At 35.4% G+C, this 62494-nt stretch overlaps 1 protein-coding gene across 1 annotated transcript; it reads left to right on the forward strand.

The window, feature by feature from the left end:
- Positions 1–7771: 7771 nt before the first annotated feature.
- LOC149771150 (transient receptor potential cation channel subfamily M member-like 2) lies at positions 7772–50174 on the forward strand. Its single transcript, XM_089948824.1, has 10 exons — positions 7772–7805; positions 14774–14886; positions 16743–16843; positions 17702–17927; positions 25879–25986; positions 27464–27495; positions 33472–33670; positions 37876–38004; positions 40666–40923; positions 50007–50174. Exons 1-10 carry the CDS (start codon positions 7772–7774, stop codon positions 50172–50174), a joined length of 1368 nt encoding a protein of 455 aa, XP_089804950.1.
- The last annotated feature ends 12320 nt before the right edge of the window (positions 50175–62494 follow it).

Raw genomic sequence — 62494 nt, forward strand, 5'->3', positions numbered from 1 at the left:
ATGGTAATACTGACGTTAGAGAGGTACAAATGATACTTGACCTGATAACTATACAATTGATGATGATGAGGTGAAAAACATGGTGGTGGTGAAGGATAAAAAAGGACAGTGAATGAATATTGTCCCTACAGAGCAAACTCACCTTTTTACATGGAAGTCCCTATTTCGTCCCCTTCAGTACTCACCTTAACCTTTATAGTAAAATCCAGCCTTTGCCAAGGAATTCTGTGTGTGTGTGTGTGTGTGTGTGTGTGTGTGTGTGTGTGCGTGTGTGTATTTTCTTGAACAATAATGCAGTTGATTTATGATTTACGATCCATTTATAAAATTATGTACATTTATTACCTATTTGTTAATTGTCCCTTAGTGGTAAATTCGCATTACTTCATTTACAACATGCATATTTTTTGCTTTAATAGAAGTATATGAACTGACGATAAATATGTCATATATTTGGAAAGCTTAGTATATGATGCATTACCGTTATATTTTGTATGTCCATTAATATATTTCTTTCTTCACCAGGCCCCTTCAAAAAGTATTTTCAAGGATTTGTGGTCGAAGGAAAAAGAAGAGGTATGTTATTTGACCATAAAACAAATTTTAATTTTAGAATATTTCTCAAATTTTCGATTTAAAGTTGCAGCTGTGGAGACAGAATTATCACTACACAACCAATTGATGCATACTATGAGTTATCCTTTGCACTGTTTGATCCCCAAAATAAATAACAAAGACCTATAAATGTGAGAATGTTTACATTGAATGTCAAGGTTGTGGTAGCAAATCAAGTTTAGCCTTCGCACGAAATTTCGAATCAGCATGTATGTTCTCCTAACCAGTTTGAACAGAGATCAGGTGATATTTGACATTTATGGGGCCATATTTTGCATGGGATAAATTACAGACTCGTTCAATATCAATATTTTAGACTAAAACATCCAGCGGAGGATGATAACTCTTAACATGTAAAGGAAAATAAATTTCAATTCGACGTCATTAAATCATCTTGTCTCGCGTACGCGTTAACGCTAATTTCGCTAAAAGTTAATATCATTTAACCTGTTAAGAAAGGACATAATGCCCATACAACTGAGAACCAGACTGAGTGTTTCCATGATGTAATGTGACATTAAATTGTGGGTTTTTAGAATTTTGAAGTTAAGACGTTGTTCTAATCATCCTATGGCATACATTTAGGGACGATACTTTGTAGAAAACAACACAATTATCTCTGGAAATGTAAGTTATAAAGATCATTTGTATATAATAACATATATTCGGCAGCAATATTAATATTGCCCCAATTCATTACTCCGGAAAATGCATTACCTCACCACATTGTATTCGGTTAACTTTCCTTTATACTTCCAAAAGCAGCCTTTCTGGAAAGACTAAAATAATATCTTTCGGTCTTTATATTATATTGAAAAATGGAAACAACTCTCAAATATTACCTCCCTTTACAACTTTTTGGTGGCTTCCATTTGAAAGGATATCTTGCAGACGATTCTATAAAAATATATTGCTTATATTTAATTCATTAAATTTCATTTTCATTGGTACAGTGACAGAAAAAGAACTGTTTTATATGGTTCATAAAACAGGTAATACAATCAGGTCAATTTCGTCTTTGCCACATTTGATCTCAAATAGCAACACACATTTTTCCCGGTGGATCTGTATCTTAAGCATATTCTCTCATTGTAACTCGTTATTCAATATAAATAATAGTATCATACTGCCACAAGTCCATATTCCATCAAGATTTAGCACACACAACCAGAAAACAATGCCACTGAGTTTTCGGTATGTGAACTCGTGCGTAGCGGTCACAGTCGCATGGCAACCAAGTAATTAATTCTCATATATCTACACATTCTGAATCCCTGTTAAAGAAATGAAGGTATATAGGATTAATTATAGAAGATTACAAATATATACCAAATAGAATGGAGAGTACCAATCTCTGGATTCTACGGGAGAATGCCTAAAAACGCTAGGCAGAATTACTATTTAATACAAATAATAATAACATATAGGTTAGAGAATGTTAATGCGTACCATGCAGAGATTCGAACCCAGATCCGCGGGTAAACGACATCCATCATCTTTCCTGCACACATCAGTCCATGTTCCATCACGACTCATCACACATCACCAAAACAATGATGCTACTGAGTCTGTGTAATACACATTTGTTTGTTGCAGACACACTCAAATGGCGACCTAGACGGATGGGTAACCCGACCATCATTGCATTTATTGCTATTGCGAGTGTTTACTAACTGGTCCGGTCGACAACGAATGGGCGATATACGACTGCAGTTGTCACGATTCACTTTTCGCTGACTGTCGAGATGTCCATCCACGTGTTCATACATCTATGGTAGTCTATACCAAATGCTCTGCACTAGGATATTTCTCATCCGGACCAAACATTGATCTCTCAGCTTATGGTGGACAAATTTTACTCATAAAGGCGTCCTCCAGAGTCTAACTACCCTCTCCGAACCGATATTGTAGTATACCACCACTTTTAATGGCAAGTACTAAGGACAAAATGATGCATCTAGACGATAAGGTGTCATCATTGCAACACAGAATGGTCTGTCCATGGACCCAATTTGTACAAATGGACAATCGACAGCTAGACGAAGTGGATAAGTTGGAAATGCTTCATTCATCTGATCGTACAATGGAACGGACAGAATTCAGCTCTAATGCAGCTCCAACATAATGGACGAAACGATATTATACAAGACAAAGATCTTTCCGATTTGAATTTCGATTTTAATCTAACCAGACCAGGCTCAATTTCCAAAAATGAAATCTCCATTGGTTCTTAACGTGGCCAACTCATGCATGTTAGAGATCCTGTTATCCACATCACTCAGCTATCGTATAACCTACTTTCCGATAGCACTTGCCACATCATGCAGAGTCAGTGAGCTAAATGCCCTCTTGGTGGATGCAACCTTCATGCAGTTACGCTTGTCCTAATGATACAACCAAGTTACTTTTCCAAAAACAGGTTGCAATCACTGGGTAATCACCAACACATTTTTCGCTTCCTCTCATCGATCAATACGTTGATAAAGGCGAGACCCCAAAATCCCGTGCTCTCTCTCAAGTATTATCTGATTTGCTTGGAAGATATCCATATACGTCTGCCTCTCAAGTTTTGAAGCAAGACATATCACATCAACCTTTCGGCGCTTGGTTAAAGGGAGAATATAACTGACCTCTCTTGGGAGCAGGTGTACACTGACCTCTCTCAGGAACAGGTACGCCCCATGAAAATCTAGGCTTACGAAATACGCGCAATTTCCATAAGCCTGGCAATCGAACGTTACGTCTCCTGTCGAGACGCCGTAGTCAGCTGGATGACATGCTGAGATCACTTTCTCAGCTTTTTGTGTCAAAGAGAACTGAGCAGTTGTAGCTGAAACGACATTGCAATTCTGTAACTTGGCGGTATTGGCCACATTCATTTGATTTTCCTGGAAACACTTTAAAGGTTAGACCAAATAGATACAAAATCTCATAGCGTTATACCCGTATGCATAAAACTAAGGTATCCCGTTGTGAAAAATAACATTAGGAGAATTTAATCAATTGGTAATAAAAGAATGATTGCCAATGGTGACTCAGGTAGATGTGGGATACTTAGGATTTCCTCCACCACTTGCATATTATTCTAATGTAATGTGGTCGGGTAGTCTATCTACCGAAGAAAGCAAATATTGTTTGGTAAATAAAGTCTCTCCTATATTACTTACCTCATCATATTAAAAGCATCCCTTCTACACTTCCCCTGCGAATATCCTTCAAGGTGTCGATCAAGTAAATATCGTCTTTCAACCGCATATAAATCTAGCTGTATAGCTCTTTGAAGGGGTACATAACCTATAAGCTTTGCTTTCGTTTTAAAACCTTACCGACATAGTTACGTTTTTCCGTCTTTGCGTGTTCGGAGTGGCTGTATTCAGAGGCAGCAAAGACAATTATTCTAATGTAATGTGATCTGGTAAGTACTATAAGAGAAAGAAATATATTTCTAAAACAAAACCTTTTTATCATTATGTAATATCCTTGGCCCATTGTCTGTTTGATCTAAATTCTCGTCACTTCACTTGATTTCCAGCATGCATAATTCGTGCCCGAAGTAGGTTATATGGCACTGTGGATGAAGCATACCAAAGTAAATATCATTGTTATTGTAGTTGTAATTACCGTTTACTTATGCATATTGTCACAAACTCAAAATGCTCAGTGAAAATGTGCCACCTAATAGATCTTTCATCCTTACGACAACATTTAGAATACATCGAAGCTTATCAAATGCTTCAAGTATTGCATCATGTTTTTGCTTTGTGTTTAAAATCACAACTGTATTTGATAAACATAATAAACATGGTTCATATGGTAAGACACAGTAAGTATAGTATGAGAATTATATGGTAAACAATCTCCATTTATTTATATAATTTACCTCAATTAAATATTTTTTGTCAACTTAAATTAATGAACATAGTTTAATATAGCCCTTCAACAATACAGAGCGATACGTTTTGTTTAAAGAAAAATCTCAGCCATATCGACCCTGTTTTGCCCGATAATCGTTCTACTCCCCGACTCCAAACTTGAAATAATTGATCCCAAATATATGTATCATTATTCATTGATGAAAACGTGGAAAATGTTTAGAGTGAAGTCTTTACAAATACGTGGTACCAACCAACCATGTACACAGGTTCCATTTTCTAAAATACGTTTCCGATGTTCGGATTTATAAGAAGTAAACTGTTTTCGAAACTTTTCCAAAGAAAATCTAAATATGAAAATGTCCTTTATTATAAGAAATGAGTTCGCGTCGACACTGATATGAATTATAACATGACTCATACTATAAGAACATATGTTGTTCCCATGCATTTGTCGTCTAGACCTCTTACACATTTCTATAACTTGATTCATATATAAATTGACTTCTGGTACATTTAACTATTCTTTTATTTACTAGGTCTCTTTAAAACGTATGTGCAGTATAAAGGAAAAGGAGGAGGTATGATATTGGACAGAAAAAATATATTTTATTGTTGAAGATTAATGTACCCCCATTAGACTAAAAGTTGCATGGTACTATGTTGCAGCATTTTTTAATCTAGACAGACCTGGGACTGGCAGATAGCGTCAGCAATACAGAAACAGTTTATGCAAAACTTTGCACATTTGTTATCTTTCGCAGGAAAAGGAAAATTAACACTTATTGATATTAGAATGTTTATATTTAAAGTCAAGGTGATTATTGTTAATGGATATTAGCTTTATCATGACATTTCGAGTCAGGGCTTAGATTTCCTTTACCAATTTCAAAGAATTTTGATAACATATGTTACACTCATTTTGTCAATGGATGAGCCAGGCTAATTAAGTAGTCGGCAATTTGGAATTCATGGTGAGTGCTCTTCCTATCATTTCCGAACAATCAATTGACATCATTCTGACAAAATCCATGGAGACATGGTACTTATGTTTCCATTTTCCTAAAACGATCCATATGGATTGCAGAGTTGGTAGCCCGAATGCCACTTTGACTGAATTTAATTTGTTTGCATTGTATATAATATCTGGATAAGAACTGTGTTCAATTACATTACAGTGATTACTACGGAAGGCATAATTGTATTTCTTGATAGATCTGTATTGTTTGTTTTGTGTATGCATTAACCTACCCAGATAAAATTATGCGAAACTTACTATCAAGTAATATATTTATTGAGTGCAGATGCACAAACAGTTATGACTAACATCATGAGTCTTGAACAATTTAAGTGCTGTGTTTTAATTGGCATATTTTTCTGATGCATCATTCCCATATCATTATCATCGGTATAAAACAATATCACGTCAATACTACTTTCTCTCGCCTAGTCAAAGGTCTTTTTAGCGTAATATGGTATGATATGGCCCTACCAGGTCTGATTAAAGTTTGTATTTGATTTGCTATCCTCATTATGGTGTCCATAGCAAATACATTGTTCAAACATTCTTGTCATCACCTTATACAGTTATGATGAATCTTGAAAATATTAATGTTCAATAGGTTAGTGTTAAAGCACCATGATCTCCGAGTAAATATTGGCAAATGTCCTCCTGCGGGTCCCGGGTTGTAGAATTGGCCAGACGTGCCTCACTTCGTGTCGCAAGAGGTGACTAAGTAGAGTCAACCTGTTTGCCGTGGGTTGCGTCGCGTGTTGGGGGAGGAAAGGATCCTGGTAGTTGATCAGAGGCTTTCCGATGCAGTACACTACTTTGGCCTCTAATTCCTCTAGACAGGTGGTCGGGATGGGCCGGATCTCGACAAATCGGCTGGTTACGTCGAGACCTAGGAAGTCTTTATTTACTCGCTCGCCTACTTTATATTTCTCTTTGTATCTGTCTTGATACCACCGTTGTCCCTATAGTATATTCCTTTAGCTTTCTCTTTCCCATGTCCTGGAAGACTTCCTAGAAGGCGGTTTCTTTACGGATAAATCAGGAGGTAATTTTAACGAACCAGGAATGTGGTGGCTTCACGGGCTAATCATAGGTAATTATATCGATTGAGTATAGAATCTGTGTATCCCTGGCGCTTGAAAAGTGTTCCCTTGTTTGTCACCATGGTGGGCGGAAAGCAGGATGCTGAATTTTAAACAATCCTAAATGGAAAATCAAAAATCAGAACAAACGTACAAAACCTGTATCAGACACAGATGACGAAAATTGTAGTGCGGAGTCATTTTGAGGCTTCATGGTTATACAGCCTAAAGATGCCTCAAAACCGCCTGCCGCACTATCTCCGTTTGTGATCGAAAGAAAATCACAGGATGATTGGCACTGCAAAACGTATCAAAAAGTTGAAATCGGGTTGCCTTCTTGTTGAGCGAAATCGACGAGGTAAAACAGAAAATAACAAGAAAATAAAAATTTTCTTCGATATCCCAGTAACTTCATTCGCTCACACAACAGTCAATATGTCCATAGGCTTGATTCCCTGTCGTGACTTGCCTGGAGTCAGCGATACAAATTTAATTGAAGGGATAAAAAACGAAAGTGTCACTGCAGTCCGTAAAATACGCATTAAACGTAATAACAATCTGCAGGACACCAACATCATAGTACTCACCTTCAAACATCTAACAGTACCCAGAGTGGTCAAAGTTGGCTTCTTGCAAGTGAAAGGCGACATATACATTCCGAACCCCCTTCCATGCAATAAATGTCAGAAATATGAACATCACGAAAACCGCTGTTCAAAAAACAAAATATGTGGCCGACGCTGAGACCATACTCATCAGGAATCTGATTGTAGAGCAACTCGACATTGTGTCAACTGTGGAAAGAAGCCCACGCCAATTCCATGGATAGTGATACTTGGAAACAGGAGAAGGAATAGAGAGGGTAAAGAACACATCTAACATTCCCTATCCAAAAGCCAACAAACTTTTACAGGCAACAATAGTCAACCTGGTCATTCCTTCTCCGCTGTAGTGAAGAACAATTCCAAAAAAGCGAAGGATACTCAAACACAGATTTACCCGATTCAGCACCAAGCTCTCACACCCATTATCATGCACAAAACAACTCGGCATCTACGCAAAGAACCTTCAATAATATCCCATCACCGAAATTACCAAATAATAAAAACAAATCTCAAGGAAATAAGCAGCAAAATGGGTCAGATGACCCTATCAAACTCTATAATAGGTTTGGAGACATTGAGAGCATGGATGCAGAAGAGACTGCTCCATGCGTTGAATGTAGGTTTAGACCTACCACCAAAATATCCCCCCACTTCCTTCAGAGAAATAAACACACACATTGCCTTCGCGAAAAGTCTTACCTAGCTCCACAATCTTCACTTTAAGTTTAAAATGAAGGACACCATCATACAATGGAACTGTGGAGGACTTAAAGCCAACTAAAACTGCTTTTAAACGAACATGATCCTGCAGTACTATGCCTTCAGGAAACATTCTTGAAAAATAAGGACAACATCACACTTAACAACTACTCCCTGTTTAACACCTACTTTCAAAATGTTGCCAGCTCCTTGGGAGGAGATTCTGTTGTTTTGAAATATAGAGCCCCTCATATCGTCGTCCTTTAAAACAAACACTTGCAAGCTATTGCTGTAAGCGTTACTCTATATCGAGCAATTACCGTTTGTGCTATTTACATATCACCACACACCAACAAAGTACCAAATAAATTAGGGGGGCACTGAGTGTCCGAGTTTTCTTAAGCCCTCTTTGTACGGATCACTGCCATCTCACATCTGTCCGCGTCGTTAGAGCCTCCGATTCGGCAAATATGGGTATGTGAAAAAAGCTTGCCATCAGCTTCTCGTGGGTTGGTGGTGCTTTCCAGGTTTATCCAGGGTTCTTCCTCCACCATTAATACTATAGCCTATCGTGTGCTGAAAAATGGTGTTAAACCCCACAACAACAACAACCAAATGAATTATGCAATCGTGTTCAACAACTTTCAGCGACCTTTGTTTCGCTCGGAGATTTTAATGCCCATAACCTCTTATGGGGATCAAATTACATAAGTGACATAGGCCACAAAGTAGAATACTTTCATCCCTAGACAGAATTTGTGTCTATATATCACCAAATCAACAACACATCTACACCAGGAACGAGTACAAACACGTGTATCGATTTGACAATTTCTTCTTCTTCGTTGATATTGGATTATGTATGGAAGATCGCTGATGACCTTCATATCAGTGATTACTTTCTAATCTACCTTGAAAATATCAACTCTACTACTGATGACGCAATTTCACAATGGAATATAAAGAAGGCTGAATGGGCTAAGTTTGAAACATTCTGGAAAACTAGGCTGAATAAGGATACAGTCTTCAAAGTTAATAACCCTATTCAGCATTTTACATCTATTGTAATAGAGACTGCAGAATAATCCATTCCCAAGTTCTCACCGAACTGTAAAAGAACCCCCAAAACCTTGGGTTGCTAAGGAATTACGGAAGCTATCAGACAATGCCGAGAAACATTGACAAAATTTAACAATCATCCGACACCGGCAAATTTAAGTAAATACCGTACTCTTCGGGCCAAAGTTCGCCGTACAATCAGAAAAGGAAAAGATAATCATGGAAGAAATATGCTTCTTCTTTGAACTTTCGTTCCTCTATTAAGAAAGTTTGGGACATTATCCGCAAATAAACGGAAAGAGAAAACACAATTCTCTCCGACATCTGAAGCTAAATAATAACAATTTTAGTTCAAAACTTGACATAGCAAATTTTCATGCTGACAGTTTCTCTAAAAATTCCTCATCATCTAATTATTCCGAAGCCTTCCAAAGAGTATAAAATCAAAATGGTCACGTTTAAAATTCACATCCAACAACTCGGAAAGTTATAACCAAGTGTTCTCACTATTGGAGCTAATGGACGCTTTAGACAAGGGTCATGATACATATGCTGGGTCTGACGAAAAACATTACCAATATTTGAAACACCTTCCAGAATCATCATTAACATCTCGTTTGAAAATCTTCAATGATTTATGGATTACTGGTAATGAACATAAGATTTGGACAGAAGCAACAGTAAGACCAGTTCCCAAATTAGGTAAGAATAGAGCAGATCCTACCAACTATCTACCCATTGCACTGACAAGCTGTGTCTGCAAAATAATGGAACAAATGATCAATTCTCGAATTGTATGGTACATCGAAACTAACATTCCAATATCTCCTTTCCAACGTAGCTTTTTTTGTATGGCCGTAGCTCCAGTGACCATTTTGTTGGACAGGAAAAACATATTCATGACGCATTTATCAATAAGGAACATTTAGTAGCGGTTTTCTTTGATTTAGTACAGGCCTATGACAAGACATGGAAGTACTGGGTACTAAATTACCTGCACTATCTGGGTGTCAAAGGCTGTCTGCCCTCTTTGATATCAAACGTTCTCTCAGACAGACAAATTCAAGGTACGAATGGACTCTGCCATCACTGATTTGCACGAGTAAGAGACGGGTGTGCCTCGGGCAGTACTATATCTGTGACGCTTTCCAACATCAAAATCAATAGCATCACCAAATGTTCGTCTTCTGTTGTGGACTGCCCGTTATACGTTGATGATTTTCTAAAGTGTTATCGATCAAAGCACATGCATACAATTGTAAGACAACTACACAAAATATCAACAAGATTCAAAATTAAGACACTACTAACGGTTTCTAATTCTCGAAGTCAAAACCGATATTCATGCATTTCTGTCAGTTACGAAGACATCATGATGAACCTAAACTCAACCTGGAGAGAACGCCTATTCCAGTTGTTGAGGAACAAAATAAGCTTTTAGATATTTTCTAAGAAAACTGACGTTTATTCCACACCTAAAGAACTTGAAAGCTAAATGCTTGAAATCTCTAGATCTACTCAAAGTAGTAGCGCACACTGACTGTGGTGCTGATAGAAAGGTCATCCTTAATTTATATAGAACGTCTATTCGCTCCAAACTGGACTATGGTTGCGTTGTTTATGGTTCAGCTAGGTAGTCATATTTAAAGATGCTTGAGCCAATTCGTCATCAAGGACTAAGACTCGCTCTGGAAGTGATTAAGACATCATCCTGTGAAAGTCTCCTTGCTGAAGGAAACGAACCACTTTTATCACATCGTGGAGAAATGCTTTCCGCACCTTAAACTCTCAAATTAAGATCAAACCCTCTCTGAACTCTGTCTTTTCTGCTGTTTTGCAACTCGAATACTAAAACTTGTACGAAAAAAAGCCAGACGCGATACCTTCCTTTGGCATTAGAATATCATCCAGCCATGACAGTACAAAATTAATTTTTCCAAAATTCAGCAACGGTCCATCTCCGAAACATCTCCCTGGCTACTTAAACAACCAAAAGTAATTTTTACGATTAAACGATGGAACAAGATCTCAGACAAACTCTTTTGTCTTCCACAATTCTTATCATCAACTCCTCACCGAGCTGACAAACTACAGAAGAATTTATACCAAGGGATCAAAGGATGAGGAAAAGTCTGCTGCAACTTTTATTAGTGGAAAACACACAATACAAGTTCGCTTACCAAATGGCATATCAATGTTTTTTCTGCCGAAATCAGAGCAATAGATCTTGCTCTGCAAGATATTGAAAACAAACGTATTTTAAACATCATCATCTTCTACGATTCCCTATCAGTACTTCAGTCACTACACAATAGAGAACTTGAGCATCCATTGTTGACCAATGTCTTCGTCAAAAAATACTAAGCTGAGTACCTCCCACATTTTTGTGTAATGTTGTTTACCTAGCCATGATGGTATTAAAGGTAATGAGAAAGCAGATCGGGCTGCTAAAACGGCCCTAACTCAAGAACCATCTCATTTTAAAATACCGTATACTGATTTAAAACTTAGTATCAAAGGGACTTTACGTCAGAAGTGGCACACATCATGGAATGATGCAGTGACTAATAAACTTCACGCCATCAAGCCAACCCTAAGAAAATGGACTCCTTCCTACAAACCATCCGTAGGGAGGTGGTAGTCATTGCAAAAATTCGAGTTGGTCATACGCATATGACCCACTCACAAATACTTAAAGGCGAAGACCCATCAGAGTGTGTTTCTTGCAATGGACCATTCACTGTTAAGTACTTTATGATGGAGTGTTTCTACCTGCAACCTACACGTGATCAGTATGACAATATTCATAACATGAAGGAGCTTTTTGATACAATAAACTTCACTTTTATTGTGAAATCCTGGAAAGAAGTTAACATTTAGTCTCAGCTATAAATTTTACGTCATCACCTTGTGCAGTTTTATGTAATGTATATACCGTCCCATTTTCAATACCGTTTCATTTGTCTTCATTAACATACAACATTTACACACCCCTTGATCGGGAAGCTTTATTTTTTACCGTTACTATCTTATCGTTTTAATTTCAACTATTTGGTTTTGATATCGCTCTTCGATATGAAACCTTTTATAATATTTAAACGATCGTACATATAACTTTTTGTACGGCGCTAAACAGCCTAACAGTGCTGGTGCATCGTTAGAATAGAATCAATCAATCAATCTATTTTGCAAATGGGCCAACATGTAGTTTTAACATTTGTTGACACATCAACGGAGTTGACTTTCATTAAGCTTTACAGGAACCATTCAAATTCTGTGTTTTACTGCATTTGTGTTTTTTTGGTGTCTTCTCTGCCGAATATACTTCCATCTAAAGTATTGTGTACACTTTTTTAAGAACCACACATTAGTATTGTAATATTGATTTACATAAACCAGATTGTGATCATTAGGACATGTTCTTTGTCTTGTTGTGGCTTCCCCGGCAATCATGTGACTCCCATAGTTGACTGATTACGAACGTATTAGTGACCACTCCTTATTAACCATTGGGGCACTTTCTATAAAATGTCTTTTCTCTGTTCTATGACATTTTCTGCCATGCCTAATTATTTATGGATTCCACATATCTGGCTTCTATTGCAAAAAAAAGAAAATGATTACTGACATCTAACAAATAATATTTGATTAACATTTGCTTAGGAAACTTTCGTATGTTATGGAATGCTAACACTGCATTTTCGGTTATCACACTATTAAACTTCATATTTTTGTATGTTTCCGCTACATATTGACATTTGAATTTAACTTTGTAACAGCATTCTCTTTGACATTCTAACAATGTCCTAACAAGATTTATCTCTTAGGGCGGTCTGCAATCATTTGGGTTTATAACAGCCTGGTTAGAAGTGCATTTGAATCATAAATACCAGATCAGTGTGTTCAATGTTAATGGTGTAGAGGAATGTGAGTAGGATTGGAGATGTAGTGCATATTCTGGTCTCTTGACTGACAAGCGTGTTTTGTGGCTAGACCTTACTGTATTATTTAATGCATACACTACATGTCAATGCTAGCTGATTTTGTGTAGCTAATGCTGTTTCTTAATATTCTTTGTATGGTGGAGTTAGAACTTGGTTAACTTGATAGGCTATCATTATTAACTTCATTACACTCTAAGCCTGAAATAAATTTATATGATCCAGGAATATTCGAAAGTATAGTTTATATGGCACTGATATTAGGTGGACATAAAATAATGTTATATGTGAAACAACTTTTGATTTAACAAAATATTAATGACAATGACATTGTATTGGTGTGATTCTAATAGTATTCATTGTACTGTTATACTGTATGGATGAATGTATGGTTGCTGGGAACAGATAATTATGGACCAAATAAACGATAAACTTCTGTGGAAACATTGATTTATATTACTCTATAATATAAATGAATCGACATCATTTATGACCTGAATTAATTAGGTGTTTCTTTATATTTCCACACTGTAAAATCAACACTATAAGACAATTACACTGAAGGATGTGATGCACTTGGTACAATATTTAGTTGGTGACAACTATCTCCAACATTACACACAAGATCGATATAAGGATAGTGATGATGCGAACGAAGATTCACAGAAAGAGTCAGATGCAAATGAAGTCCAAAAGAAAGACCACGCTGTCAGTGGAGTCCAAATAGATGTGAATAAACTCGAAACGAAACAACAGAATGTGAATGAGATCCAAACAAAAGATCTGACTGCAAATGAAGTCCAAGCGAACAATCCAGGGTCGAATGAACTCCAAAAAAATGAGCAGGATGTGAATGAAAAAAAAACGAAAGGTTGTGAGTGCTTTCTTCTCTATTACACGTTTTCATGCAGCAATATATAACTAATTATCTTGACCTTTCAAGAACTATTTATTCTTTAAGTTTGATAAGCACAATTTATCAAAGAACCTGTCTGTGACTAGTGTTTTGTTTTTCTCCTATTTTAATAAATCCAGGCTTTAGCTACTTGTACCGAATGCTTGATTCTACCCATCAAAGTGGGGTTATTTTGTGATTCCTGTGCCACACCTACGACTTACGACGCACGTGCACACATTTAAGTACTACCTCACAACATAATCGACTCAACGACCGAATTATCGACCAGTCAAAACAGATCAAAGTGAAGCTGGCACACATTCATTTGAATCATGTTAGTCAATGTAATTAAATCTAGACAATTCTCATACATTGGTGCGAGTCTCCTTTATAAACGAATGAGACAATTATGCCAATAAAGGAGCTTTCTATGTTCATATTTAAACAACATAATGTATATTATGGTCACTTTAAATGTATTAAGTGATATTTACTTTGTGGATACAATGATTTTCCTAAATTATGTTGCATTAAAGATGTTAGTTTGGGGAAATCACATTTCATAATTAGATGTTTAACTAAAGGTGACCACCTCATATTATTTAGCCTTTGATATTTGTATATGACAAAATCAATTATAAAACAGGTCTGAAAAATATGATACTTCTGAACCTGAGTTTGTGTTTGAGTTTGATAATTTGATTTTGAGTTTGAAAATTTGGGTTTGAGTTTGAAAATTTGTTTCAAAATCACAAACGATTTTACTTTTCAAAGTTCGTTCCTGGTAAGATCAAAGTGTTTCTGACTCATTGTTATGATCTATGTAAGGCAGTGTGATGAGACATGTATATCGAGTATAGTTTTGATTATGCTTGCTTTACTGTTACCTTCTGGACATTGTGACGGTCAATTTGATAATTTTGTTTAATAATGGTATTTAAATTCTAACCTGTTCATAAAAGTTAATATGAACTTTTCTCTCAAAAGGTGAAGAGTTTCCGAAGAAACCCGACTTTGAGAATCCCTGTCATGATCTCTTTATTTGGTCAGTTCTAAACAACCAACAGGATAAAGCCAAGTTGTTCTGGGATAATGGAAAGGTAATCATTTTATATGAATAGGCTGTCGATTTGTGGACATCAGTAACGAGATAACGATATAAAAAAGTTTTGTCAAAGTGCTTCAGCCTGTGGATATGTCTCTCCGTCAATTCCTGACAAAGCTTGATGTACCATCTTCTCCCACAAAGCTTGGAAGATCGTAAGAACATACTGCTTTCTCGTTTACATTTTTGAGGGATATTTCGTTACCGTTTAACACATTAGGGTTACATTGTATTTTTAGAGTTGAGACTGACATCGCTTTCCCTTCCCCACGATTTGTAGGATTTCAACTAAACTTTGTTTAGTATCCAGTTTCACATGTTGATCATTGTTGACTAGTATTGTGGATCAAAGTGGAGGCGTAATATTAAATTACTATATTACTATTGACCCTTAAAGACAAAACCTACAGGCCTGATACATTAAATTCTCCTAGACCCCATATTGGCCTACTTAGCATAATGTTAAATTTTCATATACCTAGAATGGGTCATAATGTTAAACTTTCTTAGCATTACATTTCCAAAAGCGCTATAAGTACAAAACAGTTGTAAAGATAAATTTATATTGAGACTATAACGGGCCATCATTAATGTCACTTTCAAATAAATCTCACACTGGCCAGCATGGCCTATTTCTAATTTATGATGTACTCCATATTGCCCCACTATACAATTCTTATACAGATTTATGCTTTTCCAGCTTCAATCGTTCATTGTTGCTAATGTTCATAGGGCATGCATGTGTCAAGTTAATATAGTAGTGAAAACTCCAGATATTTTATTGCAAGCTCATATTGGATAGAGTTATTTTTATTACATATGTATATAAGATTAAGTGTGCTTATTCACATTCTGTGTTTCATGAATTTTCAACAACTGTTATTTTCAACCTCTTAAAAGCCGCTTGACCAGGTTAACACAAAATAGAAAATGGCACTTTGGCATGAAGATCATTCAAGTGTAGACATCAAAATCATATATAATATAACTTAAATAACATTATGTCCACAGCTGATGAACATAATTTGGCCAAATAAATGTAAATAATACCAATATGATATAATCTGCATTGCCAAAATTATACAGCCTCAAAAGGCTTCTTTACAAAATAACTATGACTGAATTATGAATACATCTGCAAACATTATCAAATCATGAAGGCCTTTACATTTTATAGATAGGAGTATGATCATCGACACGGCATGTGTGCTATTACTAAAAGAGAATAAGAAATAAAACACGACTGTAATTACTTTCAAACACGCTACAACAATTCAAAAATCCGAAGCAAAGAAAGTTTGATTACGAACAAAACTCTATCACCCTAAAGTAAAATAAGTAAACTTGACCCACTATGAAGTTTGGGCTTGTTGTTGAGTTTAATTATAGTGGCGTGCGCACAATTGCCACTTGAAGTTTGGGGGACACTATACAAACTTTTGTGTTCTTACAGGTGAAATGGGCAAATGATACTTCATCCAAATGAGCGATATCATAGGAGACTTAGGCGTTTCTTTTATTTGGAATCGTTTTGACATAATCTACGATGTAGCTTTCAGGCGATGGAAAGATAACATTAAATTACTCGAGAAAGGTCATTAATACAATTTTTAATAATGCAAAAGTAATTGTTTTAGGAGTTTAGGAGGGTATGCTATATTTTCAGCCTCGGCAAATGTGAGCCACCACTGAGATAGATCATCAAAAATAAGTCCTGAATGATATTTTGAAAAACATTCTTGATACATGTAAAAGTAGAATATATCTCAAGTTAATTTGTTTCAAGTATGAAAGGTTGTAGTATAAAGAAAGTCATCTGGACTATTTATAATATCAGTATGCATTTTACAGGATAAAATCGCTGCTGCCCTAGCTGCACATGCTTTATTTTCTGCCATGGAAAGTCAAATTGATGATCGAGAATTACTAGAAGGAATTGATGACAATAGCACGTAAGATTCATTGCAACCTTTTACATCACATGGAAAACAGTTAGTTAATTATAAACAACATGTTAGCTAATATTTCCATGATAGTTAATTGTAAACAACATGTTTACGTGGCAGGAGTTCAAGGTTTATCATGTCTACAGTTAACTTGCTTTTGAAAATTTTCTCATTCTATTACGCCATAGGTCAAGTGAAAGTATTCATTAATACGGATTTGATAAACACAAAAAAATCATCATTCTTGTTTTGGATTCTTATGTGAGATATAATTTGAGAAAAATTATTTATTTAGAACATTAATTGATAGTAATAAAGTCTTAATTAACTTTCACGCCTACTTTGGGATTAGTGTGATCTCATTCAAGGACATACTGGAATACAGCATTGTGTTATATCGGAACATTCAGTTTTATTGGAATTCTTTCGAAACATTCTATATTTGTCTATACTTTTTGGACGTGTGATACGGCATTAAAAATAATTTAGACCTTAATTCACTATAATGTATGTGTCGTTTGAATACTCACTTTGCATTGTACTGTAGGCAAATAAATTCCTTGTTGATTGTATGTACATCTGTTTATTTCACTTATTACTGTTGCATAATGTAAGACCTAAAGTCGAACACAGTGTTCGTTTTTTTAAAGTATGAAGAAGTTTTCCCTATTGTCTTTTCTGATCTTTGATTCTATTATCCTTTGCCACAAGGTCAAGAAGCATGGTAACGTTTCCTCAACTCTACAGCTCTATCCTAATGGGCACATTCAGATTTCATCACGTTATGCGTTCGAAGACATTGCCTAGATGGGCATATGACACAGTTTATCTGTTTCTGTTTATTATTTTTACATGTGTTTACAGTGAGTTTATGGCATTAGCCATAAAAGTTGCGAAAAAGTGTTATGAAACTGATCCAAAAAAAACACAGCATCTGATGATTTGTAAGATGAAGCAGTGGGGTAATGCAACATGCATCGAGATTGCCGTGAATGCACGTAACAATGAATTCGTTTCCCTACAAGCATGCTATGATGTCTTCGACGAAATCTGGATGGGAGGATTGAAGCAGGAGAATAGCATAAGGAAAGTAAGTAAAATTCATCACTGCATAAGATTTAGCCAAATGAATTAATGCATACGTTTAGCTCTGCTTGCCTTAAGTTACAAGTATAGTGACTTTTCTGCTATGTCCTGGGTACCGCAGGATCAGAAAAGAATGCTGTTTGTATTGAAAATAGAACATCATCTAAGCACTTATACACCTTTATTGAATTTATTTGACAATAAAGCTAACCTATCTGATTCGGCCCACTTAGAGGGGTGTCTTGTACTGAAGGTTGCATGCATATCTTTATAACTTAATTGTTTCCATAAAGTGCCTCATATCATTTCACAATTACTGAATATCACGTGACATGAAAAATGCTTGTTTTCCTTTTGGTAATATTTAGGATTTAGAAGAAGTAACTCTTCATTTTAGAGACCTTATCAAATGCGATTGCACTTATTGACATACCATGCAAATAATTATGAAGATCTTGATAAAATATAAGTATATCCACCTTTATTATCTCTGCTTTCATACATTAAATCTAAAGACACATGAACACAAGCACAAGATCGGTAGGAAGTTTAAATCTTACTTTCGTCTCTGCAGACAAATGCTTAGCTAATGTGATTGTTTCAAGTTAGAGGCAACACAGCTCACATTGAAAACGCTTTCACAATTGTTTAATTACAGTTCTTATATTCACGTCTTAAAAGATGCATAGACATATGTGTATTGGCTCAGGAAACTAGAGTTCTGGGTCCAAAAAAATAAGGACAGTTCTGGCTCAGAAAAAGGTGACAAATAATGGATCGATGAAAAATCAGGAGAGTTTTGGGTCAGAAATAGAACAGTTCTGATTCAGAAACAATAAGGACAGTTCTGGCTCAGAAAAAGTACGGACAGTTCTGACTCAAAAACAAATGGCTCGTAAAAATAAGGATAGTTCTGGCTCATAAAGAGAACAGTTCTGGTTCAGAAAAAAATAAGGCCAATTTTTGGTTCAGAAGAAATCAAGGTGTTTCAGTGTGATATGAAGGTGAAGTTATGAATTGATAAGACAAGGTATCTAAATGTCTGAGTTTATTAGCAAAATTAGTGAACTGACTCATAAATGACAATACAAATGATTTTCTGGATAGATATAGTTTATATATTTTGACAAGTCCCTTAATTAAAATTTTTATATTACAGAATATGCCAATTAGGACGATGATATAACTATTATATGATATAAGGTCAATTAGAAAATAAATCACTATATATATAGTAGCACTTGTTTGGTAGACTTGGACTTTTTTTTTTTTGATATCGTGTGGAGTCTGAGCAGAACAGAAATGCTATATTCGGCGGCCCTTCTCATCAGAAGTAGGTCATTTACCTATACTAAGACGTGGAGTATACGTTTATGTTCCATATATTTGTACTTTTATTTAGAAGTTAATTTGGTAAAACATCAGCGCGGCCTTAGCACGTGTTATCATATATAACGTTACCTGCCTGAGCAGGTCAGCTGGCACAAAGGCATTGTTGTTATTTTCTTAGTATTTAGTAATGACCATATTGGCTGTGATGCAAAACTGCTAGATCAGCAGGATACCCAAAAGCAATTATAAGCTATTCCACCAGCAAAGATGATTGCTATTTTTGTGTTTTCATGTGTCTCTCTCTTGTTCGCTGCAGGCCAACGGGTAAACTTTAATATGAATAGAATGAATCGTACAACTTGGTTTATTACCGGCTGAGGAACATATCGTAGGACAACACCGAAGGAGTGCACTATCACCTACTTTCAGACCTTTGTATGAAAATTTATGATAACGCAGTAGTGAAAGAACTGATTCATTGCGCAAAATGTAGTATTAGTACAGTCTGTGAAGAATTATAATTATGCTAATATATCTCAATCTTGATGTAACATCATGTCTATTACAGTATTGTCATTTTACAGCTAGGAAAGGTTTCTAGTCAACCGAATTAACACATTAATTTCAATATCAGAACATAATCAACGATATAATTAGATCGGTGCCTCTCTCTCTTCATGAAATTTTTTATGGAGCATACTTGCAGGGATCATAAACAGTACACGATGCCCATTTTATCGTGCCCACGTCCACTCCCCGGTAGAATTGGCCCGACGTGCCTCACTACGTGTCGTTAGAGGCGACTAAGCAAAGGCAACCTGTTTGCCGTGGGTTGCGTCCTGTGTCGGGGGGGGGGAGGGGAGGAAAGGATCCTGGTAGTTGAACAAAGGCAATACACTAGTTTAGCCTCCACTTCTTCTATACGGGTGATAGGGATGGGCCCGGTCTCGACAAATCGGCTGATCACGCCGAGCCCTAGGAAGTCTTTACTTGCTTGCTCACCTTCTTTATCGTTCTCCTTGTATCTCTCTTGATACCACCGTTGCACCTACAGTCTATCTCTTTAGCTTTCTCTTGCCCAAGTCTTTGAAGACTTCATAGAAGGCGGTGGCTTAACGGATCAATCAGGAGGTAATTTTACCGACCCAAGAAGGCGATGGCTTTACGGGTCAATCATACGTAATTGTATCTACTGAGTATAGCATCTGTGTATCCATGGCACGTGAAAAGTGTCCCTTTGTTGGCCACAATGGTCGGTGGAAACACAGGTGCTGAATTTCAAACAATCCAACATGGAAAAAAGAAGTTAAAACAAACGTACACAACTTGTATCAGACTCGGATGACTAACCATGTAATGTGCAGTCATTTCCCCGCTTCATCATTGTACAATCTAACGATACCTCAAAACCGCCAGCTGCACTATCAACGTTTGTGGTCGAAAAGACAATCAAAGGGTGGATTGGCACACCAAAAAGTGTCAAAAAGTTGAAATCGGGTCGCCTTCTTGTTGAGTGTGCAAGCTATTGCTGTAAGCGTCACTCTAAATCGAGTGATTACCTTTGTTCTATTTTACATACCATCAAACACCGACCTAGTACCAAATGAATTAGACAGTCTTGTTCAACAACTTCCCACGCCGTTTTTATTTACCCAGAGATTTTAATACCCATAACATTTTTTGGGGATCAAATCACATAAGTGACGGAGGCCAAAAGGTAGAAGACAGTATTTCTAGAAACGATTTGTATCTATACAACACGAAATCACCTACATATGTACACCCATGAAGGGTTACATACACTTGTATAGATTTGACAATTTGTTCTCCTTCGCTGCTTTTAGATTATGAATGGGAAGGTCACTGATAGCTTTGACAGCAGTGATCATTTTCCAATCTACCTTGAAAAGATCAACTCTGCTATTGATGACGCAATTTTATAATGGAATATAAAGAAGGCCGACTGGGATAAGTCTGAACCACTCTGTAAAACTATGCTGACTGAGGATACAGTCTTCAACGTTACATCTGTTTTAATATAGATTGCAGAAGAATCCATTCCCAAGTCCTCACCGAACTGTAAAGGAACCCCAAAACCTTGGGTCACTAAGGAATGTAAGGAAGTCATTAGACAAAGCCGAGAAGGACTGAAAAAGTTATCAATCATATGACGCCCGAAGATATAAGTAAACACCGTATTCTTCAGGCGAAAGCCAGCCGTACAATCAAAGAAAGTAAACGAGCACCATGGAAGAACTATGCTTTTTCTTTAAACTCTCGTTCCTCTATTAAGAAAGCTCGGGACACTATCCGCAAAATAAATGGAAAGAGAAAACACAATTCTCTCCGACATCTGAAGCTGAATAACAAACATTTTAGTTCAAAACGTGACATAGCAAATATTCTTGCTAACAGTTTTCTAAAACTTCCTGATCATCTAATTATTCAGAAGCCTTACGAAGATAAAAAACTCAAATAAAAAAGTCACGTTTAAAATTCACATCCAACAACTCAGAAAGTTATAACCAAGTGTTCTCACTATTAGAGCTTATGGAGGCTTTAGACAAGGTCAATGATACATCCGCTGGGCCTGACGAAATACATTACCAGTTTTTGAAACACTTTCCAGAATCATCATTGACATCTCTTTTAAAAATGTTTAATGATTAATGGATTACTGGTAATGTATCTAAGATTTGAAAAGAAGCAACGGTAACATCATTTCCCAAACCAGGTAAAGATAAGGCAGATCCTACCAACTATCGACCCATCGCACTGACACGTTGTGTGTGCAAAACAATGGAAGGAATGATCAATTCTCGGCTTGTATGATACTAGGAAACCAACAACTTAATATCTCCTTTTAAAAGTGGCTTTCGTTTTAGCCCGAGCACCGATTACCATCTGGTTAGACTGGAAACAGTTATTTGCACCGCATTTATCAAGAAGGAACATTTAGTAGCGGTTTTCTTTGATTTAGAAAATACCTATGACACGAGAAGAAAGTACTGGATACTAAATGACCTGCACGATCTGGGTGTAAAAGGCTGTCTGCCCTCTTTAATATTAAATGTTCTCTCAAACAGACAATTCTTGGAACGAGTGGGCTCTACCCTCTCAGAAATGCACGAGCAAGAAATGGGTGTGCACCAGGGTAGTATTCGATCTTTGACGCTTTTCAACATCAAAATCAATAGCATCACCAAGTGTTTGGCTCCTGGTGTGGATGGCTCGTTATAACTTTATGACTTTCTAAGATGTTATCAATCATAGCACATGCATACAATTGAAAGACAACTACAACAAAATATCAAGAAGATTCAAAATTAGACCAGTACTATCGATTTTCAATGCTCGAAATCCAGAACGGTATTTATGCATTTCTGTCAGTTACGAAGACATCATGCTGAACCTAAACTCACGCTGGACGAAACACCTCATCGAGCTGTTGAGGAAACAAAGTTTTAGGTCTTATCTTCGACAGAAAATTGACTTTATTCCAGACCTAAAGAACTTGAAGCTAAATGCTTGAAATCTCTCCACGTATTCAAGTAGTAGCGCACACTGACTGGGGTGCTGATAGAAAGGTCATCCTCACTTATATAGAACGTTTATTTGCTCCAAACTGGACTATGGTTGCGTTGTTTATGGTTCAGCTAGGAAGTCATATTTGAAAATGTTTGACCAATTCATCGTCAAAGAATAACACTAGCTCTTGGAGAATTTAAGACATTCCGGTGTGAAAGCTTCCTCGATGAAGCGAACTAATCACCTTTATCACATCGTAGAGAAATGCTTTCCGCACAGTATACTCTCAAAATAAGAACAAACTCTCTGAATCCTGCATTTTTCTGCTGTTTTCAACACAAATACAAAACATTGTACGAAAATAAATCAAGCTCCATACCTCCTTTGTCATTAGAATATCATCCAGCCTTGAGAGTACCAAAATTGATCTTTCCAAAATTCAGAAAAAGACCATCTCCAAAACACCTCCCTGGTTACTTAAACAACCAAAAATACTTTTAACGCTACACGATCGAAAACAATCCGAGACAAACCCTTCCATCTTCCACGACTCTTATCTGGAACTCCTCACGAATTTAAAATCCACAGAAGAAGTTATACCAACGGATCAAAAGGATGAGGAAACCGCTGCTGCAGCCTTTGTTAGTCGACAACACAACACAAGTTCACTTACCAAATGGCATATCAATCTTTTCTTTTGAAATCAGATCAATAGTTCTTGCTCAGCAATATATAAAAAACAAACGTATGTTAAACAGTGTCATCTTCTCCGATCCCCTATCTGTATTTCAGTCACTACGTAATAGAAAACTCGAGAACCCATTATTAACCGAAATTCTCGTCAAAAATACTGAACTGAGTAACTCTCACAATATCGTATACTGCTGATTACCTAGTTGGTATTAAAGGTAACTCAAGAACCATCTGACTTTAAAATACCTTATACTGATTTTAAACCTATCATCAACGAGTCTTTTTGTCAGAAGTGGCATGCATCATGGAATGAAGCAGTGAATCATAAACTTCAAGAAATCAAGCTAACCCCAGGAGAATGAACTCCTTCATACAAAACCATCCGTAGAGAGGAGGTAGTCATTGCAAGAATTCGAATTGGTCATACGCATATAAACCACTCAGACATACTAAAAGGCAAAGATCCACCGGAGTACGTTTATTGCAATGAACCATTGTTAAGCACTTTATGATAGAGTGTATTGACCTGCAACCTCAGCGTGATCAGTATTATAATGTGCATGACAGGAAGGAACTGTTTCATACAATAAACATCAATTGTATTAAAGAATTCTTGAAAGCAGTGAACACTACTCTAAGTTATAACTTGTTTGCCATCACCTTGAGCATTTTTATGTAATTATTTTTCCTTCTCTTATTTTCAACAACTCTTCATATGTCTTTATTAACATACACCAATTACATTCCCTGTTGATCGGGAAGCTTTATATATTGCCATTAACCATCTTAACGTTTTACTTTCAACTATTTGGTTTTGATATCGCTGGTCGATATAAAACCTTTTGTCATTTTTCAATGACCATGCATATAACCATATTTATGGCGCTAAATAGCCTGACCTTGCTGGTGCGCCGTGAAAATAATAATTAATCAATCAATCATTTGATGTAATTATAAATAAGCAGATAACATGATGCTATCAAAAAACATTAAAATCTTTGTATCAGTATTGGGAACTCTTTTGGTCCTCATTATAGGCACATATTTTACAAGCACATATTAATGCATAACTAGAACCTGCGTTTGATGAACTTGTTGTTGTTGTGGGATTTAACGCCATTTTTCAGCACACGATAGGCTCTATACATGGCGGCCAGTATTAATGGTGGAGGAAGAGCCCGGGAAAACCCCGGAAAGAATCACCGACCCACGGGAAGCTACTGGCAAGCTTTCTCACGTATCCACATTGGCTGAATCTTAGATTCGAACCGCCGCAGACAGAGGTGAGATGGCAGTGATCCGTAACGAAGACCACTAGGCCACTCGGGGCCCCTTGATGAACTTGAGTATACTGATGTTTATTTAGCTGGTCAATGTTATATGTACTATAGTCCAGTTCATGTTTTTGAAAGTCAAGGTTTTGTGATTACTGTTAATGTTGTACTTTGTTTTACCTAACCTATCATATTCGTACCAGCAGTGTACTCAGCAATATTGTTTAAATTTCGGTCTTTAAATTTCAAGCAGTGTGAGCGATAACTATTGAGCATGAACTATATAAACTGACAGTGTATCCCATTCTTCTGGATGTATGCCTTTCCTCAATTAGATTTTGTACAAAGTCAAGTTCATTTCAAAATCTTGATTGTCTTTAGTTAAAGTTGATCCACTCCTCTGCTTGCTGAAGGGAGACTTTGACCGCTGGATACGGTCTAATGGTATGTGCTTCAAAATAAGAGTCTCATTAGCATAACTGTATCTTCATGTAGGTAACCTGCTTATCTTGTCAAGACATGGCACCAGTAATTCAAATCTTTGCAAAATCGTTTTAATGTGTTCGACTAAGTAAGTAGGAAAATGTAATTTGGTAGGTATATGCTTAAGAACATGTAGATATTCTGATTATATATCTTTGTCAACACACACATTTTCTGAATATGTTCAAGCTTGACAGTTTGAAGAAAACTGAACGCAAAAGTGAACAAAAAACCCACTAGAGGACAACAAAGTAATATGCTATTCACAGTTGCTTGCATATTTTGATGGCCATATAGTATTTGTATGACTAGTTAAGTTTTTTCTAACTTTGTAAACATTTTGGACCGCAATTTTCTGTCTCTATTGGGTGCAATCGGGTTTTATAACTTAAATCGAATGTCATTGTCGTAATCATTTTACAAGATCAAAGTCATCTGGCAGTCAGAGTTAAATTGTTGGCTATGTTCTTATTCCTTTTTGTTTTAATATGCATGCAACATAAATCCATACAGTATTTCTAAATAGGTCTGATAACAAAATCTTGCCTATGATTGTAACGGTGCTGTGGTAGTTGCATAAGGGCATGTATGTATTGCAAGCAGTTAATTATTTAGGGATACATCTAATAATAATTCCAATTTCAGCTACTGCCATGTATGGTATTTCCTCCTCTGATCCTGCTCTTGGCACGCTTTCAGGAAAAAGCTGATCAGCTCAGTTCAAGTATTGATGCGACGCTACGGGAACGGCAGGTTGAATTACTGCTATTTTATCAACTACTCCTAGATTTTATATGCGCTAACATGAATATGGATTGAGCATCTTTCATTACATTTCCATCTGTCTACACATACCTTCTTGTTTATTTTTGCAGGTCATCGTAATATGGACTGTTGGAATTTTCTCATCATTTATAGGAATTATTGTCCTAGATCTTGGTCTGCCAACATTATATTAGATCTAAATTTGGCATGCGTATTTATATTGTAAAGGCCGTGATACATTTAACTTCCAGCATCATTTACATGTAGTAATATCACAACCTGCTTATCTTATATAACATAGCAATGATGTATAAAAAAATCAGATTTTAACATGCAGCTTTATAAGCATAACAATGTTTGTTTTCCAGCGTTTTGCATCAATTGCAGGAATCAATTTTGAACGAATAATTATACTTTAAATTATTTGTATAGCATTTCACAAAATCATTGATATCAATCTCGATACACGATTACCCACGACTTGATTGATCGTTATTCTGCTTGAGGTGTATCAGTTCGATGTTTCGGTAATTCATTTGGCAATATGCTTACTTGCACCTTTTACCGTAATGCACTTGTTTTCCAGACTGTAACAATTGGGCAGAACTTGTGTTAAGACTTTTGGTAAAGCATTTACATTTGCTTATATTTCTTAAACCCTAAATAGATTTCTAAACACTTGATCTTAGTTATTAAACCTAAAACAACTCATTCTGTAGCATGCATGTTTGTCCTACAACCTATCAAAGTCACAGTCATATAAAGTTATCAATAAGGGCTTGGCTCAAGTATTGTTTCATTTGCTTATTCTGCCTAAATCACTGATTAAATTTTTTTCATACCTACAATGACACATTTTTAGTCATGACAGTTGAATTTTCATGATGTTCACTCAAATGTTTAACATTGGGATCAACGTCACTGGATTTCTTGGAATTTTGTGATTGTAGGCTCGACTTGCAGGCCCTGACCTTTGTGTTAAATTTCAAAAATGTTTTGCGCTAGCTCCGTCCAGGTATTCAAAATGAGTCACTTACAAGATTTACACGAGTTATTCATCTATTCTAAACAAAACGCAGGTGCTAAGTGCAAAGTTGACTGAGCGTCCAACCAATATAATTTAAGACTTTGTGTTAGTAACAGTTAACAAAGTAAATCAACTATACAAACCATGTTTCCTTGTTAGTGATGTTATTGCAATTGATCTTGTTTTGTAAAATACACAAAAACGTCCTTACAGTATATACTACACCCTTTGTATTCACCACAGAAACTTGGGCATATAGGTCTAAGTAAATCTTGGAATCTAAATGTTATATTTCTACTCATCGCGTTTTGTGTTTAAGTATGGCTTTGTTTAATCTTATGAGAAACTATTTGCATGCTCTATTAATTGCTTTAAGTATATATGTTCATATTCGCGTTAATTTCTAATTGCATGTATCAACGGATGTGTGTAATCCAGAAGTTATCTTGCTGTCGTTCATCAAAACTACGGTAAATAGTCTTCTTCGGTACTTCCATATTGTATGCATTCTTAATTTTAACAACGAGTCTTGACACATCTTTTCCTTTATTAATTAGTTCATGATCAACAATAAATAGCCACATTTTAGGTATCAAAGAAGCACATTCTTTTATTGACAATCATTGTATTCATCTGTAAATTTACATACAGCTTCAACTAATATTGTGGTATTGACCTTGAGAGGAAAATATTCATATTGATGTTATGCAGATTCAATTCCTTTACAAACCAGTAATATGATTTTCCAAAGTATATTAGTATTAAAGTTTGTAAACATCTTCTTGAAACTGGTTTAGCCCACATGTCTGCCACTAATTATATAAAACGTCTGAGCTATCATTAATTAAGGCGAATTGATTTTTTTGGGATATTAGATGCATGTCAATATTATTTCTTTTCCCTTGTAGATTTGTAGGGATATAGAACATTTTCCCGTCAAGAAACCCTAATTGATATATCGGTATTAACGTTTTTCAGCTTAAAAATGACAATATGAAGTTTGTATTTTATTGTGCATTTTGTATCACTTTTTTCAGAATAAAATGCAACTAATACAGACCACATGCAACATGAATTAAATTGATTTCTATAATGATCCATCCTAAGTTAAATGTAAATTCTTTTGATAGTGTTGTATAGCCAAACGTTAAATTAAATTAAATATTTTCTAAGTTTACTGCAATATATTAATCCGGTTAGAGGTTAAATTTATGACATTTTCAACAGATACTTTTAATTCCAAAGGTTGGTAGTGTACGTACTAGATTTAGTTCCACTTAGCTCCATGTATATACTTCAACTGCCATTTTTACGCTTTGTACTATTTATTATTTCTAGTTCTCTACACAGAATGTTTACAACCGGATGTTTCACAATTTAAAAAATATGTTTACATTATTATTATAATTGTTTACAGACACATAGAACTAATTCACAAATATATGAGTTATGAAAATGTATTTCAAACAAATTTAGGTGGTTATTATTGCTAGTTCCAAATGGTGTTTTCTTCAGTTTCTGGGTGCTACTGCAGTTGTTGGTTGTGGTGTTTGTACTGATTTAGTGTGTCGTTGGGCTTCGTCACTGACCTAATTGTTTAACTATACTTGTTATAAACCAGAAGAGCATATAGGTTGGTCTGTTGTCCGTCATCCGTCGTATGACTATCCATTCGTCAGCACAACTTTGATGTCACAACTGCTTCCTCTTAAGCTATTTGGATGATTGCTCTGAAACGTACACACATTGGTCACATGGCCAAGATGGTCCTAAATGAAAAACATATTTTTACCATAGATGCCTACCGGATAATCTTGGGATCCATCTTTCAAAGATCTCTTACGATATACATTTAGTCCGGAATCACGACCGTGCATATCTGACCAGCAGCACAGCCGACAACCATCTTGAAAATTGTGTTACTGTTACTTATTCTGAACTGATAGTGATATCAGCACAGGCTTTCCTCTAACCAATTACAAGTTGGTCTTAAAAGAAAACGGTACCTTTGTGATGTCCTATTTTGCCGCCGATCTAATATTAATTATAATCATCACTTTAGCCAGCTGAAAATATTGTTATCGTTACTCCTCAGGAATGGATCGTTCTGTCAACATATTGTTTTCGTAACGGCCTTCTTTTCGTGTCTGATTCATCCTGAATGGAAATAGTGCTGCACTGACGTTCAATGTGACCGTCACATTGGTCATCTTGAAAATCTTTTTATAGCCACTGCTTCTGAAAGAATGATTGAATCAGTATGTGGCTTGCACAAGTTTTGATGGTTTGTGGCTAGTCCAAAATTAAAATGCTGTTGATATGGCATCCACTATGGCAACCATCTTACAAATCTTATCATCAGAAATCTACATAAACATAACGTCATATTGATTTGGGGTTTTTACCATAAGAGTTCTCATGACATCCGGTTGGTCTTAAATTAAAATGATGCAGACATGACGTCTAATATGGCGGACACAACAGCCAATACAAGAACTTGTTATTGCTACTCTTACCGAATGGAAATTACTATGTGGAAGATTTTGATTTCACCAAAAGACTTCTTATAATAATTGATTTACCTTAGCTGAAAATGGTGCCATAGGTGAATCCAGTATGGTTGTCATGACGACTAGTACAAATCTTACCACTACACACCTTGGATATACGATGATTATGGCATGATGACATGGGTTTGTCAGCAAGTACTAAGCGAAAATGGTGCTGGTTGCACATCTATTATTTCTGCCACAACGATTGTTGAGTATACTCTTGTTAAGCGCTATGCCATGATTTTGTTTACCAAAACATGTGTACTGATGTTTATCTGCAATAAATGAAAATTGTGTGAAGCTGACATTCAAACTGTTTGCTACAATATCTATTTTGAAAATATTAATTGTACGATATATTGATTCTCGCTGCTTTGGATAGCAACAAGGTTAAATTCCTCACACTACTGACTCGTATGCGACATTTGACAGAATATACTATGCTATATTACTTCAAGTCCCCAGCATGTATTTCTTAAACAGGCTTACTATAGTTGAAGCAATTCAGCCATGAGTATAACCCATCTAGAACCTGCTGAGAATAAAATCATGTGAATACAATGACATCTGATGAAAATATACTTAGATATAGAACAAATACGGAACAACTGCTAAGTATATTTAATTTAACTTTTTGTTAGTTATGTTTTAGATATTTTAGTACATGCTATTGTAATGTAAGATTGTAGGTTGGACTTGACCTTGTTCAAAACTGAGGTCATTTATGCTTAACCCAAGTTGACATTTTTATTATTCAGTGTAAACAAATAATACATAATTAAATTATTCTCTCTATGATTGAGCTTAATATCAGGCTTATTATTAATCGAAGACGTAAATATGTTTGGTTTGATCAATGGTTTGGAATTTCCTTACTGAATACTAAAAAAACCAGATTATTGTGTTGTAAATATTTAATCATTCTGGAAGGTTATTTTTCAGTAGGTAATAGTTGTTTTTAGAAAATGTAAATAGTAATCTGAGGTCAAGTAGAGATAAATTGTAACTGTGAGGACTTCATATTTCGTGCTGTAACATGTATTACTTACAAGTTTCATGTTATAAGTTGTGACCAGTAGTTTTCGGCTGGAATCTTTCATGTTCAAATTATTGAATTCAAGTGATTATTTTCTCTGGAAATACAAAAGTGCTCTGATGAAATTCTTGGATAAAGACATTCACTGGAAATTATACTAAATTCAAACCCGGATTTGTATTACTGTCATTCAAAAAAATACTGTTGACGTATCGACACTATATAAGCTATAAAAGACATGTCATCTCCTTCAGGTTTTGAATGTTGTCGGAAATTTTACTGTATTTTACTTCGGACTTTAAATTACTAGTACTTGTGTCTTTAAATCTTGGAGTATTTTGGGATTTAATTCGCAGTACTGTAAGTTAATTTTTCTCATTTTCACTTTGTATTCTAGGGAAATAAATTATGTGTTACATTTTACAAAGCTTGTTGTCTCTTACTCTTTTCTGGGACTTATTTTACGAGCATACACTTGAAACAGAGCACTTTCAATTTTAACTTTTAATATTGTTATAAATATTAAGAAGTTAATAATACAAATTGTGTATCAACAAATTGGTCGAGGTTGATCTTAAATCTTATCAAGTTAAGGTATGAAATAAGAAATCAATGCTACGTCATCAAGAACATTAAATATGAGCAATAATTTTATTAAAATATTAAAGGTCCAGTTGAAGACAAAGATGGTACTATTAAATGGTATATTGACCAAACCAGAAAAACAAACAAAACTGCTGGAGATTCAATTAATAAAAAATTTGTGTGCAGACACTAGTAGCTAATATATAAACATAATTGATATATGGTGCCTTTAAATCTTAATCTAATGAATATAATCTGAATTCATTTAATATTATAAGCACAATAGCGATAAACCATTTGTCTCCTACAATATCTTGAAATGTAAATGAAGGCAAATAACTAATGGAATAACTTCATAATGTTTGTTAATATCTAAACCCACTAACCAATCAGGGTGTGAACGATTCAATGAAGTTAAATTTAACCTGATTAGGTTATGAATGTCACATATTGAAATGTCGCTCTCAATGGCTAGAATCACAGACATAGAAAAGTTGGCATGAAAAGATATTTTAAACAGATAAAAGTATATTAGAACAAGTTAGCTGTTATGAATGAAATACAAATATGGAAAATTACCAAAATGCAACAATTACCAAGACATATTTTTGTTGAATCTCAGGATGAATCAGAAGTAAAAGGCAACATGAAATTAATTTTGTATTTGATCATGCAAGTGTAATGTGATCTTTGCTAGAATTAAAATGTTTACTATCCTGAACAGTTATTACAACGCACCGTTGATCCAGCAACTACAGTTATTCAAGGGGCAATCGACGTTTCGGGACATCGACACTGGAACTAATTTAAATATATTTTGCTTATGGGATTATATGCCATTTTTCATTTGACAATACTAAGCACGGTAAAAGAAAACTTATAATAAGTACTAGGGATATTGCTTTGGAATCAAATTTCAATTTTAATTTTGCAGATGTATGATGTCAGTGTTATGTACTAATTGTAAGTGACCGTTACCTAACATGAAACTTAATAAATGGCGATAACAATGTTATGGTATGATCATATATTATTATGAGCTATGCTTTAATTCTTTTGTCAATAGTACTATTTGGATTTTAAAAAAAAGGAGTTAATATTAATAATGTTAAATACAAAATATATCAGAGATGGTCATTATAAAACTTTCCTAGTTAAAACTCAATTCCAGACATTAATATTTGTAAATTATATAAATTACATTTTGAATACAAAGATGTAACAGATATACTAACACAAGAGAAACGCGTACATAATGCTTTATTTGTTTATGAATGAAACCTGTGCATATTCATTATGTGATCTTGCATTTGCTAGTCTGATTTGAACGAATGTAATTATAAAAGAGTATGATAAACGTATTAAATATGCTTTTTTTAATGATTTTGGTTGAATATGATACAGGCCAGATCCACATGCTGATCTTCTATCACGTTAGCTGAGATTATCAGTAATCAGTCAACTATGACGTCTAACATTTTGACCAGACCTGTTATGTTTTTAAAATATTGAATGTATATGGAGGAACTGTAAAAATATATAAAGAAAGAGAGTGTCTTATTCCCATTATTACTCAGGATAGGTTTATACGATCAGTTCACAAATAAATTCAACATTCATGGACATTTATACATACTTGTGCTGATCAAACATATTTGCAAGAAATATGAGATTAATATATGACATAAATTCATCAGGAGCAGACTGTTTGAAGTTCTTATGATACATTATCTGCCTTAAGGTCAAGGTCAATGGGACAATTTAATTATATGATCTTTATATATGACCTTGTTTAACTTTTGAACCTGTGGAGATCTTGTAATGAAATTTTAATTTGACATTTTCTAGCATGGTCATGGCCACCTACTCAATGTCAATGTTACAATAAACCCAATGGCAATGTCGCCGGCAAGAGTTTGTGACACGACAAGATTAACAGGCGCCATTTATAGAACATTTATGAAAAATGTGTGAGATCAATATGAAGAACATACAATCTTAGGTTTGCATCTCAAAGTTTGTGGTGAATGTTAAATATGATGTCTGTACAAGAAATTATGGTTTTACAATATGAGCAATGTTTCAGATCAGACAGGCAATATTGGGTGCGTGCATTTGGGATTGACAAAGTCTCCATGCTATCTAACAATCGCATATAGTGTTATAAATACACAAGAATGATATAACATTGCAAAATAGGTATCCATCATTCAAAATTTTAAAATATAGACGAAGTGTTCGAAAACCCTTACAAATGTTTTTCTTTATTTCAGCAAAGTAGATCCAAACAACTTGATAAATGGCACATCCGAGCAAGTGAATTACAAACCAGATACAAATGCAGCAAATGAAAACATACACCAAGCAAATGGCAATTCAAATAGAACAACAAATGGCAAGAGAGTCCTCACAGCATGGGAGAAAGTCACAACTTTCTATAACGCACCCATCATTATATTTATGTATAATGTTGTAAGTTTCAAATATCCAATGTGCAATTTATTATCCAGACTGTACGCGTGTACATTGTTATGCAATTTAATACTTGAAACGACGCATTTAAACATCAGCATCATACTGTATTAGGCACATACACAAAATCTGCAATATATTATTTAGCATCAAGACAATTATTTTCGAGCCTGCAACCTTTTCGTCACGTGCTCGGCACGCTAATCACTATACCTCCAATGGTCCTGCCTCCATTGCTCACTTTTTATAATATGACAGGAAGGCGCATTGCATATATTTATTATAGCTGCTTTGTAGTGCTTTCACAACCTTATTAATATTTGCATGCAGATGCTCTCTGTTAAAAATATTAAGAAATTATGTAGGTCCTTGCACTCTGCACCTAAGCTGCTAAAGAAGCGAATCTGCTATCTGGAAATTTACTTTCCAATTTGTGAATATTATCCCTACGCCGACCTACTCAGAGGGAACCGTTTGTACGCTAAAAGTAACAAATAATTTCAAAATACGTGGCCACATTGCTTTATTTGTTTTCAAAAACTTCTCGGACAGTGTTATGTATATCTTCATCGTAATTTAAACTAAACACAATTTTTGTTAAAGTGCTAACATGTGTGTTTGCAAAGTATAAAGTTGTTCATGAATATTCTAGTACTTTCTTTGTCAAATCTTCCATTTCTGAGGTACGTAGTTTTTCACGTTGTTAAGCTACTCATCGTGGTAGATGAGTAAATCATGAATGCAGATAAGATATTCGGACAGTTCAGAGTAATATAGATATCTGCTGCTTTTCTTTTTCACTGATTGTATTTTCAAAACATTAAATTTAATATATTTATGTTCTGAATTGTGCTTATTCTTATATGTCTAAACGTTGATTGATTTTCAGATGAGAATAATTCAATAACTTTTATTCGAAGTCAATAATTCGTATCAGATTCCGCTATTTATACTGTATTTACTATAGACAATAGAAGAGCGCAAGTTAGATAAGTTCATGAAACTAATTAAGTTACCTATTTTGCTACATCATTTTGTTAATATTAATATTATTATGATATTCCCTGGTTTTGGCATTAAGTTCATTAAAATATAATTTGACCAAACGTCAACGTAGGTCCATGGAAATGTCACCAGAGCTTAATGAAATAATGAAGTACTTCCTAGGCATTTTTATGTTTGCTGCCACTTGGCGCAATGTTGTAGATGTCTAGCATTCAGTGCATAATAACCATTGTTTTGGAGATTGATTGGACCTGTGCCACAAAACATACGTACATTTTATGAACTGTGTGCCCCCTACATAAAAGCGCATCCTATCGATTTTGCAGACCATAGGTCAAAGGAAAGATCCCAAAGAATGAGGGAGAAAAAATAGTTTTCACACGTTATAATCTAATATACTACCTGAGCATCCATTAGATAAGTGGGGGCCCATAAATTCATGTCAGTATAAAAGGTTGCCAAAAAATGTTTCCAAAGTATATTTTATGACATGTAGATGGAATGTCTACCATAACTAGTCTAATGCATAAAGTTAAAGCATTGGCAAGTAAAAGTATATCTCTTTGATCTAAATGATCATCCGGTGTGCGACGTTTGATGCAGTACATGCAATTTGATCAAATTATGATGACAAGAGAGTTTATGTTATATCATAGCAATACCCCCAGTCAATACTTGCCATATCCTGAGGCAGTGCTGGTGGGTTTTTGGGTACTCAAAGAAAATTTGTTGATAGCTCATTGGGGTTAGAGCATTAGACCGCGTCAACTTAATACGTCCTTTCATACATTCAAATTGTAGATCCGCAGAGAAATTATATAAACGAATAAGAAAATTCTGTATTTAACGTCCAACTGACAGTGGACTATTTTGTATTTTCTTTATTTAATGCAGTCTTGGTTAATCTCATTATCTGAGAGAAGGCTAAGCGTAATACAACTATAATTCGTGGTTATAAGGGTAATTCTTGTACAACTGGATCCGACTGTTGCTCAGAATTCACTTAAGATATTGTAGTGTTATTCCCAGAACAGAAAATTAACTTTTTGCATCTGGATTGCTGTAATGGAGTGCCAACCATCCTGGGTAGTGCTGCAGTTTTGAGGAATGTCATATACTCCATAATAACTAATGTAGATATTATGTCTACAGCGTACGCAAATCTCAAACGTGACCACACCTACGCTGATGCTAATGACAAAGTGAAAATTGTTCCATTTTATTTTATTTTAGTGTTGCATAATTTTGAAAAAGTCATCGTCTCCTACATCACGGATCCTTTACGACCTTTTCTTATAAAAAAACTAAACCATACTTGTATACTGTTCTGATTACCTAAATAAATGTGTTTTACGTTTTGTACATTGTGTAAAATCTGACTTCAATGATACGTTTCCGCTGATTACACACTTGCAAATGATCTGGAACAGTGATGGTTTAATCATTATTATTGAACACAATGATATGTCAACAAATGTTCTCCTCTATGACTGGGCTTAACTCAAACGAATTGCTTTTTTCCACTTACAATAATTTATATCTGCAAAAAATAACAATGTTCTAAAGACTATTCTGCTTGTTGTCATGGAAATGGTGGTTACATATTTGTGATCACTTTTCTTTACTCTGACAAGAATATCTGCAAATTATTCCTGATGCAAAATAATGCGCAGGCCCTTCTACGATAATCCAAAACATGAAAAATGCAGTAAAATGGTAAGTGAACACATTCTATTTTAAGAAAACTAGCCTTATGCGCAATGATTTAAATACACTGTAGAATTACATTGCAAGGAACTATTTCTAGCAATGCGACACATCCAGTTTAAGATTAGTTTCAGCTATCGTTCCATTTTTAAACCTAATAAAGAATACTAAATGCATTTTCAATATTTTATGCCACAAATATTGAAAAGTATACCAAAACAAATTAGAGAAAGTGTGACTATAAATGCATTTAAATACGAACCTATTCAATGGACAATATAGTCAAACATGTTTAATAGTATAACTTAAAGTATACATTTTCAAACCAACTACTTGTTACCTCTCTATTTAAGTACTGTATATACACAATATTACTAAATGGAACATGTTCTCGTACAACGTTAAATAACCAAGTTAAATAAATAAATCACTTATATAAATTTAGCGCATTTTAAATTTTATTTATCTTTCTTTTCAAGTATGAGGTTGTGAATTGTTTGGGAGGGCATTTTTGTTTTCTAATGAACGAATTAATAATGATATTTGCCTTTATGTATTCTTTGTGCCACTAATTACTACGAATATGCATGCAAATATGCATATATTATAGACAAAATGAGGAATAGTTCCATGCAATAAATCTTGTCAAACCTTTGTAAATCAACGGGTTACTATTATTGTTACTATTATTATTATTATTATTATTATTATTATTCAGATGACCGTGTCGAAAATTGGTTTAGAAAGCATTTGATTTCATGTCATACCTAATGAGGCATATTGATAAAATTGCATCTGTATATGCAGAGAATCATTACAATTAAAATTCAAACGAATTTTAGTCTATGCCATAAAGTTCTATTATGAACGTCCTTTATGCTATACTCGAGCTCTTTTGTAGTTCTTTAATATTATAGATCTAAATAAAGTATATTCCCTTATCATATTGAAATGATCGATTTTCAAAACGTTTTGGGAAAATAAGTTTAAAGAAATTACATGAAACTAATTGTTACTGTGAGTTGAAATTAATTCTTGTCAGAACTTTCATAATTACGGGCACTTTATATATTTGCTTTTGCATGTGTGTGTTTTGATGCAGGTAGATACACACATTTGAAACGGAAGAAGGCTCTTTTCAATTATCAATATCTGTTTCCATGAACCGTTTTATTACTTGAACACATCCACACTAAGATCTTATTTCATGAAAGTGGTACCCACGTTTAAAACCATATGAAAGATGATACTATTGCAATGAGAGTGTTATTATAACGTCCGACTTTGCGTATAGTTCCTTCATTATAAACGACATTCATTTCAGTTTTTTATAAATCGAATACAATCAATTGTGACACTTTTGTTTTGTAGTTTGCTGAATGCAGAATAAAAAGCCAACATGAAAGGAATATATAGTAGCTCTGAGATTTTAAGTAAAGGCAAGAAGCACCTCTTTGCAATAAACACATTAACAAGATTCTGTCTCATTTCAGAAATTCTTCATAGCCTTTCTCAGCCTGTACATCTACTTTGTAATCAGTACGCTGGAGCCAAAGATTTCAGCACTAGAAATTATTCTTTTTGTGTGGGTAACTTCCTTCCTCATTGGAGAGATCATACAGGTTTGTGCACTTTACCATATATATCCTGTGTAATGTTTTTAGTATGTGATTTAAAAAGTGCATACAAGCAGCAATATCTTTGTAAGAGGGAAATACTCTGTAGTCTGGAGTTCCAGTTAAAAAGAAAGCATACAATATATAGCTTCGTATTTACACCAATGAACATATATAGGCAAATATTTATTTTTACGGGGACATTACCCACTTTGTGAATAGTATACATGCATTCATTGACGATTACAGACCGGCTATGCGGTTTATGCACAGTAATATTCTCTATTGTAAGTGGTAATATATTATTAAGAGTGGTTAAACCAAGCACAAGCACAAACGTATCTGATAACAATAGGGCAATCCTAGTGCTAATATTTGGTCAATATCTAAGACCTGTTCAAGATCTCGTACAACGTTTTCTCTTTTCACTGTCTAATTTGTGTACAAATTCTAACGCATGTGATAACTTTTCCAATGTCCAAAGATATTTTTGGGTTTTAGTAATGATCCCTAATGTAACTGTTTGTTCTCTAAAAATTCATATTCTTCAAATCTCAAACATGTGTAGTTTTTATGCAAAGTTTGACACAAATTTCACATGGAAAGCCAATGTCCTGCAACACAGGAGATGGAAAGAAACGAAAATGTAGCTGATTGAATAATTGATTATAATATTAATACTATTCATCTGTATATTGAGATGCATGCACAGCTTATTATTTTAATATACAATTTTTCTTGTACAGATGTGGAATTTAAATATATTATTTAGATATGCTGAAAGTCAGACTATTATATGAAAGAAACAGTGAATTATAGCTAGCTTTTTTAAGCTTCAAAGACTCTTGTCAGTGCTTGCAACCGCTAAATAATGTATGTGCACCATATTATTTCAATGTACTGCCAATCAGGCCATAATATTTACCCTGTGCATATCCTTGGTGCAAAACGTTTCAGTGAAGTATGTGCGTTATGTATTGTGTCATTTGAAACAGGTTTTTTTTTTCAAACTATCTGGAATAGCACTTTAGGAAAATTGATATGCCAATAAACTGTCATATTTATATTTATTTTAGCTTTTTTCTTAACAAAGAATTCCATATTTTTGTTTTAGAGGGACACTATATGCTTCTTAAAAGCTGACATTCTGTATGACCGCCCTCACTGTCATTTGTATCGGGAATTTAAAAAAAAATTGTTCTTCGTACATTAGCCTTTGTCCTACTTAATGGATTTATAAGCGTAAAAAATAAATATGTCTTTACTTTTTTTAGTGGAATAAAGAGATACCATGATATCTTAAACACTACTGGCTTTGTGTGAAATCGAGAATTATTCGTCTTTGTTGATTGATATAGCACAACCTTGAAAACATATTAGAAAACATACCGCTCATATTAAATGCTATGAATATTATATATGTTTCCATTCGTCTCTATTATATATTTGGGCAGTCCTCTTTTGTGCCTATGCTAATAGTGACACACAGTATGATTTTGCAACGTTCTACAACATGTACAAAATACTGATATAGGTCTATGTCTCTCTACACGTGTGTACTTTGAAATAATAGCTAAACAAATATGGCAATATTTAAATTGCTGATATTCGATATAATTGCAATGTATTCATATTCGATCGTTTTGTTAAAGCAGAAGTTACAGATTTAATGGTAGGAAAGAAATTGTGTTTGTGTTGAAGTATAGCAATTAAAGCCACTGTACCTCACATTATAGGTACTGTTGCAAGTCTCTCCTGTCAAACAAATAAAAATATATCATTAACAATAATTATTGCTTGTTTAAATTAAAACAAACAACATAAAATGAAGCCATTATGTGTAAAATAAACACGAGCAGAAACAATGTAACACAAAACATTTAGAATAACTGCCATTAACTCGATCTGCATGCTATTACTAGCAATATAATTTGTTTTTTGCTATATCATGATCGTGAAATAGAAAACAATGGTCTTTCTAACGGAAATACTCATGCAGCCGCCCCGGCTGGCCAGGGTGGGTATCGAAAAATGTCAAAGCCAATGACTTTTGCATTAAAACTCCAATGCTTTACTAGGTGAGAAGACAAGATAATTTAAGTATAATTATGGCCAAATACGATTGCATATCGAACATATCAATTGTGTATCGTTGAAATCTAAACCCGTTTGCACTCTGAAACATTGCAAATTTGTTTAACGCATATACTCCTTTACATAAATGGGCAAAACTGAAGACCGAAATTAACACATTAACATTGTTTTTGTTGTTTGCAAGTACATGAGAAATAGTTGAATCACAAAAGACATAATCGGACTCTTCGCCTCAATATTGGACAAGGCCGAACAATAAATAAACAATACTCTTCTCAAGTAGAAGCTATATATTCTCTAAGAATTTTAGTTTAGAAATTGAATGTTCTTTCATTTGTAATTTGCAATTTTGAAACCATTTTATAAAAAAAATAAAGAAAAACGTGTTTCCTATAAAATCGAATATGAACATGCTGAAAATTGTCACCCTGAGTATGTTTGCGTATTATATATAAAGGTGAGGTCAGTTTAAGTTTGGTTGGGATATTATAATTACCACCAAGCAAAAGCATATTTATTCGTGTTTTACAGTCCATCTGAAAATTGTGATAACCACTTGCCTTTTTCAAACAGGTTTTAAGAATACCGGCATCGTCTATCTGCAGAAGCGTCCAACTTTACATAGCAGATGAGTGGAATGTCTTGAATATGCTCACAAATTTGCTGTTTATTAGTGGAGCGGCTGTTTTGATGACCCGTCCTCAAGCAGCTGTTTTAGAAGCTGCTCGTGCCGTTTTGGCAACAGATCTTGTGCTTTTCTTCCTGAGAATTCTTCCCATTTTTCATGCGCACAGAAAAATAGGACCAAAGTTGGTGATGATCACGAAAATGGTATGTAGCCATGGTATCCGATTTTCTCAAATTAGTCAGTCTTTTACTTCCCATGATTTTTATTTACCACACCATGTAAATCCAAGGGTATATTATTAATTAAAACCATATGACTGCTTGTCTTTTGTTGGTATGCATGTCTATAGACATGCACAATTTTTTTCTCAATAACATAACTTTTTATCTATGATATGTATTTCCATCAAACTTGGGCTGCCTTTGACGAAACGGTGTATAGACACATTTTGCTAGTTACACATTTTCATTCCAAAATATTGTCCTCGGATCTATCATGCCGCAGTTATTTTTAGGTCTGAACCAAGTAAACTATGATTCTTTATCGTTACAACATGATAAGTATATTTTCTGCATATTTCTTCGAGTTATGGCCCTTTATCATTCCGAAGATGTATTGCTTAAGCACTACCTTGTGAACACTTGGGCTAGCATTTAGTAATTATATTTCAACCAAATGTGTGTTGAAGATTTATCTCAACTAGTGTTTGGACGAGTTTATTTACAGGCATATTCTGAACACATTTCTTAAACTGTTGATTCTTGATCATCTTATCATATAATTCCGCTAATATATCTAAGAATTAAGTCTCTTGATACTTGTAAAGGTACTGAAACATCAGTCATGTTATTTACAGTATATATGTTGTAAATATAGGATCTATTTTTAGATTTGGACCGAGGCAATGAAATTCCAGTCAAGGGGTTACATTATTTGTCTCCTCGCGAGGCTTGCCGAGTAGAAAGGCATATAATGTCACCCCGCGACCTGGATTTCTTTGTCTCGGTCCAAACCCCAACTTAGATTATTTTTCTTATCCAATATTTTCCTTTCAAGTGAAAAGAACTCTTCACTAGTGTAATATAGTTCGCGTGAAAATGTTTACATGTGGCTCGATAATACAAATATGTTAATGATCGTTGTGGTGTGACCGTTGCATCCGAAGTACATAGTTTTTACGTGTGAGCAAAGAAGAATAACAACATAAAACGTCGCATAGTGATGAGGTATTATCATATTTAATATATGGATGTTACGTGAAATTGACAATAAATAATTAATATGTATTACAAGAAATTGTTTCATCAGTTCCAATTTTGAAAGGTTATATTGTAAATAATGGAACGATACTGGCTACTCAGCTCTGTTGCTGCTATACTTAGTACGAGCTATAACGAAGAGTAACATCTTGCTTTAGACTAGTCATGGGTAATTAGAGATCTGTGTCACTATCGTATATAACTCTCCTTTTCTTCGCAGGTGGTAAAATTGTTTGTGACATACTTGTATTGTTCTCAATATTTATTGTAAAATTACCCCCGTGTACAAAAGACCCTCCAAATACGGCCCCTAGTGGGTAACATGTGCTAAACTTTCAAGTTATCGGATTTTTTGAAAATTTATTTTTCTGTCTTGGAAATATGGTAAGTGCTATGGTGAAATTTGCTGACGGATTAATGTGTTGACGGATAAATGATTCATTCTGGCTGGTAAGTGCATTATTTGTCATTAAATATGGTATGTACATTTTTGGTTCAACTGGGGTAGAATGGAGATGCTTAACAAAATTAGAATAAAGCATGTTTGGCATAATACATTTCAGGCTGTTTCTAAGTTTTCGGTAGTTTTTAAGAGAGTTCGGAGGCTATGAAGTGTATAGGTATATAGTATCTGTGCATGGAGCAATGCTTTCTGTCATAGTTCATTTCAAGAAGCATTGAGAATTTTATCCTATTTGTAGCACAGTCATTTTTCAGGCAAGCCTCATTAAATGTAGCAAACAATATGGAATTGTTTCACAGGAAGTATTTAAACCTAGTTAGGTAGCTTTTGCGAAATTTAATGACGCTGACCTAACAATGTACTGCGCTAGGCCTGGAAATATGATGAAATTGACCATGCTGTGTGAAACGAACTATCATAATAAAAAAGCCCGACCTCGTATGCCTGTGTGTCTTTGTCTCTCTCGAAATGTTTTTGTATGGTGTGCTCTAAAATAAGGATTTACCTTAAGTTACTATGCTTTTGTTATATATTTGTTGTTGTCGTTTTTGTTGTTGTTTGATTTTTGAACAACTACATCAGGCACAGCAGAAGACAACAAGGGTTTCCTTTTTTAACAGTAGTTCTGTGGACACCTTGACTGACACAACTGGTCTAAAATGACTAGAATGTGATAAGAAAAGTAAGATTAGCAAAACAGCTAGATTTCTTTGTCACATGGGTGAGAAAGCTTCGTCTCATCCAGAAGTAGCCCCGATGAGATCAATAAGGAGTATGCAGCTTGCATTGTCAACATTTAAGGTTCTTGATCTACTTCAGAATCGGATTACTAATGGAATGTGAACACTCCACTTTTTGCACTTTTGTTGGCTTTCATTCAAATTTACTGTGTAGTTTTATCTTAACCACAGTACATACCATTGTGCCGATGGTCCAATTTATGCATATTTTACAGGCATTTGGCCCTAGGTCAACGTAGATACGTTGCCCTTATAAGCTTGTGCGGTACCTGACATTCACATTTGATATTTGATTTCAACATGCTTGGCTATGTTACTTTATTAAATAAACTTTTAGATCCATTAATGATGATGAGATTTTTAATATTTCTACAGAGTGATGGCCATTGAAAGACTTAGCATTTGCATGAGGTTCACTTGTGATCTCCCAATCATTGAGATCTTATATTTCACTGCAATAAAATTTGCAGGGAAGATTTAACATATCTCGATTGTGAGATAACTCTTTTAATGACCATACTTTGATCTTTGTTTACTAACGTTATGGTCGTCGAAAAAATTCAAATCGATTATATCTGGATATGAATACATTCTGGTATGCCTCTAGTGTGAAAGCACAAAAATAGCTTATTGTTTCGATGAATTACGACACACACCATTGTAAAGGTACAATATCATATGCTTATCACTTTTTATTAATCTTTTTATATATATGGTTCTAAAGTTTTGATTTCAGTTGCTTGCCCTAGAACATATGTGCATTGCAAAGTATTTTGAACAGTCAGACGTGTACACTGTTTGCATTATTTCAGCAATATCGGACGAATATTGCAATATTCTAGGTTTTTTTAATTATCAGCTTCTATAACCTTTCACATGACTTTTCATATTTAGCAATGTATTATATTATAATAACTTCAAGAAAGACATGGACTATATGTTACTGGTATATTGCATATGATTTACCTAGTTCCCAGTCCTCTAGATTCTTATCAATGTTGCCAGGGGTCATTTGCAGTGTTAAACATAAACTAATGTACTTCTTGAGATATTAAAATCTTTTATTTGACACCTTTTACATCTGCGTATTACATAATAAATCATCGTAAATATTTTCCACAAATAACGCCTATTGTCTATAAACCACACAACATGTATCATAGTATAATAAATTTACAAAAGGTATCATATATCACTTATAAATTAAGCTAGTGAGATTCACATAATCTAATGTAATCAAAATAAAGATTCAAATAATCTCATGTAATCTAAATGACTCCAATGTACTCAATTGAAACAACAACCAATTGAAACAAACATGACTCAGTCATTTGTACAGTCGTATGATTCATAAATATTTGTAAAACTTTCAAATGTGTCCACTGACAAACAACACAGCTCTCCCGAATTCTTGGGTTGGCCCTCTCTTGAATTGCCGTACAACCCCTTCATGGATCCACCATGCGCACAAGTTTGCAAACCAGCGATTTCGGCTTCGTATGGCCTTGATTGTTACATCATCTTCCATATCGACACACCAACTGCCAGATAGATACCCAGAGATACCCGCACACATATACACACCGACAGTTGTAATAAGTTGGGTTGGCACACTTGTATTGACCACGACGACCCTTCATTGACCCACCATGCACACAGACATACGTATAGACATACGTACAGACAGCTACAGACAGCCCTAAATAGCTTCAGACAGCCCTAAAAGGCTACAATAATACCAAACTGGTCATAATAATAGGTTCGGAATTAATATCTATAGAAACGTGCTACTAAATAAACTCTAATAGCACCTTGAAATTCAAATGTTCACAACGTTTGAAATCTGCGTAGTAGTAAACGCATCATTTTACGATACGACATTAAAAACTGAATAGGCTTCACATATAATAAAAACTACAAATGTAACAGTTACCACTACGGCTGGAGAACACAAATGGAGAACGTTCACTTCTTGACAAGAGCCATAGACCAGTGTGTCAGTTAGAAACGGAACTTGCCTTAAATCCACAGGAGAGTGAGTATTAGTCAGGATAAAATACCCGTGCTTACCGTGCTTTTAGTGAATATCGCTGCAAGCGATCTACGACGAGGTACATGCTTGTTTAGTTGCTTACCTAGGAAACAAATTATTCACCCTAGGTAACGTTGTACGCATGTACGACGAAAATGATCAATTCCTTCTAAGGCGAAACCTAGTTATTTCTTGCCTTATTCTGTGACAAATGCAGCAAGCATTTTATTATATGTTCTTGTTCTTATTCTACCTAACGCTCAATTATATTAACAAAATACACTACAAGAAACAAAGTAATTAATTGAATGTCGTATTCCAAACTAAATATATCATTACACAACAACAGCATTATTACTGCGCACATAGCTACGCCCAGGAAAATGTGAACTTAGTCGCGCGCTCGGCATAACGTTTGAAAGAAAAAGGCTTGTCTTGCTAAACTTGAAATTTCGATTCCTAAATGTGAATGAATGCGCATTGCAACAACTTTTCCTTTTGATCTAGAATGAATAGATTTGGTATTTTTTTCTATGCTACGAAATTTCGTGACTATGGACTGGATTTTTGTGTGAAAATTTCACATGAACTACATCGGATTGAAGAAGCGATGTAGAAGCGTGTTTACATCTGCAAAAGTGTTTTTGTCTCTGTCACTGAATGCTTGAAATCGTATTGTGGGAAACATATGAAGTGTTTCAATTGCAATTATCAAAAATACGCTATGCAATTTAATGTTTATTTCATTTTGAGTACAGTAAATAAGATGTAATTGCAGTTATATTCGACATTACAGTACAATTTCGAAATGCATAATCAAGATTAAGAACCTATGACATGACTCATGTAATTCGGATTTGCAGAACTAAGAAATTACATTTTGAGGAAATTCAGGATGTAAAACTGTAATTATATCTTTTTGCCATTTTTATGACCAGATAAAGAAGACAGTTTATCCCTTGTCACTCGTATGTTCTTTGTAAGGACCATTTCTAGCGTCAACTGTATAGCTAACCTAAATCCGAAACATTTTATCAAACAAGTTAACTGGGATTGTGCCAAAGCAGATGGAATGTGACAGTCCACGAATCATCTGCTTTACTTCATCCAGATACAAATTTAATCAACCAAAACGTAAAGCGCCTACTACGCGAGTGTATATGATTTGTTTACAAATCAAAAGTGCTGGCGTCTGCGTCTATTGTTTGCTTATAATATAAAGTAGTTCCTTTATGCACGTGAATGCAATATGAATGTGTGCAATATCGTAAAATATTGAACGATTCTGACAATGTAAAGTTAACGTAAAAAAATGAGCATATAATAATAATAGTTACGCCGCGGACGATGTGTGATATAGACTGTACAATAATAATACATAAATAATTAAAAAAGTTAAGAGCAAACATTGTGTGATTGACTAAAGTGAATCTATGTACAAAATACTTTGCAATATTCAAATGTCGAGATTTCTGGCCTATTTTTAACAACTATGGTTGCCTCCATAGAAATGTATAGATTCCTTAAAGGACCGAAACCACGTTAAACTGTCTTTGAACGTTGAACTATTGCATTTCTATGACCAAAAATTAATGATACAGCCTTGTACCAAATTCATACCCAGTCCTCCTCACTTTATAACCGGATTATTAAAATGCTAATGACAAGATATTGTTCTGAGTACATATCTTTTCAGAAAGATGTTTGATTGTACAGTACATGTGACAACGTGGGAATAAACTATCGTGACATTCATACTATTAGACCGGAATATTCATCTAATATGAAGGAAATGTTAGATATTCCATGGACGCTTATATTGAAAATACAATATACTTGGCTTGGTTTTCTCCTAAGAAAGCAGCACAATGTCAGATTTATATCGGACGTAAAGTTTCTTCATACACAGGCCAATGCATACTGTAGACAAACAGAGCACAATATTATACAACGACAGCAGTTTCTGCCCACTACACTTTTTATCAAATTTCATGTGAATGCCTTTCAAGGATACAACTACTGGGACGTTAAAGTTCTCCCACATTTCAACTTATAACAAGATCTTCTTTAGGGGATAATAAATTTCATGCACAGAGGCAAACATAAACGCCACAGTTCCCTTTCAGCAAATATAGGCAACATTTTATAAAAATTAGGACGCGGTAATAATATGTATTAGAAAACTAACCAAACACTAGAATAAATGCAAATATTTGATCAAGTATATGCATAAGGATGGTGAATTGGACAAACACATCAAGACGACAGCTAGAATTACAATGCATTTTGGAGATCATCGTGACCTAGTTAACTATTGCATTACCAGAAGACTGGCATAATATGTAGCAGTGCGTTCACTTTAACAACTGAGATATAATTTTCACTGCAGAAAGTAGATGGATACATATAATTAAATTGCACTCGAAAATGCAGCAAAGACATGAAAGTAATAACACTACATTAATTTTAAATTGTTCGAGTTGGTTGAAACAAATCAAAGTGATAAGAAAAATTCACGTATGGTGGTTTAAGCATATAACTGTTGGATGAAGCTTCCATGTTGTAACCAATGAATTGACAGATTGTCCACATGCCAGCGAAATGCTTGGCATGTTTGTTTGGCCTTATTTATTATATATCATTCGTAATCTACGACGATGCTGCTCTAGCTACTCACACAGCAGCTTAGCTAAAGCGCCTGATCGATCGCTTTGCTAAAGCATGCGATGAGTTTGGGCAGACCATCAGCCTAAAGAAAACAGACGTGATGGCGCAGGACGCGGACCCCTCAAGCATAATCATCATCAACAACTACTAATTTGAGGTAGTCAGTCAGATCACGTACCTCGGCTCTACCATCACGAACAACCTCTCGCTCGATCCTGCTCCAGGTTGTCGCAGAGAGTGTGGAACATCAGCATGCTGACCCTGATCACTAAGATCTCCGTGTACCGTGCCCGCGTACAAGGCACTCTCCTGTACGCGAGTGAAACCTGGGTTGGAGCTGCTTCTTCTTTCTCCGCGATCGCTTTTCATCAGCTAGCAAGCATAACTTGTCCTCGCCGTCTTTCAGACCAGTGCTCAGAGCACGTCGCCTGCTGAACCTTTTCAGAGCAAGCTCCTCCCAGGTGTTGACATCGATGTCAAGGGCTTTGATGTCGCGCTTGCAGACATCCTTGACGCAGAGATGTGACCGTCCGATCGACCTTTTGCCAGAGGCAAGTTTCGAATAAAGAATGTCTTTGGGGATCCGCCCGTCATCTAGCCGACGTACTGATGCGACGTTGGCGAAGGAGTGTGACCATGCTTGAATCTTGGCATGTTCAAGCACCTCGCTGTTTGATGCTCGATCGCTCCAGTGATGCCGAGTATGCGTAGGTTTTCTCTTGTGAGGCGAACATAGTCCAGACTCAACCTTCAAGTACAGGAAGTGCAGCAAGGACTGCCACTAAGGTGTTGGACAACATGGCCACAGCAGACGCTGCACAACCACACCAACCACTTCCATCTTCTCTCGAGACTAATGGATGCCAATTATTTATAACATAGCATTTGTAATTTATTACTAGGTTTAAAGTTCTCCTTTTATCCAACATATCGGATAACGTCAATCGTGAACATGCAGATGTAGATCATGTTCATACTGATACATCCAAATTTGTATCTTGTTGGAAAAAAATTGCATAGAATAGTCCCGGGAATTTGCTTAGGATTAGGTAACGTGTGTTGTGATTATGTTCTTGCTGCAGTATATGATTTGTGTGCAACTGGGTACACATAACCACAAACGGTGATCTACTAAGGTTTTGTCCGTTACGGATCACTGCCATCTCACCTCTGTCTGTGTGGGTCCGAGTTTCGGATTCAACCAATGTGGGTATGTGAGAAAGCTTCCAGAATCTTCTCGTGGGTCGGTGGTTCTTTCCGGGGATTTTCCCGCGTTCTTCCTCCACCATTAATACTGGCCGCCGTGTATAGCCTATCGTGTGCTGGAAAATGGCGTCAAACCCTACAACAACAACAGTAAGGTTTTGAGCTTTTGGACATTTGTAAATATTTACGATAATGTTACATTGAAAACACCTTTACCAGACAAATTCTTCAGCAAAATGAATGAAAAAACTAAACTAATGCAAGGATTATTATTAGTCGTAACAAGAAGTAATATTTGCTGTATTAAATATTCAGAAAGAATTTGTTTTTCTTATTGGGGAAGGTTTAATAATATCCTTCCATTCTTTCATCTGTTTTTGTGGGTATTTCGGCACTATTGCACTATTCTTTACGATAGGCTTTATTGCCTAAATTAACCGAAGAACTTTCAGCATTTTCCCCTACAGCAGGACACTTTCCCCACAGCAGGACGCTTTCCCATTTATTAGTGCTTCAAAAAATTAAATAGAAATATAAGCCCTGAAAACTTTGAAAAACATAACATACGTAACATAGTCTTAATGAATACTCCTTATATTATAGACGATTGTAATAAATTGGTGCTTTCATTTTATTTGTTGAATTTTTAATTAGGATATTAAAATGTTTTGATCAACTACGTTTTGCGTCTAATATATGGCAATTGTACACTAACTTGAATTTGAAAATGTGATCATTAACTGCTAGTTTAGTAGATAAACATGAATATTATTTGCGAATGTATCTCTTTCTGAAACATTAATTCATGTTGTTATTTGATTTATAATGGCAAAGATTTACTTGTTCAAAGCAAGACTTATTCACATATGTGTTTCTAATAAAGAGGGTCATGTGTTAGACTTATGCTTTCTTTTCACAGGTTTGCGATTTGGGTTTATTGGCTGCAATAGTAGGGGTTTTTATTTTGGTGTATGCAATTGCATTCTATGCCATCTTGTACCCTGATACCAAGCTCACTACAGACACCGTGATGGCCATATTAAAGCAACCAGATTTTATATTGGAATATATTCAAGGTATGCAGTGAGATGAATGATAGCTTTACCTTTATAACAAGTATCTATATGTCAATGTATGTATATATGTATGTATGTATGTATATATTTATGTGTGATGTGTGATGTGATTTGAATTTTTAACGTAGCTTTAACAATTTTTCAGTCATATCGCTACGATGTCTAAAATGTGGCAGTTTATAGTGATGTCTAGCACTGGGGCATCATGCCGCAGACATGTAGCATGATGTCCCACCCAGTCACATTATCCTGACACCGGGCCGACCAGTCCTAACACTAACCTCTTAATGCTGAGCGCCAAGCGAGGCAGCTGTTAGTACCGTTTTTGTAAGTCTTTGGTATGACTCGGCCTGGGATCGAACCCACGACCTCCCGCATCCGAGGCGGACGCTCTAACCACTGGGCCACCGGAGCGGTGCTGTATATATTTATGTATGTATGTATGTATATATGTATGTATGTATGTATGTATGTATGTATGTATGTATGTATGTATGTATGTATGTATGCATGTATGTATGTATGTATGTATGTATGTATGTATGTATGTATGTATGTATGTATGTATGTATGTATGTATGTATGTATCTATGTATGTATGTATGGAGATATGTATGTATGCATCTATGCATGTATAGATGTATAATTGTTGGTAGGTAGACAGGTAGGACGGTGAAATTTTGGTTACCTGTTTAGTAACGGAATATTGTTAAACACATCAAATATCTATCCATGTTTGTTGATATAATGTTGTTGATGCCACATCAGCATAATCCCGGCTACGTATGACTGATTTAAAGTTATGTACACTTAAAAAGAACATTTGGTAATATTTGTAAGAAAGATGCAACATTCCAAAATCTAGATAGTCATGCATGATAAAAAGTAACGATCTCAAAATGTGGAAATAATGAGTGGCAGATATTAAAATCTAGAAAGGGTTGAACAGTTGCTAAATATGTTTCAATTTTTTCTCATACAACATATGGCTAATGATGCTCAATATTTGTATATAGGGTATATGAAATAAAACAAACAGGACAAAATGGAAAATGTTTCATAAATATTAATTGTTCGAGCATCGGATTAATAATTCAAGAGTTGTGGGTTTCTCTCCTCTCTCAGATCAGTGCAGTAGGATGCCTTAGTGTATATTGTATGTCTCATGGAAACATGCTTATAAAAACAAATAAACATCCAACCAAATATTTGACCAAAGTTATATACAACATAATGATTAGACCATACTCGATTGACAGCTCTATTTTACACCTGTTCAATCAGTTTATTCAGTGGTCTTAACTGAATCTCTTTCATTTAAAATAAAATAACTAATAATTCAGCAGTAGCAGGAACAATCAAAATATAATTCTCGTCTGTTTCTAAGATTGGAGATACTCAGTCCTTCTTGACAACAGCTTAGCGCATTTTCACTAAATTTGACATAGTATTCTGGAATCTAGATATTCAAATCGATATAAATGGATCTGATTTCACACAAAATGTGTTGTCGATTCTCAAAACAAAATGACATCTTTGAATTAGCAATAATTTATCCAAATGTCAAGAATGGCTGATTTGATATGACATGCTTACAACAGGGTCTTTGAATAAGGTACACAATATGGATTTAACTACAGTAGGTGCTATTGCTGACCATGTAAAGAAATATATTAAAAGTGCATATTTGAAATCGAAGCGTGCTCTTAACAAGCTGCAAATAACTAAATGGTCCACAATATTTTTTAAAAAATTGCCAATGAGATAAACATCATTCATGATTCAAAAGGAATGATCTTGTATATAAACTGAAGTTCTGATGAACTGGACTTATGGTTATCTACAGAAGACATATATAAATAACTTAACTTTGTCATTGGACGATTAACAATTAGAATGTAGGATTAGTTGTTCAAGGACATTTAGAAATATAAAATAAATATAGAAAAAGTTAAATCCAATCAACAAAAAATCCCCCCCCCCAAACAAAAACAGACAGTTGCCCTGTCTCCGATTCAAATTGCGAACAGAATAAATATTTTATGAAGATATGGTAATTGCCGAATAACTCTAGAAATGATAAGCTAAAATTATATCAATGTAACTGTTCTAATCATTAGAAAATGCATATAAGAAGGAGGATGGTAACCATTTGTAACTGAGTGTCATTTACCTTATAATATACAACTTTCAATTATACCATGACCCAATAAAGTTAAATTTTCATTTTTGAAGCATAAGCTATATGTCACAGATGTTTGCGGAAGTTTGGAATATTGTATCCAATAAATAAAGGTAATTGCATATATTAATCGTGTTTTTCTTGGTGTGGCAGAATTACCTGTTCCTGTGGGAAACACTCCGAGTGACATTAATACTATTACATTAGTTTTTAATGATGCTGACCACATCCTGCAAATTGGAAATAAAACCATATAACCCTCTAAAGATATTATGTTCAAAAAATGAAATGATCAGGGACAAACATTACTGGAGATATTCGCATCTGAAGGAATTTCCATTATGCTGAAATCCATTGAATCATCATCATACAACATTTGTAAAACATATTCCACATTTCATATTTTTCAAATCATTTATATGTAACGAGACCAATTACACGATTTTTATATTGGTTGCATACCACTTGTCGGCTTCTTGAAACTCTCAGATTCAGCGTCAACTTCTCAGAGAAACACCGAAGCCCTTTTTGTTTTACAACTAAAACTTTCTTCTATTAAACAAGGTGCAGACAACTGTTCAAACGATGCAGCTGTGTATAGAGATGGGACCGTGCCTCGTTGTCCTACAGAGGCTGGACAATACGTTGCGTCAGTGATGATGGGGATATACATGTTAATGACTAACATCATGCTTCTCAGTTTGCTGATTGCTACATTCAGGTATTATAAATCATAAATTCAAAACATACACAGTTACACAATGGCAATATGAGAACTACCACAGCTTCTTTTATAAAATAATTTATGCTATAAATTTATTTTAAGAAATAATTATATTACTGAAAGTAATGCCTTCAGACACTTTCTATCTTTTTATATTTCCTTCCCTCTTTCTTACTTCTTTCTTTCTTTTTTCTTTATCTCGTTTTGTTCTTTGTCTTTGTCTTCTTCTTCACAAACCTAGAGATTTAACACTTGTTTTGAAAAAGCAAGCAGAAGCAAACTTCTACTTAATGGCAAATGTGTAAAACGAACCTTTTCTGCTTCGACATGCATATGAAGGTTAATGTTCGTAGACATGATATTGGTTACTTATACATACCGTTGGAAGAAATGGCAATTTCTACTTATAGTCATACATAAACTGAGAAACTAATATGTGCAACTAATATCTGTGTAAAGTGTACATATCTCATTTAAGATAACAGTCTCACTTTCAACCCTATGATATAATTAGTTTATAAAAGTTTAATGCAGACATGGTTGTATTGGGTTCATAAACAAAAGATTTGAAAAGTTGGAACTTTATTCCATCAAGCATTTATTGGCAGAAATTATTATAAAAAATGTTTTCCAGCGTGTAGAAGTGATGCTGATTCACTTCATAATATAAATATTTTAACATGTATTATTGTAATTTTTGTCAACGACAACATATGATTCAGATCTTTCTTATACGTGCAGTTTAATAGAGTATCCTTTAACAAACCTCACTCCAGTTACCAAAAGTACTTATTACTTCTGAGTGCGCTAAAAATCTAGTGTGCTTAATAAATGGAAACAATTTAAATATTTTTCCAAAATGATACCAATTAACGTTCTCACGGTTATCTTGTGTGGGAGACATTTTTTTACTAATTATATTCCATTTCTTCTCCGTTCACTTTACATTGTCAGAATCGCGCAATATTCTACGATAGTGAAAACCACGACACGTTTGCGTAGAAATAGTATAGCGTATTAGGAACTACTTTGTAAACAATCCATGTACACTCATGTATAAGACACTTTAGGTTTTAGTTTATTAGGTTTGTTTATGGATGAACTAAACCAGCTCTTTCATCTATTTGAAAGTACAAATGATAAAGTGAACAAATTGGACGAGTTTACTGAGTCACAAATGAAACTTTCAGACATGCAAATGAATGAACGTGGCATTCGCAATGTCCACAACAAACGTGACAGACCAAGTATTGAAAATATCATTCTGCCAATTTAAACATGCATTTAGGAGGAATGTTAGTAACTTTCCCTAATGAAAATGTTCATTCTATGACCAGTGTCCTCTGGGGTATATTAAATACCATATGCAATCATACTTAGCGCAAGGGTTATTGTATATCTGTAAAAAATGTACCATTTTATAAGTGAAACGTACTAAATTGGTGAGAAAATGCAATTGAAGGTATAGTAGAAAAGTAGGTACCTGAGAGCCAATAATCCAAGACAACGAAGAATTCTTATTTCTCATGGCTGAGTGGAATGCCATTTTGCATATAGAGATAAACAGACTGATTAAAGGAATATACTGATTTCTTTGGTTAGGTACCTTTGTATAAATGAACGATTATATTGTAATATAAAAAAAATCATGTTCTTCTTCTTAATACATTCCGTTGTGCTTATACATCATTTTGAGTAAGAATATTGGGTTTATCTAAAACAGATTCAAACGCTTTCCTGCTTTGGAAATATGTGTTTGTGTCAATTAAAGGATTGTTTAATTGACAGTCGTCTCAAATGAGACTTAGGCATTTTTTCCTCTGGCTTCAATGAATATTGTTTTACATGACCTGTGATGAGAAGAAGAATATTTCATTTACAGGTGAATATTTGTTTCTTTCACTTGACCATCAGTGGAGAGACTTTTATCGGATTTTCTATCATTGTTACATCTAACGACGATAACTGCATATTGGATGCACTAAAATAGCAATGTCAAAGCAGCCTTTTGCCTTTTGAGATATTTTGGGTCTCTGATACACGACACAGCTTCTATCCACTACAATATTTGAAGCGATTAATATGCCATACGCAATCCTTTGATGTTTATCATTAATAACTCCAAGAAAATGAATACCCATCGAGGATATAGTCTGTTACGTATATCAGAACTAACAGACCTAAAAGTTAAAAAAAGGTTTATCACCAGTACTTGTTAGGCATTTTTAATCATCCACGATCTTACAGCTGTATATGGTTTTCGTGTTACCTATCAATACTCCCAGGCTCCCAACTCGAAAAAGAAATGATCGAGAATGAAAGATATATATGAAAGTTTAATCATTTCAGCATACAAGAAAATGCGGATTGTTTAACTCAGTTTTTACAGTCTGTTGTTCAAGGCGGTTTATTATTTGTGCTCAGAATTGTCAGTGGCTTTATAGTTCCGCCAAGACAGCTTCAAAGCGGCCACGCTAATTAATTTATCCTCGATAGTTACTGAAAATAATTTGTTATTCGTGTTGATACCGCTTTGGGAAGCTGCAGGGTCTGAATAAACACGCTTGTGAATTTAATTGTATCCAAATTAATTTGTTAGCACCTCCAGAGACACCGTTTGTTGTCGATATAGCTCCAGCAATAATTCCGATTGGTGCACCTAAGATGAATGTTGTGGATGCGACTCCGGTCACACAAAGACCAACAATAGCATATACGACCAAACACGCGCGTTTGTATTTCACTTTCAGCACGGTTCTCTTGGTGATTTCATATCGCAACTATTATTCCGCTTCGATTATTTCCTCACATCGTTAAATCTGAGGCTCCATACTGATTATGCCTAGCACGTTTACATCTAACGATCGTCTTTGTCCAATGAATGTTTCCCGAGCAAATGCGTCGTTGCTGAATAACAGCTGTGTTCCTTCTTTTCTAGGATGAGTCAATTCTGGTTAAAATTATTCGCTAGTGAATGTAACTTGTGTGGATATATTTGCGAGAAGCACTTTTGTAAAGAATCCCGGAGTATTGTTGCATCTGTTGCTGTAACTAAGCGCTTGGGCGTTATCATGTGCAGAAGTCGTGATTCCTCGAGTTACCAATGGTACATCCAACTTGCTTTCAACGAGCAATTTCGACATTATCCTCGACAAAACTATATGACAGGTCATAGGAGGTTTGGTAACATCACTTTCAAGTAGATATTCTTCGAGAAGTGGAGCAATATTGTTATGGATGTTATCATCCTCTGTCAGTTGTTTCCAGCACACCTTCGATTAACTACACAACCATATCGCCGAGGTCAGATTCCATTACTTGTATATATAATGATAAAATCTTAAACACAAACACCAAAGAGGGTTAAACAACCTTCAAGTTAAACGTAGAGTGAGTCGCACTGAAATTCATTACCGGTGACTAACGATACTAATAATGCACCTGTGTAAAAATTTAAATCATTTCTGGCGGGATGTTAATACATGATATTAATGTTACATGATCTTGATCAAGATGCCGCTTATATTTTGTCAATATTCTCTTTCCTTTGAGTCCCACACATCTTTAGTTCCAGTTATGACAATCAAGTATGATCCAGATTTCCGCACCTTTAAAATCTGAAGTTTCTTTAGGTTCAAACCCTTTTCAATAAGATGATCTAAAATATATAGACCTTTTACTAAGGTTACCTGGTCATATTTCCTCTTCTACTTTGAATAATATTCCTTGAATTAATCTCCACGAATTTAGTACGCGTGGTGGTGCGGTAATGTTAGCGATCTGTTCACCTACGTCTTGGTTTAATCTACCATTGGCCGTATCAATGTATTCTTTAATAATTGTGGCCGACACGCTGCTATCTCTGTTTAAGCGTTGTCAGTGATTTCCAGGTCATTCTCGATAGCCCGGTTCAACTTAAAAATGATATCTTGAATGTCAACGTTAGACGTTTGCTGTATATCAGTTTGATTGTAAAAACTAAGAAACTAACCTGTGTCAGCACCAACAACAAGACGATTAGCTAACTTATTTAAATCGGCTTTGATGACAAATCAGCTCAGATCCACATCAGCAAAACGTCGTCGAGCTGTGTAACATTCACAAGTGTTAATTGTCATTTATATAATATTAAACGTACTTTAATGTGAAATCAGTAAATTCTTGTGGGGTTGGTGAACCCTCAAGTGTTTGTAACGCTTCAAGAACACTATGGCATCTTATGGGCCCATCCAACTGAGTATTGCTGGTATAGTTGATTAGAACAAACGCTGTTATCCAGGTTAATTATGACCGGTTAAAATAATGGACATTTCTTGGTGGTGCAAGTCCATACAAGTTAAACTACAAACGATGTTGATGTGTCACCAGGTATGGGATCAAATGAGTGTCAGGTCCTGCTATTAAACTAAGGTTGACGATGGCGGTTTCAAGTTTGCTTGGCACCGTCGATGTAAGTTCATTTCGCATAAAGACACCACGAAAATGTTTGATTTTTAATCAAGATTCCTTAATGGTGCGACTTTGTGCCTGCTATACCGGGTAACTGAAGTCCTCTGCCAGATGGTATTCGAAGATCTTACCTAAGACCGCCTTTTTCAGTGCAATTCCTGATGTAGTTCCGACAAAACTAACGCCTAAGCTTTTGAAACCGCTGTAGCCGCTGCTGCCAACAAAGTTGGAATTACTGCAAGGAATGGAAATATTCCACTGGTCGTTTGCATTTGTGTCACCTCTGGTATTGATAATTATAATGATGCCGAGGTGTTAATGTCTTTAGCAGCATTAAACTGTGAATGTTGTGTATGGGTCGACTACACGGGAACATATCCAATTAGTTTTTGCCGGTGAAAGTTTCAATGTGACCTTACAATAGTTGTTTTCTTTCATTTTCATTTTGTCCACCTGAATTTTAATACGACCGACATTCACTTTGTGATAATACATTATTATTTAAATACGTATGCATCAAGTTCAAATATGAATTTCTCACATGAGCATTGATCACCCTCGTTCAACCATCAGCAAACACCAAAACAGAGTTGTATCAGAATGTATCATTGTTAACCAGCAGTACCAGCCGTACCAACACGTGCATGAAAATACATGTCCACAACAGACTCTTTAAACAGCTCCAGGTGTTCCAGTGAAAAGTAATACATCGGTACAGTGTCTCAATTTTGTACATTGAAACCCTACAAACACATGATTGGTGCGCTATGACCATGTTTAGTACATATTTGCCATTTAAATTGCACATGAATAGTAGTTGGTGGGTGTGCATCTGTGCAGGAAGAGACAGCGTTGAAGCATACACGATAAGTGCCATTCTGTAATTATTGAAATGAATAACACACTCATCCGCAACTCGAATGTTTATAATACAACTTTACCATCAGTGGCAGCTGCAGCACGCTAAAATTCTTGTTCTTGCAGGTTAATATGACTGTGTGTTTAATCCCAAAAATAACCTTGCCAACATCTCTACTAGACCTAAATATGTGACTGAGAGGATTTGTAAAATAAAATCGTAGGGAGGCTCCACGAAGTTGTCCTTTGCATTGATCTAATCCACTATTTAAAGTGACGTTAGTCTTGTACATCAGCATCGTTAGCAGGGTTAGCGTTTAGACTAGGTTGCCTAATTGCATACTACTGAGAATACACATTATCAGATCTAACTTTGATAAATATCCTAGCTGTTCTAGTGTTATTATCGATGTATTGGCAGAATGATCGGTACAACCAGCATGATTCTGTGCAAGGTTTTTCCGCAACTTCCGAAATTGCCTCACATGCAACGAACAATCCAGACGTTTCCTGCACGTGCAATGCTATTTTGAATTGATTGGAATCTCTGCCTGGGTATGCGTAATGCTGAAAATCTTGTTTACTTCCATTCACTAACACAGTCGAGTCCAGTTCAAATCCTAACTTTGTCTAATATCTTTTGTAATGCACGCCCCAATACAAGATTTGCAATCACTGAATCTGACAATCGTTGCTCAGCGGCCTCATTGATGACAAACTGGAATAAATACCATTATGAAAAACACATCCCTGGATACAATTATTGTTGGCCCGGTACACAAGTTTATATGTGTAGCACAACTTAAATAAGTCATATGAGCATTGAACAATGAAGACACACGCACGGTTGGTTTAAAACCAGTCAATGCGATTTGAAAAGAGACTGTTACCCTAACTAGCAAAATAAATTCACATCCAGCTCCATTGCAGGCGCTCAGAGGCAAGTCTGTTGGGTATTTGTATGCACCCAGAGAGTTAGAATTTGTACAACGCCGTGTTACTGACCCGATATGGTCCTTCAATGTGTTTACCTTTTACGAAATGATTGATACTCCAGGACAACCAGCGCATTGTCATTTGGGGTCGTCAGTGGGTGGACCAAAACCTACCACCCAAAATGCAAGTAGTTCCTGCAAATACAGAACTTCCATCAGGATTGGTTATGATGCGCTAGTATTCGTTCTCTGTGCGAAAGCGCACCAGCATTATTAGCGTTAGTCTGTATCAATCATAAGTTGATTCACAGCAGCAAGACTGGAAAATGCGTAAGTAGTTCGGGAGCATCCATCGCTTGGTATCAACTGGGACAGACTCCCTTTAGTGCATCGGTAAACACCGATGCGATGTTTTTGGCACCGAATCATATTTGCCTTGTGTGCGAACGTATGTCGGTCTCGAAGACATTCTACGTACATGTTGTGTTTGAAATATTTCTGCAGAATAACTCGTCGAATACATTTTACTTTTTAAAGTTCTTGGAGACACCAACAACATTTTAGGTCTCTGTCGTACAGATTATTTGATTAGTTTACCCAAACAATCGTCTTACATGCAAACAACCATTTTATTTGTGTCACGAAACAACGGATGGTCTTTCGGATGTCTGCTATTGTTAGATTCATTTATCAAACATGCCTGTGCCATGTTTGCGTGAACTTATCTGTGATAATATGCAGTTTTGGTGTACATCATCTAGGCATGATCCAGATAAATGATCTTATCATATAGAACATAATCAGCTTTGACAAGACTAACACGGACGAATCAACATTGATTGGTTTTGTCAGCTGCAGATTTGATTGTTTAATGTGAACGACAACAAGTCTACCATCAAAGATCTTACGAGAATCAGAAACCGGGTCTGCTATGAGATTTCAAAATCTGTCTTGTTTGCTATCACATACAAGGTCGACTCTAATTCTCTATGGTTTTTGCAAACACACAATTTTTCATGGGCTTGAAAAAGTCCTTCCTTAGCTCATGTTTTGCCCTTGTTCTCAGATCCGTATTCATCTGGATATTAGGTGCTACACAAGCGTGATGATGAAATCCACGCACTTGATGGACTTCGGTTATACGCATACTCAATTGCAGGTAGAGTGTATATGCGTCCGAATTCATCAAAGATCGCGCACTAGTACGGAGACAACCACGTGCAAGGTGCCTGAGGTGTCAACGTATAAGTTGTGTGCATAAAGTAAATGTTCCCTGTATTCTAGATCAACTACAAAGAAGAACCCCTGATCACTGTTGATGTTATAATCGCGCACGTGTTTTGATTGTCAATACGTCCATGAACAATCCACAATAAGCTACCAACCATTTCATTTCCCACTTTTTTTTAAAATTTTGGCATCTACATATAACTACTACGGACAGCATGGTCATACCCGTCGTCGTTTGGATTCCATGTCTGTGACTGGCCATCGATATCACGCCACGATGTGGGATCGCTCTCTAAACAGATGTACCATTACCAAGTCGAGTTTGGTTTTGGACAACAAGGCATTTCACGCCATGCCTGGTAATCGAACTTGTACATATGCATGACAATGTCACAAATTTCTTCCAACACATAAGCGAACAACCACACATCAGTGGGCAGATACAGATTTTGATGCGGAGCAATCTTGTTTGCGTGCGCGAAATCATTTTCCAAAATACCTTCATGTGACGGCAATGAATAGAACGCTTCGATCTTTGGCGCCTGCATTTCAGTAAATTTGTCCCATTCGCCCATATAATCGTACAGTTACACACCTTTTCTCGCTAACAAGTCAATGTTTGAGGCGCCGCTAGTGCCCTGGGGACAGTATTGACGAGTAAGTACAATGTTATCCGTCTTTAGATTGATCACCCATTTGTTCAATGTCAATTTCAGAACCTTTAAAGAATCAATGAGCTGTAGTTGTGCCTACTTTTCTGCTTGTACCATTGTAACATTGTACCAATGCAGGTTATAAATCATAATAGGGATATTTCCTTTGCTGGGGTACGTAATCAACGGCAGACTACATGTGTTGTATTCAGCAATGAGTGGCTGTGAAGAACTCACGAATGTTATCTCTGGTCATAAATATTTTTGCTGGTGAATTAAGCTGTTATCAAATCCATATTGCCGTAAATTTAAGAAACACTTCCAGTGGGTCTGGCGCACCCTGGGCGCAATGAAGAATTGGTGGTTCGTTTTGCCCGTCACTCCGAACTACTGTATAACAGAATCCGCATGGAATTTGTTTAGTGACTGCATTTTTAGGGCGTTATTGGAAACATTTGCGTTTTATAAGCAGAGCTAGGCGCATTCCGAGTTCATTCATTCAAAGTCCGCATAGATGACTTAATAGACTGTCATTGTACTGCAGTAAAGTTGAGAACGCTTTACCTGGTTCTGGCATTATCGTCCGCGGCGGGTTGTCACTAATACCATTACAGTAAAAGTCATCGCTTGTGAGTAGTTGTTGGGACTCAAACACAAAAAGTCTGCATGGAACCATTTTACTCCTGTTTTCCTTTTATCGGATAAGTAACAGAGCAAGATTTCTTACCCATGCACAGCGCGGTACATATTCTGTTTGTTTCATTTTACTCAGCAAAAGCAAATCAAAGTGGACTCGATTATCCAAATTCTTTACATTTATTACTGACCTTGGCGGGACCCACGCTGGTGTTGGTATTTAACTGAGTGCACGAAACAGATGATATTGTGAGATATCTACCATTACATGAACAATCTTTTGAGAGTCCTGAATTATTGTATTTATGTAATCTTTTCAATGGCTTAACGATATTATCTTTGATGGCGTTGGTATGTTCGCAGTTCAGTAATGTGCAGGCATCGATATGAATGAACAACTTAGTCGTCTTCAATCAGTCCTTGTCATGCAGCACAAGCAAATGAACGTTAAGGACAACGTCTGCTTTAACCTTAGAGTGACCAAATAATTGTAACACCGCTACGATTACAGGAATCATTTTTGTTGATAGTTGTCCAGTGTCTTTACATGGTTAGGAGTTTGCAATTTAAATTAAGGTATTTGTGATTTCTGTGCTTTTGCATGAACATAGTCAATCGCTTAAGTAGCAATACCAGATTCAAACGGTTGTTCTCATCTCAATAC

This window comes from Sinohyriopsis cumingii, unplaced genomic scaffold (assembly GCF_028554795.1).
Source record: "Sinohyriopsis cumingii isolate HCF-2022 unplaced genomic scaffold, ASM2855479v2 utg002106l, whole genome shotgun sequence".
Lineage (NCBI taxonomy): Eukaryota > Metazoa > Mollusca > Bivalvia > Unionida > Unionidae > Sinohyriopsis > Sinohyriopsis cumingii.

What these genes read in the sequence shown, in the direction of transcription:
- LOC149771150 (XM_089948824.1), top strand. Translation starts at nt 7,772, where the DNA reads ATGGATGCAGAAGAGACTGCTCCATGCGTTGAAT. An exon ending in TGTTCTGGGATAATGGAAAG is followed by an intron (nt 14,887 to 16,742) that starts GTAATCATTTTA and finishes TGCATTTTACAG; the next exon opens with GATAAAATCGCTGCTGCCCT. An exon ending in GGAATTGATGACAATAGCAC is followed by an intron (nt 16,844 to 17,701) that starts GTAAGATTCATT and finishes ATGTGTTTACAG; the next exon opens with TGAGTTTATGGCATTAGCCA.